Source organism: Nansenia antarctica (genome assembly GCF_963989245.1).
Source record: "Nansenia antarctica genome assembly, contig: SCAFFOLD_299, whole genome shotgun sequence".
Taxonomy (NCBI): Eukaryota; Metazoa; Chordata; class Actinopteri; order Argentiniformes; family Microstomatidae; genus Nansenia; species Nansenia antarctica.
The window spans coordinates 1,078-73,166 of record NW_027662417.1 but is presented as its reverse complement, the minus strand read 5'-3'; the positions used below and the strand labels follow the sequence as shown (position 1 = coordinate 73,166).

The following is a 72,089-nucleotide window of genomic DNA, read 5'->3' as shown; positions in this document are numbered from 1 at the left end:
ATCAGTGTGTGGATGAGGAGACAGGAAGCACTTTTAGACTCGTGGGATGCAACAACACCAGTGTTGAGGCAGTGGTCTGGACACCTCAATCTAATTTCAGGAAATGTAACAGTGTCATGTGATCAGATCAGGCTCATCTGATTGGCCTCTTCCTCCCCAGGTGTCGAGCAGAGGCAGTGGTCGGAGGCGGCCTCCATCGTGTTCAGGAGCCACGTGGAGAAGAAGGGCCTGGTGGCTCAGATGGAGTCGGTCCAGGACGCAGCCCTGCCCTGGGACAGGAAGGTGTCCATCTTTGTGGTGGACACGGCAACAGACACGGACGTCTGGCTGCACCACATCATGGCTGAGTTCCCCCAGGAGCTCAGTACCGCTGCCTAGGACTCTCTGGTCTGTGTGTGTGTGTGTTAAAAACATTTTATAATCTTATTCCAGAGCTGGGTGTATTGTTCTGTTTTAAATCCCTATTTTCAGTTATTTAGCACCAGCTTTTGTTCTTCGCACATTAAGCCATTTATCTCTTTGTTAATTTAATTTGTGGCTGTGTTATTGTTTTAGTGTGTTACTTTATTTGTTTCCTTTTTTCTGATCCTTTAGATCTTTAAATGCCTGCGCTTTTGCTGTGCTTTTGCTGTGTGTTTTGCTTTTTGCATGATCTCCCACTACTTAAAAAATAAAATGCCGAAATTGAGTGAATGTGGAGTTATACAAAGTTTTGTGCTTGGAAGGCATTATCATATTTTCTCATTCTAAATGATTGTTATGAGTAGGATAACAAATACATTCCATGCTTTGCTTGTTAATTTTATTAATGTTCCCTGCTTTTGAAATGTCTTCCATAATTATATTTATTTTCGTAAGATAATAGAGTAGCCTAAAAGAGTATTACTTATTTAGTATTAGCGTTGGGAGAATGTATTGGGCGACGGATCCGAGTGTTATTTGGAAGAGAGAAATATACAGCACAGTTAGCATTTGTTTAGAAAAGTTCTATACAAATGAAGGTATTATTGTTATTTATTGTTCTATGCGCGCTTGCCTCGGACCGAAGCAATGACATCACTGGAGTGGCAGGCCAGCGAGGGGGTGTACCGAAAGTTGACAGGAAGTGTTACACACAGTACGCCAACCACGGAAAGAGAAGTTGAAAGGAAAGTTGAGTATTTAATTTCAGCCCGAGTTGTCAACATTATAGGATATCCGCGCGTGCCATGAATGTTTTTGTTTGTTAGTTTTTTGATTGATTGATTGAAAACTTTATTAGAAGATTTGCAGAAGTAGGTACATGAAAGTACATATTACATACAAGGTCAACTAACAGGATAAAAACCCAAGAAAGCCACTGGCTTATTTCAATTGGGGTCCTTGATTCTCAATTCATCGTTACATGTAAGACAGACAAAAAAACTAGTACTATCTACAAGATAATACAGACAAATAACTAGTACTATCTACAAGATAAACATACATCCATCATGGGAAGAACAATACAACAAAACATAAGGTATGTACAGCGGGTAGGACAGGTGGGGACATACACCACAGGTGGGGGCGGGGGACAAAACACAAAGTATGTACAGTGGGTAGTTCGGGCGTTATTTTCCCTTGGATGAAGCGACCCCATAGTGTGACTCGACCGGTCCGAGAAGGAACCATATCTGGTCAAAGTATTCGTCTGTCACAACGCGGGACCCGTTTGCTATAAATAGATTTGGGATAAGCAGTGGAAGAGGTACGTGGATATTGAGATCTCCTCTTGCAATAGCGGACTTCATCTTGACGACGTGAGGCTGTGCGGTCTTAACACACACATACATATGTGGTGTCCCAACCAGACAGACCCCGTGATACACCAAGACCAATTAGGAGAAAACTCAAGCCATGCCGTTTCAGAGACTAGTATACCCCTTAGTGTTTCTACCCCATTGACTTCTTTGGACAATGTTACACTTCACTCACACACTGTTATGCCTGGACGTCAGAGAAGAATGGTCACATCAAGTAGATCTTTTGCATACATACATGATAACATTTGAAAGATTTGGTCATGTAACATACTAAGACCCTGACCCTCACCGATGCTTTCAATGTGTCACCCAAACTACTGAAACTTCTAAAACAATGATTGTTTTGCCAATAGCAATTCATGCTTTTAATGATTAAAAGCACAATTACTGGTATATGTTTATGCATTTGGTCTGTCAAGTACTTGGCTGCTGCCACTCCACAGCAAAGTGCCCATTGTTTTAGACCCCTGGCCTAATGTCACAGTAACTTTGCAGTTCAATACTAATAACGTTGTTGCTCCAATAGAATAGCCTACGGAGCTATGGAGGACATAGTGGAGGAGTGTGTCGACCTCCCTGAGAGAGAGCCAGAGCTCACCCCTGAGAGCCTGCTGAGGTAAATGTCGATGGGTCCGACTGCATTTTTCACAATCAGTTAGTTGATGGATGCTAAATGTCATTTATCGATCGTGCATGCTATATTTATGCTGACTTAAATTATCTTGTTTATTCAAACTCGTATCTATGTCCACGATGTAAAATAAATAACCATTTCATAGGTCTGTGTTTGAACTGTGAAGTTAGTCATGTCAGTTTGCCTGTGTCTCAGCATCACTGGAGATCGCTGGGTGTTTTGTTTTGAAGTATTGAAGCATTACAGTTGAAAATGGTGGTATGTGAATTTACTATTGCAAAGTTTACATTGAACAACATTATCGTGAGCAGTGGCAATAGCCCATGGCAACAACTGAGAGGGGATGAATGAACAGCGAGGTTGTTAAATGAATGAAAAAACACGGCCACATGCATTTTTTAATCTCACAAATACTGAGTACTTGTAATGGGTTTTTTCGATTTGTCGATTAGATATCTTTGTATCGATGCGGAAGTCCGTGATTGACTGATAGATAAATGGATCAACCTAACCCGTCCCTACCGAGCACCCTTCATCAGAGAACCACAGGTAAACCACTATCAATGCTATAATAAACACTCTCTCCTCTTCTTCATCTCCCTCTCCAGAAAGGTGTCATTGGAAGAGGACTTCCATTCTCTGCTGCCCCCTGATGCAGACCGCAGTACTGCAGCTCAAATGTTCTTCCAACTGTTAGGTGAGGAGTTGAATGACTGAATTGATGATAGAGTGCCATATAATGGCGTGTTAAATTGGATTTAAATCTGAAGATTGCTCCCCATTGCTGTCAGGATTGCAGAATCTCTCCCTATCTTCTGCCATAGACTTCATCTTTTCAGGCTACACCTTAACTGTCCCTCCTTAAACCTCTGAATCCCCCTGTTCAGTTTCTCAACTGTATATTACCAAAAAAGGTGTCCACTAAATTCCAAAAATGTAAATGGAAGACTGACTTTACTTTTCACTTCACTTTTGGCCCTGAAAAGTGGGCTGACCTTATTTATTTTAGAATAGAACTTTGTTGTCCAACCAAAGATGGACCACTGTTTGGGGCTCAGCTCAGGCATTAGACACTTGTAGGACTACATGGGGTCGGTCTTCTGGTTCTGGTGTGTTCTGACCTGTGTGCCACTGTGTTTGTCCAGCGCGGGTGACTGGCAGAGAGCTGGGTGTGTGTCAGCGGGATCCCTACGGCCCCATCACTGTCATCCCCTCCCACTCCCCCCGGACAGCCTGAGGTACAGAGTGGGACCTGGACACACACACACACACACACACAGACTTTCACATGAATTAGAATTGGCCTTTTCACATTTTAACCTTGGGTAATAATGTATAGGTAACAATGTAAAGTAGTGTTCTAGTTAACTAGGTAACAATGTAAAGTAGTGTTGTAGTTAACTAGGTAACAATGTAAAGTAGTGTTGTAGTTAACTAGGTAACAATGTAAAGTAGTGTTGTAGTTAACTAGGTAACAATGTAAAGTAGTGTTGTAGTTAACTAGGTAACAATGTAAAGTAGTGTTGTAGTTAACTAGGTAACAATGTAAAGTAGTGTTCTAGTTAACTAGGTAACAATGTAAAGTAGTGTTGTAGTTAACTAGGTAACAATGGGGATTACTCACCCAATCCATTACGTTGCAGTAGTTTGGCTTGACTAGCGAGTGTGTTATGTGATTTTCAACAATGTTTAAATGTATTTCAGTTTTCAAAATAAAAGCCCGATCATTTTGATTGATGACCTGTTCCCTGCTGTCACAATGTTTACATCTTTCATGAAATGAGGAAATATTACGTAACATAAAGTATATTCAATTTCAAACACATCATCCTGATAATTATCATTTTACATGAATAAGCATACAAGCATCAATAAAAAGCTACATTTATTTTATTTATGCAATGGTACAAAAATTGGCAAATAACTCTCTGTACGCACTCGTATTCGGTATTTGGCCAAGTGTTTCCTTAAGTTCGGTGTTGGTCTAGTCTAGTCTAGTCTAGTCTAATCTAGTCTAGTCTGATACACACTCTCTGTTGTGAATGTCTCTGTTGTGAAAGTCTCTGTTGTCTCCCGTCGCTGTGAGCCTGATGTTGACCTCTGACCCTACAGGAGCATGCCCCTGGCCAGGAAGGGCGCGGTGTCCAGCTGTCTGTACATGTCCTGGCTGGAGACGCTGTCCCACAACCTGCCCCCCGTCCTGCTAGTCCGGGGCAACCACCAGTCTGTCCTCACCTTCTACTCCTAGACAACCACCCGTCTGTTCAGTTTCTCTTTTTTATTTAAGTAGTGTACACTCTGTTCAAGTACAGTAGGACTAACCACCCTAAGTAGTGTACACTCTGTTGTTCAAGTACAGTAGGACTAACCACCCTAAGTAGTGTACACTCTGTTCAAGTACAGTATGACTAACCACCCTAAGTAGTGTACACTCTGTTCAAGTACAGTAGGACTAACCACCCTAAGTAGTGTACATCTGTTCAAGTACAGTAGGACTAACCACCCTAAGTAGTGTACACTGTTCAAATACAGTATAGGACTAACCACCCTAGGTAGTGTACACTCTGTTTGGAGCACTTATCTGTCCTCTCTGCCATCCTTAGTATAACCACTTGATGTAGCGAATAGCCTGGATCCCGGGTGGGGGGGGGGTGGGAGGTCGTCATTTTAATTTTGTTGTGGTTTATTTTCGGTTCTTGTTTTATTGTACTGTGCCGTGTTGTATGTGTCGTTATTGTCTATAATGTACCTGTCTTGTTGTCGAGTTGTTTAAAAATAAAAAAAGTTGATCACAAAAAAAAAAAAGCAAGGAGACACAGTTGATCAACACAGCTCCGGACCCCCCCCCCCCCCCTGTAATAATCTAGGTTAGAACAGCATGACCTGACCCAAACCCAGGAGGACACATTAGAACTGAGTATCACTGTTCACTAATCACCTGCAAACTAAACGACTTCACCTGGCGAGAGTAGCATTGGGAGATGAGCATTTGTTTAACACATTAAAAGTGGACCCTTGAGCCAGATTCACACTAATAGGTGTTGCTTGGGGGGTATTTGGGGAATATTTGTACCTGGCGTTAACACAGGCCTTGGAGTAGGCCCAACCCTTGCACGGTGACCTAACACCAAAAGTCGGCCAAATCACTGCCTCGAGGTGATAGATGTCCATCCACCCCCGCCCCCGCCCGACCAGACCCCCACCGACCCGCTTGCATCACGGTGGAGAGAGAGGAGTTGAAGGTCTGTGGGTCAAACTGCAAAGCCTTCCCTGCCTTCTAAACCCCAATGGGGGGACAGCTGATAGAAACAGCTCCCCTGTCACTCCCAGGGCACTAAGAGAGGGAGGCGTTATTTATAGGCTATAGGCTTTATATCAGGCTATACCAATGCAACACGGTGGATGTAATGTGGACCCTGCCTCCAGTCATCATAGCTCCGTGGGTTTACCCGTCCCCTACAACTACTGTAGGCCTACTACTATTAGTATTATTAGCACTTTGAAAGGAACATGATGTATGAAAAGTTTTGTTGTTGATGTGCTGTGTACGACTCCCAGGGTTCATGGCGGACAAATCTCTCTGGCAGAGCTGACAGAAGAACAGGCCTTCTACCTCCAGGTCCACGGTCCGAGCCTGAACTCTGGCCTCCCTGTCCAACTCCTCCTGCAGCCTGAGGGCTAGGGCTTCATCCCCCTCAGAATCCAGGGTGGCTGAGGAGGTGGAGGGAACTGGACGCATAAAGGTTATAATAATTATAGAGAAACACAGAAGCATGCAGTCAGACAGGCATATAAAACAAACTCATTGTATTTGAAAAACAACTTGAAGTTGGGTAGAAACAGAGTGCTAATAGAATTATACTGATGGCATCTCACCAGGATCCGGGGGCATTAGAGTAGCTGGACCATTGTCATTCTCAGTCTCTGACTCTGTTGCTGCAGGCTGGTCTCGCTCACTGTGCATAATCATCGGAGGGACTCTCTTGAACTGCTGCATCCTGTGGATCACATTCTGTTTCGCCCCCAGTCCCCGCTCAATGAGGTCCTCACGTGTGGGGGACCCCCCAGCCACTTCCACAGCCGATAACCCATTGTCTCCAACACTTCCATTAACCACTGTTTGTTTAGAATCGGCTGTATTGGAGGAAAGCTGGCTGCTAAGTTCAGGACAGGCGGCAGAGGACGCGGAATGAGATGTACTGTCCAAAGCGACCCTGGGACCTGTGACAACATCTCTTTTCCTCTGACTCCTCTTCTTCTTGTTTTGGTCTCCAGCGCTGGTCGTAGTCGAGGACTGGGGTTTGGTATTCTTCTGTTCCCCAGTTTCGCCTGCTCTCCTGGGCACTCGTTTAAGCAACTTGGAACAGAGGACTACGAAGTCCAGATCTGAGTCGTCCATCGGCGGTTTGTTTCTTGCACTGAATTCCAATTGCTAACTAGCTAACGTTAGCTAGCTCAGCTGTGATCTCTCCCCGTCCTCGAGTCTCTCTCACGACTCGGGTCATTTCGCTTGCTGGTGACAGTCTTGCAATGCTATCTTGCTGGTGACAGTCTTGCAATGCTATCTTGCTGGTGACAGTCTTGCAATGCTATCTTGCTGGTGACCGCTTCACTATACTTCCTGTCACGTGACAACGCACCAGTAGCTACTAGCTACCCATAAAATCACGTGACGTTTTTGTCAATTACGAAAAATTATATTACGATATTTGTGGCATAATATGCATTGGTGAATCAAATCACAAACATCTCAACAGAAAAACCACCTTTAATCAAGACTTATATCGTAGGATATCGTAACTCATGGAATGCCTCTTGTCCAATCAAATTACTTGGTCGGAACTAACTGTTGTATACATTATTATCACTTTGGTTACAGTCACAGATATTTAGATTGTTGTATCTAAGGGAAGGCGATTGGTCAAAACAGGTAATCTCACATCTGATTGGACCAGAAGGTAATCTCATCGCTGATTGGACCAGTAATAACCAGTAGTAAGTCTTTGTCAACAGCGGGAATCTCCTCACTCGCGGATTTTCCTGAGGAGAATCATATTATATAATAGCAAACCTAAACAATTCATTCATTCCGAGCAACCCTGTTTCAACCCCACAATGGCCAGCGAAATTCCGTTTTTGCCAGACGTTGTTCGACGACGCAACTTTTCCACCATTTGGTAAGTCCATGCTAGCTAAGAGTTTAGCTTGATGCTAACAAGTTACCTCTGTAGCTAGCTTCTGATAAAAATCTCACTGAAAGGGATCTAGCTCATATAACTCAACTGGAAACTAAAGCCTGCACCTTTTCAGTTCAACCTGTGAGGAATAGCTGGATATGTATTTGTATGTAATACCGCTTACATTCTTTGGGAAGAACCCTGATGTTACAATGCTGTTGGCTGTTCCATCTAGTTAATGTGATGTTTCTAGTGTATTCTGAGGTAATGTAACATAGTTAATGTGATGTTGTTGGTGTATTCTGAGGTAATGTAACATAGTTAATGTGATGTTTCTAGTGTATTCTGAGGTAATGTAACATAGTTAATGTGATGTTCCTGGTGTATTCTGAGGTAATGTAACATAGTTAATGTGATGTTCCGGGTGTATTCTGAGGTAATGTAACATAGTTAATGTGATGTTCCTGGTGTATTCTGAGGTAATGTAATATAGTTAATGTCATGTTGTTGGTGGTATTCTGAGGTAATGTAACATAGTTAATGTGATGTTCCTGGTGTATTCTGAGGTAATGTAACATAGTTAATGTGATGTTGTTGGTGGTATTCTGAGGTAATGTAACATAGTTAATGTGATGTTCCTGGTGTATTCTGAGGTAATGTAACATAGTTAATGTGATGTTGTTGGTGGTATTCTGAGGTAATGTAACATAGTTAATGTGATGTTCCTGGTGTATTCTGAGGTAATGTAACATAGTTAATGTGATGTTGTTGGTGTATTCTGAGGTAATGTAACATAGTTAATGTGATGTTGTTGGTGTATTCTGAGGTAATGTAACATAGTTAATGTGATGTTGTTGGTGTATTCTGAGGTAATGTAACATAGTTAATGTGATGTTCCTGGTGTATTCTGAGGTAATGTATTCTGAGGTAATGTATTCTGAGGTAATGTATTCTGAGGTAATGTAATATAGTTACATTCTTTGGGAAGAACCCTGATGTTACAATGCTGTTGGCTGTTCCATCTGGGTGGTTTTAGGTTGGCAGCCACGATGAAAGGAACCAAAAAGGAACCAACACTCAGGGAGATTCTGATGGTCAATGTTGGGAACACAGGGTATGTAAACCCCCCCATCCCCTCCACTGTCTGAGGGAATACGAGGTATTGATTTAGCATTATGGTTTTATTGAAACTTCTGTCACAGCAGTACTAATTCTTGTACAGACCTTTCTGATCTCTTCAGACTACATCTTACCTGTCCTGCATTGTAACTGCCAATGGCCCCTGGTCATAGCATAGATTACTTTCTTGTAATGACTGATGCATAGATGATTCACTTACTTCAGACAAATGTATTTGTGTAAGTCGCTTTGGATAAAGGCATCTGCTAAATGCTTAATGATGTACATTGTGTGTCAGACTTTACAGTACAGCATGAGGCCACCAGACATAGGTTTGAATAACACATGTTTAGGGATGCACGATATGCATTTTTTCCAACCGATACCGATAACCGATGTTTACCCACTTCTCGTGGCCGATAACCGATATGAGAACCGATATAATTTCACAGTTGATAACCTGTAGTTCATGCACACCTGAAGGTAAGAAAGGCTATGTAGTGAGCAAAGATTGATGATTTAATATTCCATAGTGATCTCACCAAATCTAACTTACATCACTATTGTTAACACAACAAAGAGAACACTTCTGACTCTTCAAATGTTCATTTATTATTTCCTCTAACAAACTAAATCTGTTATAGACAGTGCACAATGCTTTTTTTAGCCAAGATCTGGCCTCCTTTTATGAAAACAAAAAAGGCTCACCTAAGAGTAATTAGATCAAAAAAAGTGTCAAAAATAAAGTGCATCAGTCAATACAAAAATAAAGACTTTTATAGAACCAAAAGCCTATGGCTGCTTAGTCTGCAGATAAACAGAATGACACAAGGCACATAGTAGGCTAGCATAGTATGCTTAATAAAGCAACTGAAAGGGCTGGTCTATGCTACTTTTAGTGCATGAGGATGTTGTGATAAAGCCCATCAAACGTTTTGCATAAGAATTAAAAATAAATTGCACTGACATGGGAAAACAAAATGTGCATGTTTTCGTAACATCGTTCAGTATGAGTTCATATAGCTCGCTGGTAGCTTTATAATAACATTCAATTGTCCCATTTTCCCAGACAACGGTCTCGTCTGACAGGTTTAGCGACGGTATAGCTATCTGGCTAGTGGCTGCGTTCGTAAATTCGCTCTGGAAGTCTGATCAGCACTCTTGGAATGCCTCTCGTCCAATCAGATTACTTGGTCCCTTTATGACGTTGAACCCATTGTGCGCTCCGGCGGTCTCAGAGAGAATTTACGAACGCAGCCTATATCAAACGACAGTACTAACGATGCTAACGTGTCGGCTAGTTTGCTGGCGTCATGGTGATAGCTACCACATGGTTGACCACCGGCTCAGCTTTATGCAGATCGCCGGTGTGATATGTGACACGAGATAACGACTTTTATTACTGTTGCTGATAACAATAAGCTAACTTTGCTGTCTAGCAACCTACACACACTACCATGTTTATTCGCTGCTACTTCTGTCAAACAATAACATTGGAAAAACAATACTAGCTACCGTCGCTTAACCTGTCAGACAAATGGGACAATTGAATGTTATTATAAAACTACCAGCGAGCTATATGAACTCATACTGAATGATGTTACGTATGGATACAGAGTCAGACCATCTGTCACAGCCATGTTTCGCTCTCGTCTCTACACTGCGTGGCTGTACGCAGGCGCAGCATCATGAGCGCGACAACCGGAACCGGAAATATTTCCGGCTTCATATTATCGGCTCTATATCGGCTAAAATGTATAAAACCGATACATATTTAATAACATTAATTTCCCAATATCGGCGCCGATAATATCGTGCATCCCTACACATGTTATATTTCAAATATCTGTGCTTGACTGATGGCGCCTGGAGCAATTGAACCATTGTTGAATAATCCCCAAAAGTGCAAATCATGCCATTCAGGGACTCCAGACAGGCTCAAGTAAACGCTCAAGTATTTGAAAGGATTTCAATACCCAGGTCTGAAGGTCACACACTGGTGCTTTAGATCAGAATCTTTGATGGGTGTGTGTCTGATATGTGTCACGTTGATCCTAGTGATGACATCATGGACTGGATGGAGTGGGTGTCTCGCCTCCAACCAGGCCTCCCCCTGCCCCGCTACTCCTTCTACCTGTCTTCCCAGCTCCAGTACGGCGTAGTCCTCGTCTACCACCGCCAGTGTGCTTTTTTTCTGGGTGAGAGAGGGAGGGAGGGAGGGAGTGGGGCTGGGGGAAGGCAGGGCATTTTATGCCCTGAAATGAAGGGCATAACAAATGTCATTGTGGAAAGAACTGCTGTCGATACACACAGAAATGAGAGTAAGGTAAAGTAATACATCAGGTCTGACAGCTGCACAGTGAAGGGCACTGGTTGATCTGAAATACAAACCACCAAAGCCACAGGACCTACTACTACACGCACTCACCTCCATACACACTCATTGATAAAACACAGCACATGCAGCACATTGTCATTAGAGGTAGATACAACTCACTAAAGGATGAGGCTTACCGTCTCTTCAAAACACTCTGGTACACAATAATACCTTTTATTTTATTACCTTTTAGCAGAATTAATTCGTAGTAGTAGTTTATCTTTCGTTACAAGCCAAACTGTCAGATTTATGACCTCCTCCACCGCAGAATGCAGCATAAACCATAAACACTTCAGCAAAGTTAGTTGTGATGGTACTGTAGATGCAGAATCACATCATCTTCCAGGTCACCCACGCAGAATCACCACGGTAACTGTGCAGCCTGTAAAATGAATGTGATGTCACACAGTACCTTGACCTCATGATATACTGTAGTAACTTCCCTGCTCTTTTCCAGATGAGATTCAGCAGACCATCAAGCGCCTGCTGCGCTCCAAGATACACATAAGCATCGACTTGCCTGAGCCTAACAGGTCAGGGGACACACATCATACATGCACGCTTACACACACACATACACAATGTCACCCACACACCTGCCCCAGAGTAGGCATTTACCATCGTCTCCCCTCAACACACTCAGAGTAAAGGGTTTGTTTTAGCCGTACTTCTCAGAAGTTCTCAAAGCTAAAAAGGGAAATATTAGTTTATTCGTTAACGATCGCGGTTAATTTGGCAAACCTTTACGCGGTAAAAAATTATAATTATAATACGCGAATGAATCATATTACCACGGTATATACAGAACTCTATATTAGTTACTGGGTTCAGGTTGCAATCTCATCTGGAGTCATGGGTTCAAATCCTGCTTCTGACAACTTTGTTTTTTGCTTACATGTTACTAAATATGAAATACGGTGGAAATACACAGTAGTATTCGTTCAGTGGACCACTGACCAACAACGAGTGTTGGGTCATCGCAAATCTGAAGAGCCGCTCGTTTTGTGTGTTTGAGCTAATTCCCCTTCCTCTCACAAGGCTAAAGTATGGACCCCCCCTGGGGTCCCAAGGGTTAGGGTTAGGCCCTACCAGGATTAGGGTCAGGGTTAGGGTTAGGTTTAGGGTTAGAATCCTTGCGATCGTTCTGGCTCGTAGGGCCTAACCCTAACCATAAGAATTACTAAACCGAGGGAACAAATTACTAAACCGAGGGAACTAATTACTAAACCGAACAAACTAATTACTAAACCGAGGGAACAGATTTACTTAACCGAGGGAACGGATTCACACATCAAATACTTTTTTCCTACCATGTGACCCCAGGGGGGCTCCGTACTAAAGTGATCTCAAGAACGAATGGTATACTTTAACCTGTGTCCTTCTTAGTTTATGTAGGAGCTAAAGTATACAGTATTCTGTGATAGCAGTTCGAGAATGAAAACAACAGTGATCAGTTTGAAGAAAGAAACTGTCTGGAAGCAAGACATAAGCAAGACAAACTGTCGATTTCTGAAGTCCTGAAAGTCGGAACAGCGCCACAAAACCAACCAGTGGTCGAACAACAAATAAATTAAGTGTTTACAGGTTTTCGCTTTAACACTAACATCCAAACCTCAAACACAATGACCAAAACCTGAAACTGGTGTATTTTATCTCACACCAATTCTGACAAACACATTTCTTGCTTATCACTAATTTTGCCACTCTAAACCACCCAGTTAACAAAACACTAAATACAATTCTCTACATTTGGCACACACTTCCTTGATAAAATCTCTTGTGTTCACATGGAAAACACTACCATTCAGAATGCTAAACTCAAAACATCAATCACACTCCATATGGGCAAACACCTATTGCATTTGAATTAGCAATCATAGCTTAAGCAATAAGGGCTAAAGGTGAGCTCTCCTGTGTTGAAATATATCTGAAGTATATCAGGGCTGGATTCGTCATGCCAGGCGATACTTTCCCCTCTGCTTTGCCAGGGAGAACATTACCTGTGATGTTGACAAGGTCTTGTGGCCTTTGTGTAGAGTATATGCAGAAGGCTTATTTTTTTCTTCTTCTGTTGTTTGTTCTGTATGAAGAACACTTTACAAATCCAACTGTCATTGCTGAGATGTGTACAGTATTTCAGAATAATAATAAAAAACGCAGCCAAAGTAAAGTAATTAAAAGCTAGGTTACTTTAGGGCGAATATTATTTAATCAAAAACAACATGTACTATGTTAATTTCATGTGTGTAGTAGTGCCTATGAAACACTTGATCTATCTAGATCTTGTGTGCAACACTGACTCTTTCAAAGTGAAATATAGGCCCTTGGTATGGCACTAAATTGATGCAGGATGGCAGGTTTTTCTCCAGTGTTTAGAAATGTTGCTGTGGAATTGCATGAAATGTACAAAATATAGATTATGAATCGCCAATGATTCTGTAATAGCTGTTTAGCTGAAATGACGGCACTATGGACAGCAGGGTTCTCCCCAGGACTCTTGAACAGTATGGAGCTGGGTTGCATGATCACAACCCGACTCACGTTTATTCTTGTCAAAAGGAACATCATAACGCTTTCACTTTTGCTTTAGTTTTAACAACAATAGTGTTGTCGATCAAAGGTAGTTACACTATCATTACTAAATATATAGTTTAATTTGCCTTGAAATGTTTACAGCGTGTGGCAACACCACTGTGTTTTAATCATTCATCTTTGTAGGGGGAGAATCAATGTATGTTTTTCAAGTATTCGAGGGCTATGCGAAAATATATTTTGCGTAAGGGGAGGGTCGTCAATTTTGGTATTTTAGAGGTTAAATCCATCCGTGTACCACCCCCATCATAAATAAAGATCAGTCCCGTAACCCAGAAACACAACATGCTTACTGTAAGAAATTGTTATCTTCAGGGTAAAGGTTGTGGTTAGGTATACAGTAAGTTTATGTTTGGTTAGGGATAACGTTTCAGTCTAACCGGATGAGCAGCCTATAACCCTACCTGTAGCCTCGGTCTAACCATAAACTCAAACATAAGCTTGTAACTATGCTTACACTTATGCTCTAGTATGAGGACATCTCACCCCACTCCCTGCCTATGTGTCAGACCCACCTGGGCAATGCATAGCAGCCATTTTGCATTTAACATTGGCCCTTTTGTGTCCCAGACTAGCCCTGAACGTGCCTGATTCCCTGTTCCTTCTGGAGGAGGCTGAGGGGGCTCCAGACCCCTTCTTTGGTGTGATGGGCTCAGGAGACCAGCTCCCCAGTCCCTACAGGATCCCTCAGGTACTTTCAACGTTAACCAACAACAAAACATTTTCTCTACTTTAATTAGAGTTAGAATTCAAATTCTCTGTTGATTCATCAAATGTATTTACAAAGCATTATTCTAAGGCTTAGCACACAGAAAAGGTGGTACATTGATTGACCTTGTTTTATGGCGATTCTGTTACTTCCCCAGCCATGGCAGATTATCGCGGCTGTGACTCCACAGAGCTCTCCAGTGGTCAGTTCCAGAACCGCATCGGAGGGGGAGGGTGAGTCAATTCCTAGCCAACCTCTACTAGTTGCAACTCTACAAGAAGCTTCTTTCTCGAGTTGCAAAAAAAAAGACACAGACTGAAACAGAAAGTGGGAATAAGGTCAAAATACTCACCAGAAGTTTCCGCTAGAAAGATAATAAGACATGTTAGAGTTGCCCCCCCCTAATATAAGCACGTGTGGATGTGACAGAATGGAATAGGTATATTGCTTCCACTTGTACAATCCTCTAAAGATCTTTACGAGTTTCAAGGGCACACCGTTGCTTCCGGACAGGGCTAAAACATAGTCTGTTATTGAGATCAGATGACAAATCTTCATCAAGAGATCAGCGTCTCTAACTTTGGTACTTTTCCTCCACTCTCCCTTTTTTATTTTCCTTCTCTTGTCTCTATGTCCCTCTCACCTCCCTCACACCTCCACGCCAGAAGCCATCACCCTGAAAGAGACGGAGCCGGTCATGCTTCACTTCACTCAGGTGAAGGCGTGGGCCTGGGAGAGGGTTCTTGGATTAGCATTGAAAATTGTCATTTTGAAATTCATTCGTTTGAACTGTTTTTCCATATTATGAAAGTGCAGATTGTAAGCTTTCAAACGATGTGTCATACATTGACATCTGAAATCTAGTTGAAGAAGATATGCTTATTTGAATGTTGGTACCCCTCAAACCAAATACCGGAGAAAGACGCTCTGAATCAAAACACACGCAAAACAGTTGCTAGTAGCTAGCAAGGAACATCACTATGAACACCTAACTGCATTTGTAGCATCACATCACAACATGCTGATTGAACATCAACATGCTAAAAACACATAACTCCACATAATTAGATGATCACACAGTCCTTGCTTTTGCACACGTCCTAAAACGTAAGTTTGTTTACAAGCCATCTATCACTTACCTAGTAGTCCATGGCAGATGATGTAGTGAATACAATTCACAAATCATAAGTAACAAACTGTTGTTTGTTATAACCTCAGCAAATATTTTCAAGTCAAGACTAAAAACCCATCTTTTAAATATTGCCTTTAAATGACTCAATAATTATTAAATTATGATTATATAATGATTAAAGCAAGTTATTATTATTATTATTATTATTATTATTATTATTATTATTATTATTATTATTATTATATCGAGTGGGCTCTTCAACACTTCAACACTTCACATTTATATATATTTTAAAAAAAGGTCATTTGCGTGACGTGAGAATCGCCGACATACAGACCTTTTCACCAGCAACATTATGTGACACGTTCTAATGCTTTGGTCCTCATATCGGCGACCAGTCAAAATGTTCTGACTTTTCTTTTGAAACACGGAACTACGTTTCAACATTGTTGAGAATCACAACACAAACTCGCTAGTCAAGCCAAAATACTGCAACGCAATGGATTCGGTGAGTAATCCCCACTGCTACCTAGTTAAACTATGACAATACTTAGCAGGCTCACAAAACAAGCTGCGTTAGTTGACTAGTGATGTGTCATTTATTTTTCAACAACGAGGAATTGTATTCACATTTTTCTAAAGAAAAGTCTGATCATTACATATGAGCAGTGATGTGAATAACGGCGTTAAAATAAACGGCGTTACTAACGGCGTTATTTTTTCAGTAACGGGTAATCTAATTGATTACTATTTCCATCGTTACAACGCCGTTACCGTTACCGGTAATTCAATGCGGCGCGTTACTACTGAAGCTTCTCATTGTCATCCGACCTCAGTCACAGCTGGGAGGGGAGGGGCGAGACAACCGCGCAAGTGATCATGATTGGCTATGGTAGAGTTAAGTGATCATGATTGGCTATGGTAGAGTTAAGTGATCATGATTGGCTATGGTAGAGTTAAGTGATCATGATTGGCTATGGTAGAGAACATTTCATGGTAAGCCAACCATAGTTCAGTGTTGTGCGGATGTTTCTACACACAAACCACACGCGCGCACAGCATCACACACACACTCAAACTATCAGAGAGATACACGCAGCAATGGCGAGTCCCGAGTGTTCTGAGGTGAACGTGGCGTTTTCACGGTGGAAGTACAGGCACTATTTCAGTACTACTTTAAAAGCACTTCATATTGTTTAACTGTTAACTTTTGTAATGAAGAAAATACTTGAAGTACAATATGTCTACCAGTTGTGGTCTGCTGAAGTGCAATAAATATGAAAAGTTCCCTGCTGAAACCTGCTCAGAAAAAAATCTATCTTCACAAGAAGATCACATTTATCTTCTAATATGGCAGTGGGTAAGCTTTTCCTTGTCACATTTGGCTGACTGACCTTAACTTAGCCCGCTGCACCGTGGTAAAAAGTAACGCAATAGTTACTTTCCCTAGTTACTAGTTCCTTTTATAATGAAGTAATTCCGTTACTAACTCAGTTACTTTTTGGGATAAGTAACTAGTAACTATAACTAATTACTTTTTTTAAAGTAACGTGCCCAACACTGCATATGAGGATCAAAGCATTAGAACATGTCACATATGCGGCCTAGTAGTGGTCACTACTAGTCACTAGTAATAAAATCATAATATGAATAATTGCACTCCCAAATGGACAATTTCAAGTATTCGTTGTAGCCAACATTTTAGGATATTGCTTTTTTGGAAGGGGGGGGTGGTATTGATAATGGATGGTCAGGGTTTTTTGGCCCACAGTTAACCACTCAGGGTTCATTTTGGCCTACCAAGCCAAACACACGGGCACTCCTGCACTGAATAATTGACTGATACCACAGTCTCCCATTAACGTTATGGGATCAGACCAGTGGGTTCTTGGCCTGATAACAACAGTAGTCCCTTACCTGATGCAACATACTTAAGACAGAAGAAATACACTGTGCAAGGACTTTGCCTTGGGTCTTCTGAATTCCCCCTTCAGAACCTGGCTGCCACCTACCAGAGCCGAAATATCAAATCGCCAAATCAGAAACTACCCAACTCGAGATCCCCAAAACAAGAACAGCAAGATACAAAACATTACCCATCCCATTCTTTACAGGTCTCCTGAACGCCAAATAACGTAGGATGAACGTTTTAGCCTTACCCACCACCGCCATAGACTGTGCTGAATAATAAATCAAGATTCACTAAGTTATTAGCACTGTTTTTATCCCAAATTGTGTTTTATATTTTGATGTTGTATTTCGTTGATGTTGACGTAAGGATACTGTTCCCCACTGAATGGCTCAAGACAAGAGTGTTGAGCTGGGTTTTTTATGGTTACTTATCTCTCTCTCCCTCTCTCTCTCCATCAGTTTGAGGGAGCGGAGCTAACTGAAGCCACAGGCAGAGTGATCGACTTGCTTCTGGAGCAGCCAGACCTATTCGACTGGGGTAAGAGAGATGAGAGAGGATAGTAGGATTCTCTAAGTAATGACAGGCGATCGATATGGACATTTGTTAGCGTGAAAGGAGTGAAAAGGTGTGTGTGTGTGTGTGTGTGTGTGTGTGACAGACGCAGAGATTGAGGAGAGAGAGGGAGAGACGGAGGGAACAAAGGACCAGAAGGAAGCCATGACATATTTGGTGTGGAGGCTAATACCCAACTCCCAGTAAGTCCCCTGGGACCCTTTCACAGGCGGATCTTACTGCCACAAGGGCTGTGGTCACTGTTCAAGTCCAGCTAGGACTTGAACAGTCTTAATTTTTGTTGTGTGTGTTTTCTGATTACAATAAATGAGGAAGCTAGATGGTTATTAAGATAGTACCCACCATTGTGTGTGTGTGTGTGTGTGTGTGTGTGTGTGTGTGTGTGTGTGTGTGTGTGTGTGTGTGTGTGTGTGTGTGTGCATGTCCAGGTCCAGGCTGAAGGACACGGTGGTGGTGACACAGGCCAATGAAAAGTGCTACCTGTAGGTGAAATCATTTTTCTGTTTTTTACATGTGCTTAAACTACAGATTGTAAGCTTTCAAATGATGCATCATACATTGAAATCGGAAACAAATTGAAGACGACATGAGTATTTGAAAGTTGCTACACCGGAAATCACTAAGCACAGAAAATCCCCATCAAAGATAATGAATCCCCATCAAACAACAAGAAACGAAGTCATTGTGTTATAGTTTAGTTAGTCCTCTTCACCCCGTTGAGGGGCATAGGGCGTCCACCAGAGCTCTCCATCTCACTCTCTTTTGGGCCTGGGCCTTTGTTTCTTGCCAGCTCACCCCGATGTTCTTCAGGTCTTGGAGTGTGGAACGTCTCCAGGTGTTTTTCGGCCTTCCAACTTTCCTCTTCCCCTGCGGGTTGTAGTCCAAGGCCTGTCTAGTGATGTTGTTGGAGTCCTTCCTAAGGGTGTGCCCTATCCAGCTCCACTTTCTCCTTTTGATGGTGGTAGCTATGCTGTCCTGGTTTGTTATTCTCCACAGCTCTTCATTTGTGATTCTGATGGGCCACCACAGCTTGAGGATGTACCGCAGGCATTTGTTGACAAACACCTGGATCTTGCTTGTGAGGCCCTCGGTGGTCCTCCACGTTTCAGAGCCGTAGAGCAGGACAGTCTTCACACTGGTATTGAAGATCCGTAGCTTTGTGTTGTTGGAGAGTTGCTTGGACAGCCAGATGGGCCTGAGTATATTGAAGGCTACTTGTGCTTTGCTGATGCGTGCTACTATGTCCCTGTCTGCTCCTCCATCCCTGCTGATGTTGCTCCCTAGGTATGTGAAGTGCTCCACGTCCTCTATAGCCTCTCCCCTGAGTGTGATTGGGTCATGTGTTTTCTGGTTTAGCTTCATGGTCTTAGTTTTCCCGATGTTGATCTTGAGTCCAAGCTGGTCACTGTTAGTCTGTAGCCTATCTGTCTTCTGTTGCAAGTGTGTGTGGTTTTCGGAGAGTAGTGCGAGGTCGTCTGCGAAATCTAGGTCCTCGAGCTGGGTGAACAGGGTCCACTGGATTCCTGTCCTATGGTTTTGTGTTATAGATTACTGTCCTATTTGCATTGTGTTATAGATTACACTTATTTAATGAACGTAAAACTGTTCGGAAAAATAACGAGTGGGTACTTCACATCTTCGCGTGTGTGTGTGTGTGTACGTGTGCGGACGTAGCTCCTCTGCCGGAGCGCACCATTCTAAACATCTAAGCGCACACCCGTCGTAACTGCCGCCGTAAATGCAGTAATGTGCAGAATGATATTGTGGCGATTAGTTTGGACAATGTGTCTGGTTTCAGCAATCAAAGTTGCCTTCAAACAAGCACTCCAAAGTGGAAGAGTCTACCGCCAGCAATGGCGTCCCTCCGACCCAACCCCAGAACACCTGTTGGGCAGGGAGACTCGAGAGGACTTTTCTGACTGGGTGCAGCCCCTGAACGAGCAACAGTGGTCGGACTTTCAAGTCCAGGAGAGAGCTTACCGGAGCAGTTTGGCAGACCGGAGCCGCCATGCTGACACCTACGTTTCATCTGGAGATCCGAGAAGCTGGCTCCGTCTCATTTCCCTCTTGAATGGAATATTCTTCAGGAACGGCGTATTTACACCTGAGAACCACTGTGGACACCCGCTCGGCTTCCCCCTCCTGAAATATGTCGCACGGGTTCTGAAAAAGTTTCCGCTGAAAGAACTACTCCCTGACGCATTAACACCGGCGCTGTTAAACCCCTGGATCGAATCGCAACTGCGGTTCCTCTGAGAGACAGTGCAGCCGTCATTAACACCGGTGGGAGGCGACCAACGGACGAGGAAGGTGAGCCGAAACAAACTTTCCTATCTCTGGCAGTGTAAGCGAGCTAAGGCCATTCAGATTATTCTCAACAACAGTGAATTCCCCGCCCCTCCCCCGTGCCCCAGTAATTGCGAGCAAGTGCATTCATACTATCAGCGAAAGTGTCGGGGAGAAAAGCCAATTGACAACGCACTCCCACCACCACCATGGCACAATACTGTACCCAACACGGAGCCGGCCTGTCTCCCAGACACTGCGCATTTTACGCACGCTGAGGTGGAGACTGTGCTGCGCGATCTCCCCAACAATAAATCCAGTGGCATGGATGATGTCTCTTATGAGTCTCTCAAAGCTACGCAGCCTGATGTATTAACATCTATCTTTAATACCTGTTTGGAAAATAAAAGAGTGCCCGACTCATGGAAAGGTGCTCTTGTTCATAGAATACCCAAAAAGGACAATATCCCGGACAATCCATCAACCTGGAGAGACATTTCACTTCTTCCTACCATTTATAAGGTGTTCATGAAATGCATTCTTGCACGGGTTTTACCATGGCTTGTTGATGAAAACATCTTATCTTCTAAGCAGAAGGCCTATGTTAACCGTCAGGGCATGAATGAGCATGTGTTTTGTCTCAAGACAGGTATCGATGATTTTAAGCATGGGTCAAGTACATTTTATACTGTGTTTCTTGATTTTCGTGATGCATTCGGCACTTTAGCACATAATGTCATGTTAAGAGCTTTGAAAGACATACATCTACCCAAGATTTTTTATGACATTGTTAAAGATGTGTACTCCGGTTCATTCATTCAGGTAATCTGTGGTAAACAGCTCACAGATCCAATACCTCTCCAAATTGGTATCAAGACAGGCTGTCCATGGAGTGCAGTCAATTTTGTACTCGCCATAAATCACTGGTTAAAGTGGCTTTGTAACTGTGCTCCCCCAAATATCATTTCCCCTAACCCTGTCCAGGGGTATGCAGATGATGTGGTCATAGCCTCCAGGCAGGAGGAAGTTATCAACACCATGCTCTCCAGAACTGACTCCTTTTTGGACTGGTCTGGATTAGAGGTTAAATATTCCAAATGTGCAGTGTTTTATGAAAGACGGAGCGGGGGAAACCGTTGGTACCGATCTAAATCAGATACCACACCTGTATTCAAAATCAATAACCAGCCACTCAGAGCTTATTCATTGCATGAAACATACACATATCTGGGTCATAAATTCAACGTGGCAGGAGAGTGGAAAGATCAAGTTGCAGACATCATTTCTGAGTACTCCACCAGGCTTGATTTGATAGATGCATCACCCCTGCCACTCATCATGAAACTAGAAGCAGTCAGACAAATAGCTCTGGTCAAGGTTCAGCATCTGTTTTCTAATGTACACATTCCACGCAAGTCTCTACGTGAAATGAACGATAAGACCGTACTTTTGTTTAGAAAATGGACTGGACTGAACACTCATACCACACGTGACATCATATTCCACAGCAAACAGGAGGGCGGACTCGGAGTTCCTAACTTTGAGTGGACTTATTTTGCCACCAGACTCAGCCATCTCCTGAACATGCTGAACAGTGACGACCAGTGTGTGAGGGAGATGGCTAGAGCCTCACTGTTCTTGGACTTACGGAGACGCAAGGTCCCCATGGCGCGTCCATCAGAGTCTAGTTTCCTGGGATTTAAGAGGAAAGCCAGTGGAAAGTTGGACACTCACTCCCCTGGATTCGGAGTGTGGTCTGACTGGCCTGACCTCAACGATCTCTGCGGCTGGAACAACGTGGCCCTGGAGTGGGTGGGGTCAAACTCAGTGGCGGTGGCTGTCTCTGAGGGGATCATCACTGACCCCAGCATCTCAGTGAGGGCAACCATTAACATCTGTGGGACAGATCATCTTCTCCCACCAGTCAATACCCGGGGACACCTTATGATGGCGCTACGACAAAGACAACGACAGCATTGGACTGAACTGAAATTGCAAGGGAAGCTGGCATGTCTCCCTGCTGCTGATCACTCTGTCTCTCACGCAGTGTTCAAAAGCGTAACTCTTGACGAGTGTATTGTCACCTTCACTCTAAAAGCTAGGCTGCAGGTTTTACCAACAAAGCTAAACCTTTCCATCTGGCTTCCTGACAGTCATAGCCCACACTGCATACATCACAGTCACCAGCAGATAACTGAAACCATGCCCCACATCTTAAATGGTTGTCATGCGTATAAAGGGCTCTACATATGTAGGCATGATCGAATTGTGGATCTGATTTCAGAGGGTGTCTTTTCCATATTCAGGCCTGCCGCAACGCTGTACAAGCACTCCACTGTAAAGCCCCACATGTTCAGTTTGTGTAGCGACGAAGAGTCAGTAGGAGTGTTCTCCAATATTTCAGCAAACACCCCTGATGTTGTAATTGTCAACGAAAACCACAGAGAGGTGCTTATTTTAGAAGTTGGCTGCACCTTTGACCATAGCCTAGAGGAAGCCTTTTTAACCAAAATCTTAAAATACCAACAGCTGGAGCAGGCCATATCACAACTGGGCTACAGATGTCAACTTTTAGTTTTTATATTTGGCAGCCTGGGCCATGTTCATAAGTCTGTTGTTAGAGGCCTTCATATGGCTGGTCTTCCTAAGAGAAGGGCCAAACAGTTAGCAAAATACTGCTCAATATCCGCTATTATTGGTAGCCGCTCAATATGGAGAAGGCGGTGCTTCCTGTACCCATGAGCGGGATACTGTCTGTCTTTTAGTATTGATCAACCCACTGGTCTTGTGCGAATAACATCCTGTGTGTGGCAGAACTGGTTGTTGGCTCAGCATTACTGTAACAAATTGTTTCCAGGATGTCAAAATGCACTGTTAGTATTTATGTCCTTTAGAATTGTACTTTGTATGTGGACATAAATAAAGTGTATAAATGTGTGTGTGTGTGTGTGTGTGTGTGTGTGTGTGTGTGTGTGTGTGTGTGTGTGTGTGTGTGTGTGTGTGCATGTCCAGGACCAGGTCCAGGTCCAGGCTGAAGGACACGGTGGTGGTGACACAGGCCAATGAAAAGTGCTACCTGTAGGTGAAATCATTTTTCTGTTTTTTACATGTGCTTAAACTACAGATTGTAAGCTTTCAAATGATGCATCATACATTGAAATCGGAAACAAATTGAAGACGACATGAGTATTTGAAAGTTGCTACACCGGAAATCACTAAGCACAGAAAATCCCCATCAAAGATAATGAATCCCCATCAAACAACAAGAAACGAAGTCATTGTGTTATAGTTTAGTTAGTCCTCTTCACCCCGTTGAGGGGCATAGGGCGTCCACCAGAGCTCTCCATCTCACTCTCTTTTGGGCCTGGGCCTTTGTTTCTTGCCAGCTCACCCCGATGTTCTTCAGGTCTTGGAGTGTGGAACGTCTCCAGGTGTTTTTCGGCCTTCCAACTTTCCTCTTCCCCTGCGGGTTGTAGTCCAAGGCCTGTCTAGTGATGTTGTTGGAGTCCTTCCTAAGGGTGTGCCCTATCCAGCTCCACTTTCTCCTTTTGATGGTGGTAGCTATGCTGTCCTGGTTTGTTATTCTCCACAGCTCTTCATTTGTGATTCTGATGGGCCACCACAGCTTGAGGATGTACCGCAGGCATTTGTTGACAAACACCTGGATCTTGCTTGTGAGGCCCTCGGTGGTCCTCCACGTTTCAGAGCCGTAGAGCAGGACAGTCTTCACATTGGTATTGAAGATCCGTAGCTTTGTGTTGTTGGAGAGTTGCTTGGACAGCCAGATGGGCCTGAGTATATTGAAGGCTACTTGTGCTTTGCTGATGCGTGCTACTATGTCCCTGTCTGCTCCTCCATCCCTGCTGATGTTGCTCCCTAGGTATGTGAAGTGCTCCACGTCCTCTATAGCCTCTCCCCTGAGTGTGATTGGGTCATGTGTTTTCTGGTTTAGCTTCATGGTCTTAGTTTTCCCGATGTTGATCTTGAGTCCAAGCTGGTCACTGTTAGTCTGTAGCCTATCTGTCTTCTGTTGCAAGTGTGTGTGGTTTTCGGAGAGTAGTGCGAGGTCGTCTGCGAAATCTAGGTCCTCGAGCTGGGTGAACAGGGTCCACTGGATTCCTGTCCTATGGTTTTGTGTTATAGATTACTGTCCTATTTGCATTGTGTTATAGATTACACTTATTTAATGAACGTAAAACTGTTCGGAAAAATAACGAGTGGGTACTTCACATCTTCGCGTTGAATGTTAGCTAAAAAAACGAAAATCTGAAAAAAAACAAAAAAACTTTAAAGACGAATTTGACGTCTTTCTCATTTCCGAGAGGTGTCCAGAAACACCAGCAGCAGTCACTGTGTGTGTGTGTGTGTGTGTGTGTGTGTGTCAGTGGCGGGCGGTGCATTTCACACCTAGGCCTTCAGTGATGTCCGACACATTCCTACCTGAATTATTCTACCTCTTAATACCATCGTTATGACGCCATGGCTCTAGAAACTAGACAGAAACACAGTATAACCGGGCGTTGCATCACCTTAACATAGTCAGACAAGTACAACAGAGTTATATTAATATTTCCGAAGCATTTTTAATCAATAAATCCGCATTTACAATGAAGAGTGTTAAACTAACATCTTTAAGATCGCTACATTACCCACGTCTGTCGTCTCGTCCACCATAATAGCGACAAAGGGTGCCTTTTTAATCTCCATTTTGATCTCTTCTCCCATCACTTAAGCAATAGCAAAAATCAGGTCGTTTTGTATTTTGCCTGACGTCCCAGTAAACACTTTGTTTGTGGACAGGTGGTAATGTAAATCTGGGTTGTTTTCAGCCAGAAAATAAATAAGCTCAACGTAGTTTCCTCTGTTTGTGGACTCGGTGCTTTCATCGTGTCCCCTAAATGATAGTTATTGTTTACCCAAAAACAGGACACAATCGATCAGTATTATCGATCAGTCAACGAAAGCTTTCGTTGTGAGCTCCGTTTCCCTGCGCACTTTCAAAAGTTTCACATCTACCGGCATATACGCATCTCAATAGTGAATATCAATAGTGCGTATCAATAGTGCGTATCCAATCAAAAGACGTGCTGGGTGCTGACATCATTGAGCCTTCCAGCAGGCGCCGTTGTTGCTTTTGCTCGCATCTACGTAGGTTTACTAGGAACGCCACAGGTTTTCTCGTTCCAACGTTAAGTTACAGGTCGAATCCGCGGCACCGCTTAACGTGCAGGCAGGCAGATTTTGGAGCCCCCTAGCAACACATTTTGATTGGATAAAAGCTCTAACATAAAGGCCAGCCCTCCCAATCTCAATCGGAGACTGGAAGCAGCGCAACCAAGAGGAAAGCTATGAAATGAAGAGAATAGACTATGGGGAATCATTAATACATATTTGTGGAAAAAATATATAAAAATAAAATGTATATTCTGATGATGTTTAGGCCAGCAGAGAAGGCCTTGCTGGCCCAGACGGCACACCACTGGCGTGTGCGCATGTCCAGGCTGAAGGACACGGTGGTGGTGGGGGACAGTGTGTGGCTGCTGGACAAGGAAACGGACCAGCCCTTGGAGATGCCACTAGAGGCCCCGTACTCCTCAGAGAGAGAGGAAGAGTCAGAGAAGGGGACAGAGAGAACACCGGAGAGAGCGCCAGAGAGAGCGCCAGAGAGATCGCCAGAGAGAGGGCCAGAGAGAACACCGGACAGAGCGCCGGAGAGAGCGCCGGAGAGCTCTTGTGGAGAGGTGTGTGTATGTGTGTTTGTTTGTGTGTGTGTGTTTGTGCTTGTGTGTGTGTGTGTGTGTGTGTGTGTGTGTGAGAAATGGAGACAGTTACATTCAGTTACAGTCATCAGCCTAGCCTAATAGACTATCTAAGGTTACTCTTCTGCAACTTGTCCATGTGTGTCTGCCATCATTCATACAAAATAAAGTGCCAGAAGGCTTAACTGCCCAGAAAGCAGGAGTTAAAATGTTTAAAGGAAGAACTAGATACAACACTCGAATAGCCGTTTCAGTTAAATATTTTTGACACAGTATTTCATATATTGGTGCCAGTGTTATGGCGCATTCGTCGGAAACCTTCGTTTTCGACTACACTGTACGGGCAAAGGTCTTTGCGGATAAACCCAGCGATAGACTTGGTAATAGTCGTAGCCCTCGTTTCAGCCATTCATATATACACACAGTCTTACCGTCACAACAATGATGTACCAGATATACACTCTGAAGTTCCCAGTGAGTTATGTGGTGAGCACAGTGAAAGAAAAGAGGAAGCACTTTTCTTTTTCTTTTCTTTTTTGGAGAATAGGACACATCGTGAATAAAGAATGTATTAATTTCCAGATTTCCAGTCTTCTACCTGGACACAAACATTCCAATAACTGTTAAATAACACTTTATAACACTTTATTATTAGTAATTGTATTTTTTATTATTATTACAAATTAACAAAAAATGTCAGGTTGGAGAGGATTGGAAGGGCTAGAAGGGAGATAGTGTGCTAGAGGGGGTGGAGACAGTTTGATAGATAGGCGGAAATTTATGTAATAAAGTGTTTGACGGTTGTTTATTTCTTTTCACGGTCGCCAGTTACGCTTACTATTACCGTCACAGACTCGCTGTAGTGTCTCAATAGGCCTCATTCATCAACCATGCATACACACAGCTTTGTTTGTAGATGTATATTTTTTCTCTCCCTCCTTCTCTCTGCCTCTACATCCTCTCTCCTTCTCTCTGCCTCTACATCCTCTCCCTCCTTCTCTCTGCCTCTACATCCTCTCTCTCCTTCTCTCTGCCTCTACATCCTCCCTCCTTCTCTCTGCCTCTACATCCTCCTTCTCTCTGCCTCTACATCCTCTCCCTCCTTCTCTCTGCCTCTACATCCTCTCTCTCCTTCTCTCTGCCTCTACATCCTCTCTCTCCTTCTCTGCCTCTATATCCTCTCCCTCCTTCTCTCTGCCTCTACATCCTCTCTCCTTCTCTCTGCCTCTACATCCTCTCCCTCCTTCTCTCTGCCTCTACATCCTCTCCCTCCTTCTCTCTGCCTCTACATCCTCTCCCTCCTTCTCTCTGCCTCTACATCCTCTCTCTCCTTCTCTCTGCCTCTACATCCTTTCTCTCCTCTCTACCTCTAACATTCCACTCTGCCGCTACATCCTTTTCTACCTCCTTCTCTCCGACACCTAGCTCCCCGAAGTTGTCCCCTCTCGTAAGAGACCAGGTCGCAGGCCAAAACAGCTTGTTTTCGCCGACGTTGACACGCAGATCCCCAGGGAGGCAATGCAGTTGCAGATCAAGGACCCTCTTGCTGAGACCATGCCCCTGGTAAGACCACCCACCCTCCTACCAGGCACCAGAGGAATTCACTGAAGGATTGATTCTTCAAATCAGTCAAGTATCTTTGTCTGGGTATCTAAATAGATATTTTTGTTTTGTTTTAAGGAAGTACTGTTCAGTAGGCTGGTCACAATAAAAGGCCACTCTAAAATGTGCAGTTTTATCACATAGCACAATGCCACAGATGTCGCAGGTTTTGAGGGAGCGTGCAATTGGCAGCAATGTCCACCAGAGCTGTTGCCCGTGAATTGAATGTTCATTTCTCTACCATAAGCCGTCTCCAAAGGTGTGTCCGAGGATTGGAATTGGAAACGACTTTGGAGATGGTTTATGGTAGAGAAATTAATTTTCAATTCACCGGCAACAGCTCTGGTGGACATTCCTGGAGTCAGCATGCCAATTGCACGCTCCCTCAAAACTTGCAACATCTGTGGCATTGTGCTGTGTGATAAAGCTGCACATTATAGAGTGGCCGGATCTGGCCTGCAGGCCGCCTATTGGTGATCCGTGCTTGAGGAAGTGTAGTTGACCTCTTTGCCTAGTGTTGCTGTCTCTCTCTCCCCGTCCAAGGTGCTGATAGACCCCGCCTCCCGGTCCACGGCCGCCCCCAGAGAGCTCTTCAGCGCCCCCGCCTGCCGTGAGTATCTCATACCTCTACTGAGAGAAACTTGGATGACAAGGTCTGACGTTTCAGCGTACCCAGAGGTAGACATAATGGATCTTTCCCAGCGTATATATGCCACCGCAGATGATAGTGATGATATATTGTGAGTTGGTGGACATTGCGGTCTAGGGAGGAAGTATGCAGTTCAGTCCATGATGGATAGATGGACCCAGGAAGGGACAATTGGACGGATGGGTGGATGGATGGATAGATGGATAGATAGACAACCCTTGTGGCGTTTTTAGAGAGAGCGATCACATAAGTAGATGACTACGATTAAGATAAGACAAGTTTGCTTATCTTCTCTTTGCCCCCACCCCCACCCCTCCTTACCCTCTTCCCTAACACAGCTCACCTCCACCCTGACCTCCTGTCACTATGGCAACAGTGTGCTGTCCTCAGGAAGAAGAGCAGCCCGGAGTCAGGACAAGCCCCCTCTGAAACCTCAGGTCAGACACTAGGGGATCTATCTCAAGTTTAAAGTTTATTGTTACATCACATTACACAAGTGTAAGAGAGTAACATTCTTAGGCTTCGGTTCCTGACATTGTGTTGCAGCACAAGACATAAGGCAATAGACATAATTCAAGAAAGTAACAGTAGTACAGGACATACATGGAGAAAAAAAATGGGCATAATACCAGATAAAGGTGACAATAGTACAGATAAGACAGAATACACTAGTGGTGCAACTAGTGATAATAGATAGTTCAGTAGTAAAGTGGCTAGGAGCTTAAGGTTTCTGTAGTCCGTTTACATGGGGTGTGCTTGGGGAAGATAGTCAATTGTCTACTACAGTGGGCTTGATCATGAGCCTGATCGATCACATGTTTCTTTCAGCTGTCTCAGTGCCCAAAGAACACACTCCGGCCAGCAGACGGTGAGAGATGAGAAAAATAATTCAGTGAACATTATCTCTCTAGAAAGAGGATGAGAGCGACTGAAATATAAATTGAATATTAAATATAGATTTTTTTTTAAAAGGGGGGGGGGGGTAGTAGGAGTGGCTTGACATCTATGGCCCTGTCCATAATCCCAGGTGCCATTTTTTACATTTTGTCAGGGTGTAGAGGGCAAGTAGCAACGTGTACTAACATTTTCATGTCAAAAGTCAATTCTTAGAATTGTAACTGATGGCTAATGGGTGAAGATACTCTACCTAATAATGGTGTGTGTGTGTGTGTGTGTGTGTGTGTGTGTGTGTGTTTATGTGTGGGGGGGCAGGTCTCCCATAGAAGAGGAGGTGGTGGTGGCTATGGAGGACATAGTGGAGGAGTGTGTCGACCTCCCTGAGAGAGAGCCAGAGCTCACCCCTGAGAGCCTGCTGAGGTAAATGTCGATGGGTCCGACTGCATTTTTCACAATCAGTTAGTTGATGGATGCTAAATGTCATTTATCGATCGTGCATGCTATATTTATGCTGACTTAAATTATCTTGTTTATTCAAACTCGTATCTATGTCCACGATGTAAAATAAATAACCATTTCATAGGTCTGTGTTTGAACTGTGAAGTTAGTCATGTCAGTTTGCCTGTGTCTCAGCATCACTGGAGATCGCTGGGTGTTTTGTTTTGAAGTATTGAAGCATTACAGTTGAAAATGGTGGTATGTGAATTTACTATTGCAAAGTTTACATTGAACAACATTATCGTGAGCAGTGGCAATAGCCCATGGCAACAACTGAGAGGGGATGAATGAACTCAGCGAGGTTGTTAAATGAATGAAAAAACACGGCCACATGCATTTTTTAATCTCACAAATACTGAGTACTTGTAATGGGTTTTTTCGATTTGTCGATTAGATATCTTTGTATCGATGCGGAAGTCCGTGATTGACTGATAGATAAATGGATCAACCTAACCCGTCCCTACCGAGCACCCTTCATCAGAGAACCACAGGTAAACCACTATCAATGCTATAATAAACACTCTCTCCTCTTCTTCATCTCCCTCTCCAGAAAGGTGTCATTGGAAGAGGACTTCCATTCTCTGCTGCCCCCTGATGCAGACCGCAGTACTGCAGCTCAAATGTTCTTCCAACTGTTAGGTGAGGAGTTGAATGACTGAATTGATGATAGAGTGCCATATAATGGCGTGTTAAATTGGATTTAAATCTGAAGATTGCTCCCCATTGCTGTCAGGATTGCAGAATCTCTCCCTATCTTCTGCCATAGACTTCATCTTTTCAGGCTACACCTTAACTGTCCCTCCTTAAACCTCTGAATCCCCCTGTTCAGTTTCTCAACTGTATATTACCAAAAAAGGTGTCCACTAAATTCCAAAAATGTAAATGGAAGACTGACTTTACTTTTCACTTCACTTTTGGCCCTGAAAAGTGGGCTGACCTTATTTATTTTAGAATAGAACTTTGTTGTCCAACCAAAGATGGACCACTGTTTGGGGCTCAGCTCAGGCATTAGACACTTGTAGGACTACATGGGGTCGGTCTTCTGGTTCTGGTGTGTTCTGACCTGTGTGCCACTGTGTTTGTCCAGCGCGGGTGACTGGCAGAGAGCTGGGTGTGTGTCAGCGGGATCCCTACGGCTCCATCACTGTCATCCCCTCCCACTCCCCCCGGACAGCCTGAGGTACAGAGTGGGACCTGGACACACACACACACACAGACTTTCACATGAATTAGAATTGGCCTTTTCACATTTTAACCTTGGGTAATAATGTATAGGTAACAATGTAAAGTAGTGTTCTAGTTAACTAGGTAACAATGTAAAGTAGTGTTGTAGTTAACTAGGTAACAATGTAAAGTAGTGTTGTAGTTAACTAGGTAACAATGTAAAGTAGTGTTCTAGTTAACTAGGTAACAATGTAAAGTAGTGTTGTAGTTAACTAGGTAACAATGGGGATTACTCACCCAATCCATTACGTTGCAGTAGTTTGGCTTGACTAGCGAGTGTGTTATGTGATTTTCAACAATGTTTAAATGTATTTCAGTTTTCTAAATAAAAGCCCGATCATTTTGATTGATGACCTGTTCCCTGCTGTCACAATGTTTACATCTTTCATGAAATGAGGAAATATTACGTAACATAAAGTATATTCAATTTCAAACACATCATCCTGATAATTATCATTTTACATGAATAAGCATACAAGCATCAATAAAAAGCTACATTTATTTTATTTATGCAATGGTACAAAAATTGGCAAATAACTCTCTGTACGCACTCGTATTCGGTATTTGGCCAAGTGTTTCCTTAAGTTCGGTGTTGGTCTAGTCTAGTCTAGTCTAGTCTAATCTAGTCTAGTCTGATACACACTCTCTGTTGTGAATGTCTCTGTTGTGAAAGTCTCTGTTGTCTCCCGTCGCTGTGAGCCTGATGTTGACCTCTGACCCTACAGGAGCATGCCCCTGGCCAGGAAGGGCGCGGTGTCCAGCTGTCTGTAGTGGCTGGAGACGCTGTCCCACAGGAGCTCAGTACCGCTGCCTAGGACTCTCTGGTCTGTGTGTGTGTGTGTGTTAAAAACATTTTATAATCTTATTCCAGAGCTGGGTGTATTGTTCTGTTTTAAATCCCTATTTTCAGTTATTTAGCACCAGCTTTTGTTCTTCGCACATTAAGCCATTTATCTCTTTGTTAATTTAATTTGTGGCTGTGTTATTGTTTTAGTGTGTTACTTTATTTGTTTCCTTTTTTCTGATCCTTTAGATCTTTAAATGCCTGCGCTTTTGCTGTGCTTTTGCTGTGTGTTTTGCTTTTTGCATGATCTCCCACTACTTAAAAAATAAAATGCCGAAATTGAGTGAATGTGGAGTTATACAAAGTTTTGTGCTTGGAAGGCATTATCATATTTTCTCATTCTAAATGATTGTTATGAGTAGGATAACAAATACATTCCATGCTTTGCTTGTTAATTTTATTAATGTTCCCTGCTTTCGAAATGTCTTCCATAATTATATTTATTTTCGTAAGATAATAGAGTAGCCTAAAAGAGTATTACTTATTTAGTATTAGCGTTGGGAGAATGTATTGGGCGACGGATCCGAGTGTTATTTGGAAGAGAGAAATATACAGCACAGTTAGCATTTGTTTAGAAAAGTTCTATACAAATGAAGGTATTATTGTTATTTATTGTTCTATGCGCGCTTGCCTCGGACCGAAGCAATGACATCACTGGAGTGGCAGGCCAGCGAGGGGGTGTACCGAAAGTTGACAGGAAGTGTTACACACAGTACGCCAACCACGGAAAGAGAAGTTGAAAGGAAAGTTGAGTATTTAATTTCAGCCCGAGTTGTCAACATTATAGGATATCCGCGCGTGCCATGAATGTTTTTGTTTGTTAGTTTTTTGATTGATTGATTGAAAACTTTATTAGAAGATTTGCAGAAGTAGGTACATGAAAGTACATATTACATACAAGGTCAACTAACAGGATAAAAACCCAAGAAAGCCACTGGCTTATTTCAATTGGGGTCCTTGATTCTCAATTCATCGTTACATGTAAGACAGACAAAAAAACTAGTACTATCTACAAGATAATACAGACAAATAACTAGTACTATCTACAAGATAAACATACATCCATCATGGGAAGAACAATACAACAAAACATAAGGTATGTACAGCGGGTAGGACAGGTGGGGACATACACCACAGGTGGGGGCGGGGGACAAAACACAAAGTATGTACAGTGGGTAGTTCGGGTGTTATTTTCCCTTGGATGAAGCGACCCCATAGTGTGACTCGACCGGTCCGAGAAGGAACCATATCTGGTCAAAGTATTCGTCTGTCACAACGCGGGACCCGTTTGCTATAAATAGATTTGGGATAAGCAGTGGAAGAGGTACGTGGATATTGAGATCTCCTCTTGCAATAGCGGACTTCATCTTGACGACGTGAGGCTGTGCGGTCTTAACACACACATACATATGTGGTGTCCCAACCAGACAGACCCCGTGATACACCAAGACCAATTAGGAGAAAACTCAAGCCATGCCGTTTCAGAGACTAGTATACCCCTTAGTGTTTCTACCCCATTGACTTCTTTGGACAATGTTACACTTCACTCACACACTGTTATGCCTGGACGTCAGAGAAGAATGGTCACATCAAGTAGATCTTTTGCATACATACATGATAACATTTGAAAGATTTGGTCATGTAACATACTAAGACCCTGACCCTCACCGATGCTTTCAATGTGTCACCCAAACTACTGAAACTTCTAAAACAATGATTGTTTTGCCAATAGCAATTCATGCTTTTAATGATTAAAAGCACAATTACTGGTATATGTTTATGCATTTGGTCTGTCAAGTACTTGGCTGCTGCCACTCCACAGCAAAGTGCCCATTGTTTTAGACCCCTGGCCTAATGTCACAGTAACTTTGCAGTTCAATACTAATAACGTTGTTGCTCCAATAGAATAGCCTACGGAGCTATGGAGGACATAGTGGAGGAGTGTGTCGACCTCCCTGAGAGAGAGCCAGAGCTCACCCCTGAGAGCCTGCTGAGGTAAATGTCGATGGGTCCGACTGCATTTTTCACAATCAGTTAGTTGATGGATGCTAAATGTCATTTATCGATCGTGCATGCTATATTTATGCTGACTTAAATTATCTTGTTTATTCAAACTCGTATCTATGTCCACGATGTAAAATAAATAACCATTTCATAGGTCTGTGTTTGAACTGTGAAGTTAGTCATGTCAGTTTGCCTGTGTCTCAGCATCACTGGAGATCGCTGGGTGTTTTGTTTTGAAGTATTGAAGCATTACAGTTGAAAATGGTGGTATGTGAATTTACTATTGCAAAGTTTACATTGAACAACATTATCGTGAGCAGTGGCAATAGCCCATGGCAACAACTGAGAGGGGATGAATGAACAGCGAGGTTGTTAAATGAATGAAAAAACACGGCCACATGCATTTTTTAATCTCACAAATACTGAGTACTTGTAATGGGTTTTTTCGATTTGTCGATTAGATATCTTTGTATCGATGCGGAAGTCCGTGATTGACTGATAGATAAATGGATCAACCTAACCCGTCCCTACCGAGCACCCTTCATCAGAGAACCACAGGTAAACCACTATCAATGCTATAATAAACACTCTCTCCTCTTCTTCATCTCCCTCTCCAGAAAGGTGTCATTGGAAGAGGACTTCCATTCTCTGCTGCCCCCTGATGCAGACCGCAGTACTGCAGCTCAAATGTTCTTCCAACTGTTAGGTGAGGAGTTGAATGACTGAATTGATGATAGAGTGCCATATAATGGCGTGTTAAATTGGATTTAAATCTGAAGATTGCTCCCCATTGCTGTCAGGATTGCAGAATCTCTCCCTATCTTCTGCCATAGACTTCATCTTTTCAGGCTACACCTTAACTGTCCCTCCTTAAACCTCTGAATCCCCCTGTTCAGTTTCTCAACTGTATATTACCAAAAAAGGTGTCCACTAAATTCCAAAAATGTAAATGGAAGACTGACTTTACTTTTCACTTCACTTTTGGCCCTGAAAAGTGGGCTGACCTTATTTATTTTAGAATAGAACTTTGTTGTCCAACCAAAGATGGACCACTGTTTGGGGCTCAGCTCAGGCATTAGACACTTGTAGGACTACATGGGGTCGGTCTTCTGGTTCTGGTGTGTTCTGACCTGTGTGCCACTGTGTTTGTCCAGCGCGGGTGACTGGCAGAGAGCTGGGTGTGTGTCAGCGGGATCCCTACGGCCCCATCACTGTCATCCCCTCCCACTCCCCCCGGACAGCCTGAGGTACAGAGTGGGACCTGGACACACACACACACACACACAGACTTTCACATGAATTAGAATTGGCCTTTTCACATTTTAACCTTGGGTAATAATGTATAGGTAACAATGTAAAGTAGTGTTGTAGTTAACTAGGTAACAATGTAAAGTAGTGTTGTAGTTAACTAGGTAACAATGTAAAGTAGTGTTGTAGTTAACTAGGTAACAATGTAAAGTAGTGTTGTAGTTAACTAGGTAACAATGTAAAGTAGTGTTGTAGTTAACTAGGTAACAATGTAAAGTAGTGTTCTAGTTAACTAGGTAACAATGTAAAGTAGTGTTGTAGTTAACTAGGTAACAATGGGGATTACTCACCCAATCCATTACGTTGCAGTAGTTTGGCTTGACTAGCGAGTGTGTTATGTGATTTTCAACAATGTTTAAATGTATTTCAGTTTTCAAAATAAAAGCCCGATCATTTTGATTGATGACCTGTTCCCTGCTGTCACAATGTTTACATCTTTCATGAAATGAGGAAATATTACGTAACATAAAGTATATTCAATTTCAAACACATCATCCTGATAATTATCATTTTACATGAATAAGCATACAAGCATCAATAAAAAGCTACATTTATTTTATTTATGCAATGGTACAAAAATTGGCAAATAACTCTCTGTACGCACTCGTATTCGGTATTTGGCCAAGTGTTTCCTTAAGTTCGGTGTTGGTCTAGTCTAGTCTAGTCTAGTCTAATCTAGTCTAGTCTGATACACACTCTCTGTTGTGAATGTCTCTGTTGTGAAAGTCTCTGTTGTCTCCCGTCGCTGTGAGCCTGATGTTGACCTCTGACCCTACAGGAGCATGCCCCTGGCCAGGAAGGGCGCGGTGTCCAGCTGTCTGTACATGTCCTGGCTGGAGACGCTGTCCCACAACCTGCCCCCCGTCCTGCTAGTCCGGGGCAACCACCAGTCTGTCCTCACCTTCTACTCCTAGACAACCACCCGTCTGTTCAGTTTCTCTTTTTTATTTAAGTAGTGTACACTCTGTTCAAGTACAGTAGGACTAACCACCCTAAGTAGTGTACACTCTGTTGTTCAAGTACAGTAGGACTAACCACCCTAAGTAGTGTACACTCTGTTCAAGTACAGTAGGACTAACCACCCTAAGTAGTGTACACTCTGTTCAAGTACAGTAGGACTAACCACCCTAAGTAGTGTACATCTGTTCAAGTACAGTAGGACTAACCACCCTAAGTAGTGTACACTCTGTTCAAGTACAGTAGGACTAACCACCCTAAGTAGTGTACACTCTGTTCAAGTACAGTAGGACTAACCACCCTAAGTAGTGTACACTGTTCAAATACAGTATAGGACTAACCACCCTAGGTAGTGTACACTCTGTTTGGAGCACTTATCTGTCCTCTCTGCCATCCTTAGTATAACCACTTGATGTAGCGAATAGCCTGGATCCCGGGTGGGGGGGGGGGGTGGGAGGTCGTCATTTTAATTTTGTTGTGGTTTATTTTCGGTTCTTGTTTTATTGTACTGTGCCGTGTTGTATGTGTCGTTATTGTCTATAATGTACCTGTCTTGTTGTCGAGTTGTTTAAAAATAAAAAAAGTTGATCACAAAAAAAAAAAAGCAAGGAGACACAGTTGATCAACACAGCTCCGGACCCCCCCCCCCCTAAAAGCTGCCGAATCCACCCGTCCAGCGTGACCAAAAGTAGCCCAATCTGGCAACGCTGCTTGCTACGTTCTAAGACATGCAGCTCGCGTGAACACGTGTTCTTCCAGCAGCGCGCGCCTCCCGCTTCGATTGCAGACTCAAGTTAACGCGCGTGCAGAAAGATGCCACGAAACTCGTGTCCGGTAGCTTTATTTAAAGGAATTTCAAAAATAAAAGACTTGGCAGGCAGCTCTCTGTATGATATATTGGAGGAATCACGCAATGCGGGTGGATTGAAAATACGGAACAAACAGCGTTCCGTATTGGTTCAAAACGGGACGCATCTTTTAACTGTCAGATACGGAACGATTCCGTATTTTAAGGGACGGGTGGCACCCCTACGTCACGATTAACACACATCTACACACAACACACACACCATTCACGATTAACACACATCTACACACAACACACACCACAGTAAGATTACTGTACCTGTTGTTGCAATAAGTGGGTTGGTCCCTATATAAGTGCGGTTAGACGCACACAGTCTGTGCCTTGTTGTGACCCCGAAATCCCATTAAACTTTCTGGACACGTTTTTGTATCCCCGATAACGAATAGCATGTTGATAACGTAGGCTGGAGTAAAATCACAAATACATTTTAGGCTGTCTTGAGGAAAATGTTTATATTGTTGTTTTGATACTTTCTGTTAGTGCCGATATAAATTCAGGGTATATACAGGAATCTTGAGGTTAATTTCAATACCTTTCTAAGACTTTTTAAAGACCTTGTCAATATTTTTCCAGACCTCACCGCCACTTCGAGCTGTAACCGTTAACATCAGTGACACTTTAACAGTTTTAGTTTGCAACAGACTAGACCACTATCATACAACACAATTTCCGGTTCATCTTTGTTTTTTTTAATAAAAACTAATAATTTCACGAACTTTTACTAAAAGTTTTTAGGACTCAAACTAAATATAATTCAGAAATACCTACAAAATTCTAAAAATACTTTTTAATACTTATTAAGGGTCTTGATTTTCCCAAAATTGATTTATCAACTTTTAATACTTTTCAAGACACCGCGAGAGGTGCGACATTGAGAGGTGTGGTGTCTCGCGCATCAACGTCGCGATTGAGGTGACGTCGTGTCGACCACATGTCCAACGAACTTCAGTCGACGAGGCCTCAGAGTCATTTTGATTAGAAGAAAACTCCTTTTCCAAACAGTGCCAGCAGTCTTGGAGTCAGGTAATCACCTAAAGTAGACGACTATTTATCCATTTTTAGTACTAGACTCTGAAATGGACGACGCCTCGTCGTGATTGAGAAGCATTTTTCCAAACAGTGGCTTCCACCATTGATTGCCAATTAGCCAAGTCTTGGTGTCAGGTGATCCACGTTTTACTTGTATGATAAATTATTGTTCATCACTCGATATACATTTAACCAAAGTAGTTTGCGTTATATTAACCGAAAAAAGTATAATCCTGGATCGAAATATTAGGCTAAAAGAGCAAGCTAGCTAGGCTCTGTCATTGAGTATCCTCAGCTGTGAAGTTAGCTAGCTATCAAGCATGTGGAACAACATTGATCTTTTGAGCAAGTTATCAACTGTGGGCTAATAACCGTAGCTAGCTACAGGCTTTGAGTCTAGGACAAAATAGAAATCTTGGTCCCAGACGAGTACAGGTATGGCGAAGTTGGACAGCCCTGGCTATGTCCTATGGCGATCTGGAGACTGGAGTCGCCAACGTTGACTTGAGGCCTTTACTTGAGATCACGTTTATGTAACGAAATAGTCAATGGTGAAGGTAAAGAACAATGTGTTATGATTCCAACATGATGTTTTGTTGTTGTTGTTGTTGTTCAGCAGGATGGCTGATACTGATGTGATGAAGTTGATCCGGGCTGTCCTCCAGTCGGATAAAGATGGGGTGTCCATCGCACGCCTGCAGAAGGACTACAGGTCTCTGACGGGAGAGTTCATCCCCCTCAACCGGCTGGGCTACCCCTCCATGGAGGCCTACCTCAGGAGCATCCCCACGGTGGTGCGGGTGGAGCATCGCAATGGAAGGGTGGGTACAGTAGCTAGCCACGACCACTTCATCTGTACATTACATTTATATTGACCTTTGGATGTTGTGTACAACATATAGGCTACTACACGTATAAAGATATAATCCTATTCACAGATAGTTCAGAAGTTCCATAGCCGCTGCTCATAAGTTTTCTACTCAGTCACTTAACGCAGAATTGTATTATTATTGGTAACTTGATTAAATCTTTGGCCTCTGTAAAATCATCTCATGCAATACTGACATGCAATAATAGTTTTACGGTGTGTTTTTTTTTTTTCATGCCTTTTGTGATCTTCATACTACCGTAACTTGTTCTAGCTCATGTGTTTTGCGGGCGTCCTGGAAGAGACTTCACACATTGCTCAACTGGTAGCCCGACAGAGGACCTCCAAGAGGCCCGGCCGGTCACAGATTGTGAACTGCCCGATCAGGGTTAAACCCTCCTCATTCCTGTTTAACGGTAGGTAAAAAAATAAATAAAAATGGACTGACATATATAGCGTCTTATTCCAAAGCGCTTTACAATGGCCTCTCATTCACACACCAATGGCGGCAAGCTACCATGTAAGGCGCCGGCCCGCTCATTGGGAGCAATTTGGGGTTCAATGTCTTGCTCAAGGACACTTCGACATGTGGCCAGCTGGGGCTCAAACCGCCGATCTGCCAACCTTGTGATCATTAGACGGCAGCTCTACCTCCTGCGCCACAGCCTCCCCTATTGTTGTCACCGCCGTCCAATGAGAGATGGAGAAATGCCTCATTTGAGGACAATAGTTAACAATATGTTTCTGGCAGACATTTTGCTACTGCTGAACTATGGACATGGATGGTTGGAACAGAACTTAGTAACTGGGCTCTTGCAGGTCAGACAGTGAACTAGAAAACGAGACGGGCTGGCCTAGTTCAGCCAGTATTCCTCTGAGAACATCGGCTTTCTACAGGAAGCTAAGAATACAACTCCTTAAAAAGCCCTCTCTCCCTCTCGCTCGCTTGCTCTCTGTACAATATTTTGGTGTGTGAACAAAACCTGACGGGGGGGGGGGGGGGGGGGGGTAGTATGAAGCTTCTCAAACCCTGAAGGCTGTTGTCTCTCCTCCTTCCCACTTGTCTTCCAGAAAAGCCCCGGACATCGTCGTTGCGTCAACCAACGCACTGTGGGCTGTCTGGCAGGCTCATGACCCAGACATCTATGGGGAGACGCCCGCACATTAATAGAGGCTACGGAGGTCTTGGGTTCAACCCTGATGCCCAGCACAGAGGACCCATCATTCAGATGAAGAAACCACCTGTGCAGTGTGAGAGGTGAGGGGACTCAAGGACACACACAGACACACACACACACACACACAGGCTCCCAGATTCTGGATTCAGTATTCACATTTTATTAGGATGTGAGGCTTTTGTCACTAAAATTGGAAGCAGCAAAGATGTGTCTGTGTGTGTGAGAGCCGAGAGGAGAGCAGCGGAGAGAGGAGAAAAAGGTTAATATTCCCCACTTTCTCTCAGTCATCGTTGCTTAAGTAACCTGCCCACCCTATTCCGTTCAGACATGGTACTCCAGACTGATGTGAGCATTAAGTACCTACTGTGACATCATGAGTGACCAGGCTGCTTTATTTCAAACAAGCTTTATTTCAAACAGTTTCAAGTTTATTGTGACATAAACCTGGCACATTACACACGTGTAAGAGGGTAACATTCTTAGGCTTCGGTTCATGACTTGTGATTGCAGCACAAGACAATAAGGCAATAGGCATAATTCAAGATAAGAAGAAAAATGACAATAGTACAGAACATAATTGACAAATAACATTATTTACAATAAGTGACTGTGAGCTTAATCTTAGGTAGTCCATATGCATGGGATGTGCTTGTGGAGGATAGTCAATAGCAGTGCTCGATCGCCTTGGTGCAGTTGCCATTTGGAGCTCCAATTAACCCCAATAAACACTTAGCACCTTCTGATGACCGCTTGTAGATGCACTGTCTGAAGTTTTTGCTGAAAAATGAAGTCACAAGTCTGTAAACAGATATTCTGCTCCACCAAAAGAGTCTCCTACGTAAAAATTCTAATTTCTACTGGGTTTTTTGCATTAAAATAGCTATAGAGGCATGCATATAGGCAACATTGCATAACTATTGATAGGAGTGTTGACATTTTTTCTTTCCAGAAATAATTTATTCGAGGTCTCTTTGGAAAGTCCTAATTCACTGCTTAATTGTCATACACAGAAAAACTGGGTGGTAATTTAAGGGTTAATGAACATGTTATTGGGGACAATTTCATCATACATACACAATATTATCGCAGTATTGCAAACATATAAATGTGAATTTTAGTCAGTGTGTATGGATGCAAACGCACACACTCACACACACATTTGTTTTTGTAATCTTCTGTGTCAGAAATAGGTTTCAAATTAGATACCTACTGTAGTTCACAAAACATTTAGTCTATTTGATGATACAAAGCAAGTTGCTCATGTTGATGGTGGCACACTTCATATTGATGGTGACACAATCTCTCTGTCTTTAGTCCAGACAAGAGGTTGCCGCTACCTTCCGGGCCATCAGGTGACCATCAGGATAAACCTGCTGGTGAGTGCGACCCCATTGTCCACGCACCCCTTTATATAGGCCTGTCCCAACACTTTTTAGATTAATCATTTCTTTCTCCCCACTTTAAGTCAATCACTAATGTAGACTACCCACAGTTATGGGTGAGGTAATCACTAATCTAGTCTCTTCCCACACAACGTGGAGTAAACTATTACTAGACTAGTAAAACGTTTTTGCTGCTGTTTTCCAGCTCCCTCCCCAAGGCCAAAGAACATCTACGAGTACGACCAAGAATTGGTTCAGAGTCGCCTCATAGAGGTCCTGACCAAGTATTCTTGTGGTCTCTGGCAGTCCAAACTGCCCACTGTGTACCGGGAAATGTTCTGCCAGGAACTACACGGCCAGGCCATCACAGACATGGAGAACTGGACGCACATTTGCTCAGTGAGTATGACTGCAACAATTACAATATTGATTACTTCCTTACTCCTCTTCATCCCCTTTGGGACATAAGGCTTCAATGAGCTCTCTCTGTTGCATTCGGTCCTTGGCAGCATCCTGCTCCTTTCCCTATGACAGGTTAATCTGTTCCAGCTCTTGTGTTTGCACAGTTGTGTCACAGTTCTGCGCCAGGTGAACTGAGACTGCCAAAGGCCCCTGGCCTGAGCTAGATTACTCTTCCATCAACTGGTGGATTGATGATTCACTTGCTTAGTCAAATGTATTGATTGTAAGTCGCTTTTGGAATAAGGCGTCTGCTAAATGCCTAAAATGTAGGTGGTTTTGGGCCTCCCAGGTTCAGTGTTGCTTAGAGGAGTGAAAGTTATGTTTCAAACACACTTTCTTGCAGGCCAAAGTGCATTTGGTGGACACTAGTATCGCTTTGTAGTATTGAAACATTTCTCTGCCGACCTCTACCTCAGCAGTGCGTGTGCTTTTCATTTCAGCGCCCATGTTAACGGGTTAGAGCAGCCATACAGCGCGCAAGGTGCACGTCTCACGCTGGCTGCCGCGACACGCCATCTAGAGATTTTGATTCTCACCATTATTTTCTGCATGCAATGCAATGCCTCAATCGACAAAGATAGGGCTGGTAGTAGCAGCTCTGCTGTTAAAGCTGCACTGCCAGTACGGAAGCCGCAAGCATGAGAGCCGCAGCAGTTCCGCCATGCACACACGCTGCTGAAGTAGAGGTCGGAGGTGCGGTTCGAGCTGTGATGCCAAGTATGAGTATTTGAGGCTGGTAGATACCCAGATACCAGTTAGAACTCCATTGTTCACCCAGATATAGAAATGTCATTACAGTAAATCATAAATCATAAATCACAGTTAGGTTGTGTTAATGAGATCTTGTGTCTCTGCTGTAGACAATCACTAACTAAGGTGACACTTTGGCCCACGTTTCCTCTCCTTACCTCTATGCTTAAAGTAAGTACAGTACAGTACAGTAGATCATATAAAGGACCCAGCAGTTAAATCAAAACTAGTTTTGAATAGAACAGTCTGTGTTAAGACACACTCCACCTGTGAAGAAGTTGCCACTCATGTGAGTTTTCAGATCATGATTTGAGTTGTATGAGAAATGTGCAGTTGGTGTGAGTTATGAGTAGAATGACACCGCTTCCCCTAACTTATAACTGATGCTGTGACTGTATGTAAGTGGAGGAGGTGTTGGAGATGTCTGTATTTTTCTATCTTTTAACTGTGCTGGAAATGCTTGGATGTGTGCCACTGTCTGTTGTGTGTGCTCTTTTGTTTTAACATGTAACCTGATTTCTTTTCAGCCCCCCCTCCCCCTAAGAGGCTTTTGTCTTTTGCCAGGCCGCCAATGTAAATGCCTACAATGCCTGCCTGGTTAAATAAAAAATAAAATAAAATTGTGTTCCAGATTGAATGGGCCAGCAGCACTAAACGAGACGACCGACTGGTTTTCCCCCTTCTGTCCAAAGCCCCCAGCATCACCCCTCCAGCGAAATCAGCCACTGTCGGCACAACGTCACAAACCCCTCCTACCCCCCCCTCCCAGACGGCTGCAACAGTCCCACCGGACATTTGCCTCAAACTCAAAGAGCTCCTGTCCAAGTACATCCATGGCCTGTGGGCCCACACCCTCCCCAAGCTCTTCCAGGAAACCTTCAAGACTCCTTTCCCCGAACTAGACAACCTGTCGCTGCTGCTGGACGCGTGCACCGTGGAGTACCCCTTTCTTGACAACAAGAAGAAGGCCATTCTCTACGCCCTCCCCACGGAGGACAAGAGCAGAGCCCAGCAGGTCCCCCGTGCCACCAACCCCCCGTCGGCCAGCCCCCTGGTGCCCCCGCTGGTTAAGCCCAAGGAGCAGTACTCCTCTGTGCTGGTGGTGGAAGCCAGCACCAAAGATGTCATCATCAGGTAGATGCCAAAGTTCATATTGTGAGGAGGAGCGAAAAATTTAATATGGATCAGGCAAATACATTCAGGTGAACTGAGACTGGTGATGTGTATAAAGTATTTATGACTCTGAAGGTCAGAGTCATTGAGCTTCTCACAGTGGTAGCCAAACATTCTGAAGAGATGGTTCACTTTTTTTTGTACATTTGCCTTTCTATAATATATCTGTTGCCGTCGATCTAGATGGTTTTTGAGTGCATGTTTCCGTGAAGTTATTCTTCCTGCGCGGCAAAACGTCATTCGGGGGTTTTGTAAATGTGACCCCAAAGAGAAGAGTTCCTTCAAAACTGCGCCAACCTTGTGTATGTACCATGATCCTCAGGTACATAGGCAAGGAATATTCTGACGCCCAGGAGGCGATGGAAGACACCATGCAGATACTCTACAGCCGACTCGGCGCACAGAAGCCCTTACTCAACCCTGCCGTGGGGGAACTGGTTGCCGTGAGGTTCGAAGGTGGAGAGGAGGTCATCCGAGCCCAAGTCGGTGAGGTCACGAGTGACGGTCAGGTCAAGGTAAAGTCTTTCATACCCTATTTATGCCAACATCAGTTGGGTGAACATAAGAACCACAGTCATATTATTATAATGATAATATCATCATCAGTCATATTAGGTGTGGGAGGGTGGGTAGGGGGAATGTATGCAGGTATGAAATGTTGTGTATTTTGGTAATTGTTTTGTCATTGTCCTTTGTGTGTTTGTACATAAAATCAAAATAAAAAATTGATCACAAAAAATCAGTCATATTATACACACAGTTTAGTTTTTTTTTCGGGCTTGATTTAGACGTCTGTTGTGGGGTCCTCTGTGGCTCGGTTGGTAGAGAATGGTGCTAACAACACATAGGTTTGGGGTTCGATTCCCGCTGGGACAATATAAACAGGAAAATGAAATGTATGCACTCGCTGCAATGTAAGTTGCTTTGGATAAAAGCGTCAGCTAAATGGCATGTAGTAATAATAATAATATCATATTAAACGCATTGTAAGAAAAGATCCGTCCCTTTAGTGTTGAGACAGCGTGGTTGTCCATAGACCACTGGTTTGTTTAGCTGCGTTGACAGTTTAAACAGGTATAGACAGTTTACTCATTCTCCTGGGTGCTTTTCAAGCACCCGAGTCTTGAGTGAGGATTTGACCCATAGCAAGCCTCCAGGAAATCAAATGAAAATATTTTAATTGTCATCAGTGTTGTATGATTTCGTAAGCACTGCTTATCATGTATGTATGTATACGTATGTACTTGAGATAAACGTTGCAAAACATTTAAATAAAGGTCCACTGCAAATCCAAGCCCCCATTTCTGACCAGGCGTAATCTTGCCCCTGCAGGTGTACTATGTGGACCATGGATTCTCAGAAGTCGTTAGCAAAAGCAGGCTCCTCCACCTGCACAAGGACTTCTTCCAGTTGCCATTCCAAGCTGCCAACTGCAGCCTAGCAGGTAACTTACAAACCTCAGTTTCTGACGCGTGGACCTTCAGAGCGTATCGATTAAGCAATCATCCTCTTCTATTGCTCTGTTCTCCTGAGTGATGTCTGTCTGTGGTGTTCTCTCTGCAGGCCTGGAGAGCTTTATGACAGAGCCTGCTGTGCTGGCGGCTCTGGAGTCCCTGGCGGTTGGTAAGATCCTCCTGCTGGAGACTCTGGGGAAGGACGGGGCACTGGTGGTGCTGTACAACACGTTGCACGATGTTGATGTCAATGTCAACGCTGCCTGTCTCCTCGCCCTCCAGGATCAGTCCATGGCAAGCCCTCTGCAGGTTGGTAGCATGTCATCATCCGGGGACTTGCTTTCTACAGCAGGTTAGGTCGTAAACCAAGGAGCTTCAGTTAATAAGTAAAAGTGCCGAGGGGGGGCGCAGACAACTTTCCGAATAATTTCAATAATTTCCAAAAATGTATTCGAATAAATAACAATAATTTCCAACCCTAGGTTGGACTTCCTTCGCTCCTAGAATCTCAGTCGAGAGATTTGAAATTCTGGTTTTCAAGATCTCAAGCTAATGCAAATATTTTTTACAAGCCTACAGCATTTTCATTCATCGGTTTACTTTCATAAACGCCAATGGAATAACCAAGGGTACCTGCTGAGCATTGTGATGTTACATTAACATTTTTAAGCAAAAAATAGGGACTACAATACATCTTTAAGAATCGATGGTAATACATTTACACATTCAAAAATGGTTTCACAAATTACTGATTGTGGTGAATCGTGTAATGTGGAGCTTTTGTGTTTTCTCTTGTAGGTCAACAGCATGTACATGAAAGTGCGTGTGACCAACATATGCACTGATCAGACCATCTTCTGCCAGCTGCCCTCACGAGGGCAGGTGAAGCTGAATGACATTTTGAAGAAGATTGAAGCCTTCTTCATATCCCAGGTAGATGAAGACTGGTACACTAGCATACCATTTGTGTTTTATTGTAAGTAGCTTATATTGAAGTTGGACCGTTGCTGTGGGACAGGTCACGTCAGAGTCGTTGGTGTCGAAGCCGTTTTGTGGAATGTGCTGCCTCGCCCGCCACAATGGGAAATGGTCCAGAGTGGAGGTACTGTAAGAGTCCCTTTTTCAGAATTAAAATTAATTGAATTATTCAGCAAGATTGGACATTTTTCAATGATTTCTATGATAATACAACACTGTTCTCTTGCCCAGATATGTTCATGGAGGTATGTAGTGTCTCCACCGAATGCCACGCATGCTCAAAAACTATGTTGTGTCCCATTCTCCTGTGTCAGATCACCTACCTCCACTGTGGTGGCAGAGTTCTGGATATTCGGTTCGTTGACCTGGGAACCCCTGCCTCTGTGGAGGTCATCGAGCTAAGGGAGATCCCCACACCTTTCTTACATGAGCTCATGGTCATCCCACACCAGGTGAGACAGCCACACACCAGACGCCGAAGCGACACCCACAGACTTCAACTCTTATTTTGAAATGCTACTTCTTTTTTCCCCAAGAAATGTGGTTACCTTCTCAGTTGGGCATCGTAGAAGTGTGCTCTTGTGTCTATAATGTGTGTCTAAGCGTGTTTGAGTGTCTAGAAAAGCTATAAGTCTAATGCAGTGGTTCCCAGACCAGTGTTAATATTATTATTATTATTATTATAGGCGATCAAGTGCTGTCTGGAGGGTATGTCAGTGGGGAGAGCCTGGCCTCCTAAAGCTCTCCTCTGGCTGAGAGCTACTGTCCACAACTCCACGGACTGTAGCATAAAGGTAATTCACACAGTTGTATCTTTACATACAGGGTTCCCACGGGTCCTTGAAATCCTTGAATGTTTGTGAATTTGAGGAAAAAAATCACGGTCTTAAAAGTTTTTGAGAATAGACATGGGTCATTGAAAGTGCTTGAATTCCCCTCTCTCTCTCTCTCTAAAAAAAATAATATATATATATTCAAAAATGTTTTACTTAGCTTAGTCTCTGTATTGCTTAACTTTACACATATTTCACATATTGTCTTGCTATGCTGTGGTAGAGAAGGCAAGAGACCATCTAGTGTTCACACATTCAATCTCTTTTTAATTGTTGTCTGTGAGCGCATAATTCCTATTACTCATCTAGATCTGTCTCAAACTATGCCGTGTTGGGTCCTTGAATTTGAGGGAATTGAGTCTTGAAAGTCCTTGAAAGGTGCTTGAATTTGATGTTTCAGAAGGTGTGGGAACCCTGACATATTACACATACATATATATATATATATACACACACACTTAATAGTGTAACCAGTGTGGAGAATGATAGCCAAACACATGTATTATCTTTCTATATCTATCTATTTTTGGACAAACACAGATATTGTTGAAAAGTGTATGTACTCAGATGCACAGTTCGTTTAAGATGAAGTTCTTGCTCTGCTAGGAAGAAAGTTACAGTGGTGTAACTAATTTCAATCCTTATAGTGGAGCTATATCCTATATCTATACTTTTTATGACGGGCTAATTTTGGATCAGATTTTAGTTTTTTCAACCCTTCTTCTCCCTTCTTGTTGCACTTCAGATCTCCAAGCTGGATGAAGCCAAGCTGGTTCACATCTTCATGTTCACCTCTAATGGCACTCCATTAGAGGTGAAGACCAGCATCAACCACCAGATGGCGCACTCTGATCTGTGGAAGTGGCCCAGCCAGAGGAACCCTAACCCTCTGAGCTCTGGTGGCGGTGACTGTGACCTCACCAAGATGGTGATGGTGGAGCTGTCCCTGACCAGCCCTGTGCCGCACCCAACCCCAGCCCAGGGATCAGAGGGGTTGACGGTGGACGAAGTCGCCCCCAGGGGGGTCACTTCGGCCAGGGGACAGTCGCTGCGGCTGCCCCCTCTCCTGGAGCTTCCTCCGACGGACCAGAACCTGGATATCTATGTGTCTGTGGCCTGTCACCCGGGCCACTTTGTGTTTCTTGCCTGGCAGGATCTGCATAAGCTGCAGGTTCTGTTGGGAGAGATGATCCTCTACTACAACAACACAGAGGAGGGGACCAGAGTAGAGGATGTGAGGAAAGGAGAGATCTACGCCGCCAAAATGGAGAAAGAGTGAGTACAAATCAGAGGCCAGACTCATTGTAGGCTAATGCATGGAATAAGAAAAACAACAACAACAACAAAGAAAGCCGTATGGTTTGTTTATAGATTACATCAATTGTGTTTTGGGGATTTTCCTTAATACGCTAAAACGCTGAATAAACTCAGGAAACATCATAGCTCTTTCGCATTCCTTTTTAACGACGATGCCGTTGGCGATCAAAGAGCGTTACTCCGTCATTACTAAATGTATAGTTTAATTCGCCTTGAAACGTTAACATAGTGGTGCTGGCAAGTTTACAGCATGGCACAGTGCCACTCTCGCCTGCTTCGGTCCTCCACACAGCCTGACCTGGAGGCCATGACCACATCTGCAGTTGGGCATGCGGTTCAACTCCCAGAGGCATTTGACGTCTTCGATTTTTGACCCTTCAAAAATATCAGCTGGTTTTAGAAACTGTTGCCTTGCACTATATGTTTAGTCTCTGACAAACAGGTCCAGGGGGGTATTCCATCAACGTCGCTAAAGGAAGGAGGCTTATTTTGATGCATCTCATGAAAAAATAAGCCTGGATTATCCTTTAGCAACGTTGATGGAATACCCCCCTGGTTTATGTTATACCTTCTGATAAGTTATGGGCAACAAAACAATGACGTTTATTTTGGGAGATTTTCTGACGCTCTCCCTTCCCCCACCTTTCCCAGCTGGCACCGGGTGGTGGTGAAGGGGCTGCTGCCTAACGGCCTGGTGTCTGTGTACGAGCTGGATTACGGAAAACAAGAGCTAGTCAGGTGCACCCAGCTGCAGCCTCTGATTGAGGAGTTTAGACAGCTACCCTTCCAAGGCATCACTGCACAGTTGGCTGGTGAGTGGACGCTGAGATATGATGGCCCTGATTCATCACATCATCATCATCATCATCATCATCATCATCATCATCATCAAAGAAATGAGCTGAGCGTATGATTGATCACATTGACTGTTTTACGTAATTATGGCAGATAAGTCACATTGCTTAACTTAACACATATTTCACAATATATTGTTTTGCTGTGCTGTGGTAGAGAAGGCAACAGACCATCTAGTGTTCACACATTCAAGCCTCTCTTTTTAATTGTTGTCTGTGAGCGTATAGTTCCTATTATATAAATTCTCATCTAGATCTGTCTCAAACTATGCCGTGTTGGGGTCCTTGAATTTTAGGTAATTAAGTCTTGAAAGTCCTTGAAAAGTGCTTGAATTTGATGTTTCAGAAGGTGTGGGAAGTCCCTGCTGAGAGTAAATTGATGAATTGATTGCCGGTTGATAAATAAGACCGGTCTTTGGCATTCCCCTGTTTTCCCCTCTAAATAAGACCGGTCTTTGGCATTCCCCTGTTTTCCCCTCCTTTATCTGCACTGAGCTTACTAGACCCCCCCCCCCCATCCCCCACAGCAATGTGCTTTCATCAGCCAGGTCTATCAGATCAGTGTGCGGATCAGCCAGGTCAGCCAGGTCTATCAGATCAGTGTGTGGATCAGCCAGGTCAGCCAGGTCTATCAGATCAGTGTGTGGATCAGCCAGGTCAGCCAGGTCTGTCAGATCAGTGTGTGGATCAGCCAGGTCAGCCAGGTCTATCAGATCAGTGTGTGGATCAGCCAGGTCAGCCAGGTCTATCAGATCAGTGTGTGGATCAGCCAGGTCAGCCAGGTCTATCAGATCAGTGTGCGGATCAGCCAGGTCAGCCAGGTCTATCAGATCAGTGTGCGGATCAGCCAGGTCAGCCAGGTCTATCAGATCAGTGTGTGGATCAGCCAGGTCAGCCAGGTCTATCAGATCAGTGTGTGGATCAGCCAGGTCAGCCAGGTCTATCAGATCAGTGTGTGGATCAGCCAGGTCAGCCAGGTCTATCAGATCAGTGTGTGGATCAGCCAGGTCAGCCAGGTCTATCAGATCAGTGTGTGGATCAGCCAGGTCAGCCAGGTCTATCAGATCAGTGTGTGGATCAGCCAGGTCAGCCAGGTCTATCAGATCAGTGTGCGGATCAGCCAGGTCTGTCAGATCAGTGTGTGGATCAGCCAGGTCAGCCAGGTCTGTCAGATCAGTGTGTGGATCAGCCAGGTCAGCCAGGTCTATCAGATCAGTGTGTGGATCAGCCAGGTCAGCCAGGTCTGTCAGATCAGTGTGTGGATCAGCCAGGTCAGCCAGGTCTGTCAGATCAGTGTGTGGATCAGCCAGGTCAGCCAGGTCTATCAGATCAGTGTGTGGATCAGCCAGGTCTGTCAGATCAGTGTGTGGATGAGGAGACAGGAAGCACTTTTAGACTCGTGGGATGCAACAACACCAGTGTTGAGGCAGTGGTCTGGACACCTCAATCTAATTTCAGGAAATGTAACAGTGTCATGTGATCAGATCAGGCTCATCTGATTGGCCTCTTCCTCCCCAGGTGTCGAGCAGAGGCAGTGGTCGGAGGCGGCCTCCATCGTGTTCAGGAGCCACGTGGAGAAGAAGGGCCTGGTGGCTCAGATGGAGTCGGTCCAGGACGCAGCCCTGCCCTGGGACAGGAAGGTGTCCATCTTTGTGGTGGACACGGCAACAGACACGGACGTCTGGCTGCACCACATCATGGCTGAGTTCCCCCAGGAGCTCAGTACCGCTGCCTAGGACTCTCTGGTCTGTGTGTGTGTGTGTTAAAAACATTTTATAATCTTATTCCAGAGCTGGGTGTATTGTTCTGTTTTAAATCCCTATTTTCAGTTATTTAGCACCAGCTTTTGTTCTTCGCACATTAAGCCATTTATCTCTTTGTTAATTTAATTTGTGGCTGTGTTATTGTTTTAGTGTGTTACTTTATTTGTTTCCTTTTTTCTGATCCTTTAGATCTTTAAATGCCTGCGCTTTTGCTGTGCTTTTGCTGTGTGTTTTGCTTTTTGCATGATCTCCCACTACTTAAAAAATAAAATGCCGAAATTGAGTGAATGTGGAGTTATACAAAGTTTTGTGCTTGGAAGGCATTATCATATTTTCTCATTCTAAATGATTGTTATGAGTAGGATAACAAATACATTCCATGCTTTGCTTGTTAATTTTATTAATGTTCCCTGCTTTTGAAATGTCTTCCATAATTATATTTATTTTCGTAAGATAATAGAGTAGCCTAAAAGAGTATTACTTATTTAGTATTAGCGTTGGGAGAATGTATTGGGCGACGGATCCGAGTGTTATTTGGAAGAGAGAAATATACAGCACAGTTAGCATTTGTTTAGAAAAGTTCTATACAAATGAAGGTATTATTGTTATTTATTGTTCTATGCGCGCTTGCCTCGGACCGAAGCAATGACATCACTGGAGTGGCAGGCCAGCGAGGGGGTGTACCGAAAGTTGACAGGAAGTGTTACACACAGTACGCCAACCACGGAAAGAGAAGTTGAAAGGAAAGTTGAGTATTTAATTTCAGCCCGAGTTGTCAACATTATAGGATATCCGCGCGTGCCATGAATGTTTTTGTTTGTTAGTTTTTTGATTGATTGATTGAAAACTTTATTAGAAGATTTGCAGAAGTAGGTACATGAAAGTACATATTACATACAAGGTCAACTAACAGGATAAAAACCCAAGAAAGCCACTGGCTTATTTCAATTGGGGTCCTTGATTCTCAATTCATCGTTACATGTAAGACAGACAAAAAAACTAGTACTATCTACAAGATAATACAGACAAATAACTAGTACTATCTACAAGATAAACATACATCCATCATGGGAAGAACAATACAACAAAACATAAGGTATGTACAGCGGGTAGGACAGGTGGGGACATACACCACAGGTGGGGGCGGGGGACAAAACACAAAGTATGTACAGTGGGTAGTTCGGGCGTTATTTTCCCTTGGATGAAGCGACCCCATAGTGTGACTCGACCGGTCCGAGAAGGAACCATATCTGGTCAAAGTATTCGTCTGTCACAACGCGGGACCCGTTTGCTATAAATAGATTTGGGATAAGCAGTGGAAGAGGTACGTGGATATTGAGATCTCCTCTTGCAATAGCGGACTTCATCTTGACGACGTGAGGCTGTGCGGTCTTAACACACACATACATATGTGGTGTCCCAACCAGACAGACCCCGTGATACACCAAGACCAATTAGGAGAAAACTCAAGCCATGCCGTTTCAGAGACTAGTATACCCCTTAGTGTTTCTACCCCATTGACTTCTTTGGACAATGTTACACTTCACTCACACACTGTTATGCCTGGACGTCAGAGAAGAATGGTCACATCAAGTAGATCTTTTGCATACATACATGATAACATTTGAAAGATTTGGTCATGTAACATACTAAGACCCTGACCCTCACCGATGCTTTCAATGTGTCACCCAAACTACTGAAACTTCTAAAACAATGATTGTTTTGCCAATAGCAATTCATGCTTTTAATGATTAAAAGCACAATTACTGGTATATGTTTATGCATTTGGTCTGTCAAGTACTTGGCTGCTGCCACTCCACAGCAAAGTGCCCATTGTTTTAGACCCCTGGCCTAATGTCACAGTAACTTTGCAGTTCAATACTAATAACGTTGTTGCTCCAATAGAATAGCCTACGGAGCTATGGAGGACATAGTGGAGGAGTGTGTCGACCTCCCTGAGAGAGAGCCAGAGCTCACCCCTGAGAGCCTGCTGAGGTAAATGTCGATGGGTCCGACTGCATTTTTCACAATCAGTTAGTTGATGGATGCTAAATGTCATTTATCGATCGTGCATGCTATATTTATGCTGACTTAAATTATCTTGTTTATTCAAACTCGTATCTATGTCCACGATGTAAAATAAATAACCATTTCATAGGTCTGTGTTTGAACTGTGAAGTTAGTCATGTCAGTTTGCCTGTGTCTCAGCATCACTGGAGATCGCTGGGTGTTTTGTTTTGAAGTATTGAAGCATTACAGTTGAAAATGGTGGTATGTGAATTTACTATTGCAAAGTTTACATTGAACAACATTATCGTGAGCAGTGGCAATAGCCCATGGCAACAACTGAGAGGGGATGAATGAACAGCGAGGTTGTTAAATGAATGAAAAAACACGGCCACATGCATTTTTTAATCTCACAAATACTGAGTACTTGTAATGGGTTTTTTCGATTTGTCGATTAGATATCTTTGTATCGATGCGGAAGTCCGTGATTGACTGATAGATAAATGGATCAACCTAACCCGTCCCTACCGAGCACCCTTCATCAGAGAACCACAGGTAAACCACTATCAATGCTATAATAAACACTCTCTCCTCTTCTTCATCTCCCTCTCCAGAAAGGTGTCATTGGAAGAGGACTTCCATTCTCTGCTGCCCCCTGATGCAGACCGCAGTACTGCAGCTCAAATGTTCTTCCAACTGTTAGGTGAGGAGTTGAATGACTGAATTGATGATAGAGTGCCATATAATGGCGTGTTAAATTGGATTTAAATCTGAAGATTGCTCCCCATTGCTGTCAGGATTGCAGAATCTCTCCCTATCTTCTGCCATAGACTTCATCTTTTCAGGCTACACCTTAACTGTCCCTCCTTAAACCTCTGAATCCCCCTGTTCAGTTTCTCAACTGTATATTACCAAAAAAGGTGTCCACTAAATTCCAAAAATGTAAATGGAAGACTGACTTTACTTTTCACTTCACTTTTGGCCCTGAAAAGTGGGCTGACCTTATTTATTTTAGAATAGAACTTTGTTGTCCAACCAAAGATGGACCACTGTTTGGGGCTCAGCTCAGGCATTAGACACTTGTAGGACTACATGGGGTCGGTCTTCTGGTTCTGGTGTGTTCTGACCTGTGTGCCACTGTGTTTGTCCAGCGCGGGTGACTGGCAGAGAGCTGGGTGTGTGTCAGCGGGATCCCTACGGCCCCATCACTGTCATCCCCTCCCACTCCCCCCGGACAGCCTGAGGTACAGAGTGGGACCTGGACACACACACACACACACACACAGACTTTCACATGAATTAGAATTGGCCTTTTCACATTTTAACCTTGGGTAATAATGTATAGGTAACAATGTAAAGTAGTGTTCTAGTTAACTAGGTAACAATGTAAAGTAGTGTTGTAGTTAACTAGGTAACAATGTAAAGTAGTGTTGTAGTTAACTAGGTAACAATGTAAAGTAGTGTTGTAGTTAACTAGGTAACAATGTAAAGTAGTGTTGTAGTTAACTAGGTAACAATGTAAAGTAGTGTTGTAGTTAACTAGGTAACAATGTAAAGTAGTGTTCTAGTTAACTAGGTAACAATGTAAAGTAGTGTTGTAGTTAACTAGGTAACAATGGGGATTACTCACCCAATCCATTACGTTGCAGTAGTTTGGCTTGACTAGCGAGTGTGTTATGTGATTTTCAACAATGTTTAAATGTATTTCAGTTTTCAAAATAAAAGCCCGATCATTTTGATTGATGACCTGTTCCCTGCTGTCACAATGTTTACATCTTTCATGAAATGAGGAAATATTACGTAACATAAAGTATATTCAATTTCAAACACATCATCCTGATAATTATCATTTTACATGAATAAGCATACAAGCATCAATAAAAAGCTACATTTATTTTATTTATGCAATGGTACAAAAATTGGCAAATAACTCTCTGTACGCACTCGTATTCGGTATTTGGCCAAGTGTTTCCTTAAGTTCGGTGTTGGTCTAGTCTAGTCTAGTCTAGTCTAATCTAGTCTAGTCTGATACACACTCTCTGTTGTGAATGTCTCTGTTGTGAAAGTCTCTGTTGTCTCCCGTCGCTGTGAGCCTGATGTTGACCTCTGACCCTACAGGAGCATGCCCCTGGCCAGGAAGGGCGCGGTGTCCAGCTGTCTGTACATGTCCTGGCTGGAGACGCTGTCCCACAACCTGCCCCCCGTCCTGCTAGTCCGGGGCAACCACCAGTCTGTCCTCACCTTCTACTCCTAGACAACCACCCGTCTGTTCAGTTTCTCTTTTTTATTTAAGTAGTGTACACTCTGTTCAAGTACAGTAGGACTAACCACCCTAAGTAGTGTACACTCTGTTGTTCAAGTACAGTAGGACTAACCACCCTAAGTAGTGTACACTCTGTTCAAGTACAGTATGACTAACCACCCTAAGTAGTGTACACTCTGTTCAAGTACAGTAGGACTAACCACCCTAAGTAGTGTACATCTGTTCAAGTACAGTAGGACTAACCACCCTAAGTAGTGTACACTGTTCAAATACAGTATAGGACTAACCACCCTAGGTAGTGTACACTCTGTTTGGAGCACTTATCTGTCCTCTCTGCCATCCTTAGTATAACCACTTGATGTAGCGAATAGCCTGGATCCCGGGTGGGGGGGGGGTGGGAGGTCGTCATTTTAATTTTGTTGTGGTTTATTTTCGGTTCTTGTTTTATTGTACTGTGCCGTGTTGTATGTGTCGTTATTGTCTATAATGTACCTGTCTTGTTGTCGAGTTGTTTAAAAATAAAAAAAGTTGATCACAAAAAAAAAAAAGCAAGGAGACACAGTTGATCAACACAGCTCCGGACCCCCCCCCCCCCCCTGTAATAATCTAGGTTAGAACAGCATGACCTGACCCAAACCCAGGAGGACACATTAGAACTGAGTATCACTGTTCACTAATCACCTGCAAACTAAACGACTTCACCTGGCGAGAGTAGCATTGGGAGATGAGCATTTGTTTAACACATTAAAAGTGGACCCTTGAGCCAGATTCACACTAATAGGTGTTGCTTGGGGGGTATTTGGGGAATATTTGTACCTGGCGTTAACACAGGCCTTGGAGTAGGCCCAACCCTTGCACGGTGACCTAACACCAAAAGTCGGCCAAATCACTGCCTCGAGGTGATAGATGTCCATCCACCCCCGCCCCCGCCCGACCAGACCCCCACCGACCCGCTTGCATCACGGTGGAGAGAGAGGAGTTGAAGGTCTGTGGGTCAAACTGCAAAGCCTTCCCTGCCTTCTAAACCCCAATGGGGGGACAGCTGATAGAAACAGCTCCCCTGTCACTCCCAGGGCACTAAGAGAGGGAGGCGTTATTTATAGGCTATAGGCTTTATATCAGGCTATACCAATGCAACACGGTGGATGTAATGTGGACCCTGCCTCCAGTCATCATAGCTCCGTGGGTTTACCCGTCCCCTACAACTACTGTAGGCCTACTACTATTAGTATTATTAGCACTTTGAAAGGAACATGATGTATGAAAAGTTTTGTTGTTGATGTGCTGTGTACGACTCCCAGGGTTCATGGCGGACAAATCTCTCTGGCAGAGCTGACAGAAGAACAGGCCTTCTACCTCCAGGTCCACGGTCCGAGCCTGAACTCTGGCCTCCCTGTCCAACTCCTCCTGCAGCCTGAGGGCTAGGGCTTCATCCCCCTCAGAATCCAGGGTGGCTGAGGAGGTGGAGGGAACTGGACGCATAAAGGTTATAATAATTATAGAGAAACACAGAAGCATGCAGTCAGACAGGCATATAAAACAAACTCATTGTATTTGAAAAACAACTTGAAGTTGGGTAGAAACAGAGTGCTAATAGAATTATACTGATGGCATCTCACCAGGATCCGGGGGCATTAGAGTAGCTGGACCATTGTCATTCTCAGTCTCTGACTCTGTTGCTGCAGGCTGGTCTCGCTCACTGTGCATAATCATCGGAGGGACTCTCTTGAACTGCTGCATCCTGTGGATCACATTCTGTTTCGCCCCCAGTCCCCGCTCAATGAGGTCCTCACGTGTGGGGGACCCCCCAGCCACTTCCACAGCCGATAACCCATTGTCTCCAACACTTCCATTAACCACTGTTTGTTTAGAATCGGCTGTATTGGAGGAAAGCTGGCTGCTAAGTTCAGGACAGGCGGCAGAGGACGCGGAATGAGATGTACTGTCCAAAGCGACCCTGGGACCTGTGACAACATCTCTTTTCCTCTGACTCCTCTTCTTCTTGTTTTGGTCTCCAGCGCTGGTCGTAGTCGAGGACTGGGGTTTGGTATTCTTCTGTTCCCCAGTTTCGCCTGCTCTCCTGGGCACTCGTTTAAGCAACTTGGAACAGAGGACTACGAAGTCCAGATCTGAGTCGTCCATCGGCGGTTTGTTTCTTGCACTGAATTCCAATTGCTAACTAGCTAACGTTAGCTAGCTCAGCTGTGATCTCTCCCCGTCCTCGAGTCTCTCTCACGACTCGGGTCATTTCGCTTGCTGGTGACAGTCTTGCAATGCTATCTTGCTGGTGACAGTCTTGCAATGCTATCTTGCTGGTGACAGTCTTGCAATGCTATCTTGCTGGTGACCGCTTCACTATACTTCCTGTCACGTGACAACGCACCAGTAGCTACTAGCTACCCATAAAATCACGTGACGTTTTTGTCAATTACGAAAAATTATATTACGATATTTGTGGCATAATATGCATTGGTGAATCAAATCACAAACATCTCAACAGAAAAACCACCTTTAATCAAGACTTATATCGTAGGATATCGTAACTCATGGAATGCCTCTTGTCCAATCAAATTACTTGGTCGGAACTAACTGTTGTATACATTATTATCACTTTGGTTACAGTCACAGATATTTAGATTGTTGTATCTAAGGGAAGGCGATTGGTCAAAACAGGTAATCTCACATCTGATTGGACCAGAAGGTAATCTCATCGCTGATTGGACCAGTAATAACCAGTAGTAAGTCTTTGTCAACAGCGGGAATCTCCTCACTCGCGGATTTTCCTGAGGAGAATCATATTATATAATAGCAAACCTAAACAATTCATTCATTCCGAGCAACCCTGTTTCAACCCCACAATGGCCAGCGAAATTCCGTTTTTGCCAGACGTTGTTCGACGACGCAACTTTTCCACCATTTGGTAAGTCCATGCTAGCTAAGAGTTTAGCTTGATGCTAACAAGTTACCTCTGTAGCTAGCTTCTGATAAAAATCTCACTGAAAGGGATCTAGCTCATATAACTCAACTGGAAACTAAAGCCTGCACCTTTTCAGTTCAACCTGTGAGGAATAGCTGGATATGTATTTGTATGTAATACCGCTTACATTCTTTGGGAAGAACCCTGATGTTACAATGCTGTTGGCTGTTCCATCTAGTTAATGTGATGTTTCTAGTGTATTCTGAGGTAATGTAACATAGTTAATGTGATGTTGTTGGTGTATTCTGAGGTAATGTAACATAGTTAATGTGATGTTTCTAGTGTATTCTGAGGTAATGTAACATAGTTAATGTGATGTTCCTGGTGTATTCTGAGGTAATGTAACATAGTTAATGTGATGTTCCGGGTGTATTCTGAGGTAATGTAACATAGTTAATGTGATGTTCCTGGTGTATTCTGAGGTAATGTAATATAGTTAATGTCATGTTGTTGGTGGTATTCTGAGGTAATGTAACATAGTTAATGTGATGTTCCTGGTGTATTCTGAGGTAATGTAACATAGTTAATGTGATGTTGTTGGTGGTATTCTGAGGTAATGTAACATAGTTAATGTGATGTTCCTGGTGTATTCTGAGGTAATGTAACATAGTTAATGTGATGTTGTTGGTGGTATTCTGAGGTAATGTAACATAGTTAATGTGATGTTCCTGGTGTATTCTGAGGTAATGTAACATAGTTAATGTGATGTTGTTGGTGTATTCTGAGGTAATGTAACATAGTTAATGTGATGTTGTTGGTGTATTCTGAGGTAATGTAACATAGTTAATGTGATGTTGTTGGTGTATTCTGAGGTAATGTAACATAGTTAATGTGATGTTCCTGGTGTATTCTGAGGTAATGTATTCTGAGGTAATGTATTCTGAGGTAATGTATTCTGAGGTAATGTAATATAGTTACATTCTTTGGGAAGAACCCTGATGTTACAATGCTGTTGGCTGTTCCATCTGGGTGGTTTTAGGTTGGCAGCCACGATGAAAGGAACCAAAAAGGAACCAACACTCAGGGAGATTCTGATGGTCAATGTTGGGAACACAGGGTATGTAAACCCCCCCATCCCCTCCACTGTCTGAGGGAATACGAGGTATTGATTTAGCATTATGGTTTTATTGAAACTTCTGTCACAGCAGTACTAATTCTTGTACAGACCTTTCTGATCTCTTCAGACTACATCTTACCTGTCCTGCATTGTAACTGCCAATGGCCCCTGGTCATAGCATAGATTACTTTCTTGTAATGACTGATGCATAGATGATTCACTTACTTCAGACAAATGTATTTGTGTAAGTCGCTTTGGATAAAGGCATCTGCTAAATGCTTAATGATGTACATTGTGTGTCAGACTTTACAGTACAGCATGAGGCCACCAGACATAGGTTTGAATAACACATGTTTAGGGATGCACGATATGCATTTTTTCCAACCGATACCGATAACCGATGTTTACCCACTTCTCGTGGCCGATAACCGATATGAGAACCGATATAATTTCACAGTTGATAACCTGTAGTTCATGCACACCTGAAGGTAAGAAAGGCTATGTAGTGAGCAAAGATTGATGATTTAATATTCCATAGTGATCTCACCAAATCTAACTTACATCACTATTGTTAACACAACAAAGAGAACACTTCTGACTCTTCAAATGTTCATTTATTATTTCCTCTAACAAACTAAATCTGTTATAGACAGTGCACAATGCTTTTTTTAGCCAAGATCTGGCCTCCTTTTATGAAAACAAAAAAGGCTCACCTAAGAGTAATTAGATCAAAAAAAGTGTCAAAAATAAAGTGCATCAGTCAATACAAAAATAAAGACTTTTATAGAACCAAAAGCCTATGGCTGCTTAGTCTGCAGATAAACAGAATGACACAAGGCACATAGTAGGCTAGCATAGTATGCTTAATAAAGCAACTGAAAGGGCTGGTCTATGCTACTTTTAGTGCATGAGGATGTTGTGATAAAGCCCATCAAACGTTTTGCATAAGAATTAAAAATAAATTGCACTGACATGGGAAAACAAAATGTGCATGTTTTCGTAACATCGTTCAGTATGAGTTCATATAGCTCGCTGGTAGCTTTATAATAACATTCAATTGTCCCATTTTCCCAGACAACGGTCTCGTCTGACAGGTTTAGCGACGGTATAGCTATCTGGCTAGTGGCTGCGTTCGTAAATTCGCTCTGGAAGTCTGATCAGCACTCTTGGAATGCCTCTCGTCCAATCAGATTACTTGGTCCCTTTATGACGTTGAACCCATTGTGCGCTCCGGCGGTCTCAGAGAGAATTTACGAACGCAGCCTATATCAAACGACAGTACTAACGATGCTAACGTGTCGGCTAGTTTGCTGGCGTCATGGTGATAGCTACCACATGGTTGACCACCGGCTCAGCTTTATGCAGATCGCCGGTGTGATATGTGACACGAGATAACGACTTTTATTACTGTTGCTGATAACAATAAGCTAACTTTGCTGTCTAGCAACCTACACACACTACCATGTTTATTCGCTGCTACTTCTGTCAAACAATAACATTGGAAAAACAATACTAGCTACCGTCGCTTAACCTGTCAGACAAATGGGACAATTGAATGTTATTATAAAACTACCAGCGAGCTATATGAACTCATACTGAATGATGTTACGTATGGATACAGAGTCAGACCATCTGTCACAGCCATGTTTCGCTCTCGTCTCTACACTGCGTGGCTGTACGCAGGCGCAGCATCATGAGCGCGACAACCGGAACCGGAAATATTTCCGGCTTCATATTATCGGCTCTATATCGGCTAAAATGTATAAAACCGATACATATTTAATAACATTAATTTCCCAATATCGGCGCCGATAATATCGTGCATCCCTACACATGTTATATTTCAAATATCTGTGCTTGACTGATGGCGCCTGGAGCAATTGAACCATTGTTGAATAATCCCCAAAAGTGCAAATCATGCCATTCAGGGACTCCAGACAGGCTCAAGTAAACGCTCAAGTATTTGAAAGGATTTCAATACCCAGGTCTGAAGGTCACACACTGGTGCTTTAGATCAGAATCTTTGATGGGTGTGTGTCTGATATGTGTCACGTTGATCCTAGTGATGACATCATGGACTGGATGGAGTGGGTGTCTCGCCTCCAACCAGGCCTCCCCCTGCCCCGCTACTCCTTCTACCTGTCTTCCCAGCTCCAGTACGGCGTAGTCCTCGTCTACCACCGCCAGTGTGCTTTTTTTCTGGGTGAGAGAGGGAGGGAGGGAGGGAGTGGGGCTGGGGGAAGGCAGGGCATTTTATGCCCTGAAATGAAGGGCATAACAAATGTCATTGTGGAAAGAACTGCTGTCGATACACACAGAAATGAGAGTAAGGTAAAGTAATACATCAGGTCTGACAGCTGCACAGTGAAGGGCACTGGTTGATCTGAAATACAAACCACCAAAGCCACAGGACCTACTACTACACGCACTCACCTCCATACACACTCATTGATAAAACACAGCACATGCAGCACATTGTCATTAGAGGTAGATACAACTCACTAAAGGATGAGGCTTACCGTCTCTTCAAAACACTCTGGTACACAATAATACCTTTTATTTTATTACCTTTTAGCAGAATTAATTCGTAGTAGTAGTTTATCTTTCGTTACAAGCCAAACTGTCAGATTTATGACCTCCTCCACCGCAGAATGCAGCATAAACCATAAACACTTCAGCAAAGTTAGTTGTGATGGTACTGTAGATGCAGAATCACATCATCTTCCAGGTCACCCACGCAGAATCACCACGGTAACTGTGCAGCCTGTAAAATGAATGTGATGTCACACAGTACCTTGACCTCATGATATACTGTAGTAACTTCCCTGCTCTTTTCCAGATGAGATTCAGCAGACCATCAAGCGCCTGCTGCGCTCCAAGATACACATAAGCATCGACTTGCCTGAGCCTAACAGGTCAGGGGACACACATCATACATGCACGCTTACACACACACATACACAATGTCACCCACACACCTGCCCCAGAGTAGGCATTTACCATCGTCTCCCCTCAACACACTCAGAGTAAAGGGTTTGTTTTAGCCGTACTTCTCAGAAGTTCTCAAAGCTAAAAAGGGAAATATTAGTTTATTCGTTAACGATCGCGGTTAATTTGGCAAACCTTTACGCGGTAAAAAATTATAATTATAATACGCGAATGAATCATATTACCACGGTATATACAGAACTCTATATTAGTTACTGGGTTCAGGTTGCAATCTCATCTGGAGTCATGGGTTCAAATCCTGCTTCTGACAACTTTGTTTTTTGCTTACATGTTACTAAATATGAAATACGGTGGAAATACACAGTAGTATTCGTTCAGTGGACCACTGACCAACAACGAGTGTTGGGTCATCGCAAATCTGAAGAGCCGCTCGTTTTGTGTGTTTGAGCTAATTCCCCTTCCTCTCACAAGGCTAAAGTATGGACCCCCCCTGGGGTCCCAAGGGTTAGGGTTAGGCCCTACCAGGATTAGGGTCAGGGTTAGGGTTAGGTTTAGGGTTAGAATCCTTGCGATCGTTCTGGCTCGTAGGGCCTAACCCTAACCATAAGAATTACTAAACCGAGGGAACAAATTACTAAACCGAGGGAACTAATTACTAAACCGAACAAACTAATTACTAAACCGAGGGAACAGATTTACTTAACCGAGGGAACGGATTCACACATCAAATACTTTTTTCCTACCATGTGACCCCAGGGGGGCTCCGTACTAAAGTGATCTCAAGAACGAATGGTATACTTTAACCTGTGTCCTTCTTAGTTTATGTAGGAGCTAAAGTATACAGTATTCTGTGATAGCAGTTCGAGAATGAAAACAACAGTGATCAGTTTGAAGAAAGAAACTGTCTGGAAGCAAGACATAAGCAAGACAAACTGTCGATTTCTGAAGTCCTGAAAGTCGGAACAGCGCCACAAAACCAACCAGTGGTCGAACAACAAATAAATTAAGTGTTTACAGGTTTTCGCTTTAACACTAACATCCAAACCTCAAACACAATGACCAAAACCTGAAACTGGTGTATTTTATCTCACACCAATTCTGACAAACACATTTCTTGCTTATCACTAATTTTGCCACTCTAAACCACCCAGTTAACAAAACACTAAATACAATTCTCTACATTTGGCACACACTTCCTTGATAAAATCTCTTGTGTTCACATGGAAAACACTACCATTCAGAATGCTAAACTCAAAACATCAATCACACTCCATATGGGCAAACACCTATTGCATTTGAATTAGCAATCATAGCTTAAGCAATAAGGGCTAAAGGTGAGCTCTCCTGTGTTGAAATATATCTGAAGTATATCAGGGCTGGATTCGTCATGCCAGGCGATACTTTCCCCTCTGCTTTGCCAGGGAGAACATTACCTGTGATGTTGACAAGGTCTTGTGGCCTTTGTGTAGAGTATATGCAGAAGGCTTATTTTTTTCTTCTTCTGTTGTTTGTTCTGTATGAAGAACACTTTACAAATCCAACTGTCATTGCTGAGATGTGTACAGTATTTCAGAATAATAATAAAAAACGCAGCCAAAGTAAAGTAATTAAAAGCTAGGTTACTTTAGGGCGAATATTATTTAATCAAAAACAACATGTACTATGTTAATTTCATGTGTGTAGTAGTGCCTATGAAACACTTGATCTATCTAGATCTTGTGTGCAACACTGACTCTTTCAAAGTGAAATATAGGCCCTTGGTATGGCACTAAATTGATGCAGGATGGCAGGTTTTTCTCCAGTGTTTAGAAATGTTGCTGTGGAATTGCATGAAATGTACAAAATATAGATTATGAATCGCCAATGATTCTGTAATAGCTGTTTAGCTGAAATGACGGCACTATGGACAGCAGGGTTCTCCCCAGGACTCTTGAACAGTATGGAGCTGGGTTGCATGATCACAACCCGACTCACGTTTATTCTTGTCAAAAGGAACATCATAACGCTTTCACTTTTGCTTTAGTTTTAACAACAATAGTGTTGTCGATCAAAGGTAGTTACACTATCATTACTAAATATATAGTTTAATTTGCCTTGAAATGTTTACAGCGTGTGGCAACACCACTGTGTTTTAATCATTCATCTTTGTAGGGGGAGAATCAATGTATGTTTTTCAAGTATTCGAGGGCTATGCGAAAATATATTTTGCGTAAGGGGAGGGTCGTCAATTTTGGTATTTTAGAGGTTAAATCCATCCGTGTACCACCCCCATCATAAATAAAGATCAGTCCCGTAACCCAGAAACACAACATGCTTACTGTAAGAAATTGTTATCTTCAGGGTAAAGGTTGTGGTTAGGTATACAGTAAGTTTATGTTTGGTTAGGGATAACGTTTCAGTCTAACCGGATGAGCAGCCTATAACCCTACCTGTAGCCTCGGTCTAACCATAAACTCAAACATAAGCTTGTAACTATGCTTACACTTATGCTCTAGTATGAGGACATCTCACCCCACTCCCTGCCTATGTGTCAGACCCACCTGGGCAATGCATAGCAGCCATTTTGCATTTAACATTGGCCCTTTTGTGTCCCAGACTAGCCCTGAACGTGCCTGATTCCCTGTTCCTTCTGGAGGAGGCTGAGGGGGCTCCAGACCCCTTCTTTGGTGTGATGGGCTCAGGAGACCAGCTCCCCAGTCCCTACAGGATCCCTCAGGTACTTTCAACGTTAACCAACAACAAAACATTTTCTCTACTTTAATTAGAGTTAGAATTCAAATTCTCTGTTGATTCATCAAATGTATTTACAAAGCATTATTCTAAGGCTTAGCACACAGAAAAGGTGGTACATTGATTGACCTTGTTTTATGGCGATTCTGTTACTTCCCCAGCCATGGCAGATTATCGCGGCTGTGACTCCACAGAGCTCTCCAGTGGTCAGTTCCAGAACCGCATCGGAGGGGGAGGGTGAGTCAATTCCTAGCCAACCTCTACTAGTTGCAACTCTACAAGAAGCTTCTTTCTCGAGTTGCAAAAAAAAAGACACAGACTGAAACAGAAAGTGGGAATAAGGTCAAAATACTCACCAGAAGTTTCCGCTAGAAAGATAATAAGACATGTTAGAGTTGCCCCCCCCTAATATAAGCACGTGTGGATGTGACAGAATGGAATAGGTATATTGCTTCCACTTGTACAATCCTCTAAAGATCTTTACGAGTTTCAAGGGCACACCGTTGCTTCCGGACAGGGCTAAAACATAGTCTGTTATTGAGATCAGATGACAAATCTTCATCAAGAGATCAGCGTCTCTAACTTTGGTACTTTTCCTCCACTCTCCCTTTTTTATTTTCCTTCTCTTGTCTCTATGTCCCTCTCACCTCCCTCACACCTCCACGCCAGAAGCCATCACCCTGAAAGAGACGGAGCCGGTCATGCTTCACTTCACTCAGGTGAAGGCGTGGGCCTGGGAGAGGGTTCTTGGATTAGCATTGAAAATTGTCATTTTGAAATTCATTCGTTTGAACTGTTTTTCCATATTATGAAAGTGCAGATTGTAAGCTTTCAAACGATGTGTCATACATTGACATCTGAAATCTAGTTGAAGAAGATATGCTTATTTGAATGTTGGTACCCCTCAAACCAAATACCGGAGAAAGACGCTCTGAATCAAAACACACGCAAAACAGTTGCTAGTAGCTAGCAAGGAACATCACTATGAACACCTAACTGCATTTGTAGCATCACATCACAACATGCTGATTGAACATCAACATGCTAAAAACACATAACTCCACATAATTAGATGATCACACAGTCCTTGCTTTTGCACACGTCCTAAAACGTAAGTTTGTTTACAAGCCATCTATCACTTACCTAGTAGTCCATGGCAGATGATGTAGTGAATACAATTCACAAATCATAAGTAACAAACTGTTGTTTGTTATAACCTCAGCAAATATTTTCAAGTCAAGACTAAAAACCCATCTTTTAAATATTGCCTTTAAATGACTCAATAATTATTAAATTATGATTATATAATGATTAAAGCAAGTTATTATTATTATTATTATTATTATTATTATTATTATTATTATTATTATTATTATTATATCGAGTGGGCTCTTCAACACTTCAACACTTCACATTTATATATATTTTAAAAAAAGGTCATTTGCGTGACGTGAGAATCGCCGACATACAGACCTTTTCACCAGCAACATTATGTGACACGTTCTAATGCTTTGGTCCTCATATCGGCGACCAGTCAAAATGTTCTGACTTTTCTTTTGAAACACGGAACTACGTTTCAACATTGTTGAGAATCACAACACAAACTCGCTAGTCAAGCCAAAATACTGCAACGCAATGGATTCGGTGAGTAATCCCCACTGCTACCTAGTTAAACTATGACAATACTTAGCAGGCTCACAAAACAAGCTGCGTTAGTTGACTAGTGATGTGTCATTTATTTTTCAACAACGAGGAATTGTATTCACATTTTTCTAAAGAAAAGTCTGATCATTACATATGAGCAGTGATGTGAATAACGGCGTTAAAATAAACGGCGTTACTAACGGCGTTATTTTTTCAGTAACGGGTAATCTAATTGATTACTATTTCCATCGTTACAACGCCGTTACCGTTACCGGTAATTCAATGCGGCGCGTTACTACTGAAGCTTCTCATTGTCATCCGACCTCAGTCACAGCTGGGAGGGGAGGGGCGAGACAACCGCGCAAGTGATCATGATTGGCTATGGTAGAGTTAAGTGATCATGATTGGCTATGGTAGAGTTAAGTGATCATGATTGGCTATGGTAGAGTTAAGTGATCATGATTGGCTATGGTAGAGAACATTTCATGGTAAGCCAACCATAGTTCAGTGTTGTGCGGATGTTTCTACACACAAACCACACGCGCGCACAGCATCACACACACACTCAAACTATCAGAGAGATACACGCAGCAATGGCGAGTCCCGAGTGTTCTGAGGTGAACGTGGCGTTTTCACGGTGGAAGTACAGGCACTATTTCAGTACTACTTTAAAAGCACTTCATATTGTTTAACTGTTAACTTTTGTAATGAAGAAAATACTTGAAGTACAATATGTCTACCAGTTGTGGTCTGCTGAAGTGCAATAAATATGAAAAGTTCCCTGCTGAAACCTGCTCAGAAAAAAATCTATCTTCACAAGAAGATCACATTTATCTTCTAATATGGCAGTGGGTAAGCTTTTCCTTGTCACATTTGGCTGACTGACCTTAACTTAGCCCGCTGCACCGTGGTAAAAAGTAACGCAATAGTTACTTTCCCTAGTTACTAGTTCCTTTTATAATGAAGTAATTCCGTTACTAACTCAGTTACTTTTTGGGATAAGTAACTAGTAACTATAACTAATTACTTTTTTTAAAGTAACGTGCCCAACACTGCATATGAGGATCAAAGCATTAGAACATGTCACATATGCGGCCTAGTAGTGGTCACTACTAGTCACTAGTAATAAAATCATAATATGAATAATTGCACTCCCAAATGGACAATTTCAAGTATTCGTTGTAGCCAACATTTTAGGATATTGCTTTTTTGGAAGGGGGGGGTGGTATTGATAATGGATGGTCAGGGTTTTTTGGCCCACAGTTAACCACTCAGGGTTCATTTTGGCCTACCAAGCCAAACACACGGGCACTCCTGCACTGAATAATTGACTGATACCACAGTCTCCCATTAACGTTATGGGATCAGACCAGTGGGTTCTTGGCCTGATAACAACAGTAGTCCCTTACCTGATGCAACATACTTAAGACAGAAGAAATACACTGTGCAAGGACTTTGCCTTGGGTCTTCTGAATTCCCCCTTCAGAACCTGGCTGCCACCTACCAGAGCCGAAATATCAAATCGCCAAATCAGAAACTACCCAACTCGAGATCCCCAAAACAAGAACAGCAAGATACAAAACATTACCCATCCCATTCTTTACAGGTCTCCTGAACGCCAAATAACGTAGGATGAACGTTTTAGCCTTACCCACCACCGCCATAGACTGTGCTGAATAATAAATCAAGATTCACTAAGTTATTAGCACTGTTTTTATCCCAAATTGTGTTTTATATTTTGATGTTGTATTTCGTTGATGTTGACGTAAGGATACTGTTCCCCACTGAATGGCTCAAGACAAGAGTGTTGAGCTGGGTTTTTTATGGTTACTTATCTCTCTCTCCCTCTCTCTCTCCATCAGTTTGAGGGAGCGGAGCTAACTGAAGCCACAGGCAGAGTGATCGACTTGCTTCTGGAGCAGCCAGACCTATTCGACTGGGGTAAGAGAGATGAGAGAGGATAGTAGGATTCTCTAAGTAATGACAGGCGATCGATATGGACATTTGTTAGCGTGAAAGGAGTGAAAAGGTGTGTGTGTGTGTGTGTGTGTGTGTGTGACAGACGCAGAGATTGAGGAGAGAGAGGGAGAGACGGAGGGAACAAAGGACCAGAAGGAAGCCATGACATATTTGGTGTGGAGGCTAATACCCAACTCCCAGTAAGTCCCCTGGGACCCTTTCACAGGCGGATCTTACTGCCACAAGGGCTGTGGTCACTGTTCAAGTCCAGCTAGGACTTGAACAGTCTTAATTTTTGTTGTGTGTGTTTTCTGATTACAATAAATGAGGAAGCTAGATGGTTATTAAGATAGTACCCACCATTGTGTGTGTGTGTGTGTGTGTGTGTGTGTGTGTGTGTGTGTGTGTGTGTGTGTGTGTGTGTGTGTGTGTGTGTGCATGTCCAGGTCCAGGCTGAAGGACACGGTGGTGGTGACACAGGCCAATGAAAAGTGCTACCTGTAGGTGAAATCATTTTTCTGTTTTTTACATGTGCTTAAACTACAGATTGTAAGCTTTCAAATGATGCATCATACATTGAAATCGGAAACAAATTGAAGACGACATGAGTATTTGAAAGTTGCTACACCGGAAATCACTAAGCACAGAAAATCCCCATCAAAGATAATGAATCCCCATCAAACAACAAGAAACGAAGTCATTGTGTTATAGTTTAGTTAGTCCTCTTCACCCCGTTGAGGGGCATAGGGCGTCCACCAGAGCTCTCCATCTCACTCTCTTTTGGGCCTGGGCCTTTGTTTCTTGCCAGCTCACCCCGATGTTCTTCAGGTCTTGGAGTGTGGAACGTCTCCAGGTGTTTTTCGGCCTTCCAACTTTCCTCTTCCCCTGCGGGTTGTAGTCCAAGGCCTGTCTAGTGATGTTGTTGGAGTCCTTCCTAAGGGTGTGCCCTATCCAGCTCCACTTTCTCCTTTTGATGGTGGTAGCTATGCTGTCCTGGTTTGTTATTCTCCACAGCTCTTCATTTGTGATTCTGATGGGCCACCACAGCTTGAGGATGTACCGCAGGCATTTGTTGACAAACACCTGGATCTTGCTTGTGAGGCCCTCGGTGGTCCTCCACGTTTCAGAGCCGTAGAGCAGGACAGTCTTCACACTGGTATTGAAGATCCGTAGCTTTGTGTTGTTGGAGAGTTGCTTGGACAGCCAGATGGGCCTGAGTATATTGAAGGCTACTTGTGCTTTGCTGATGCGTGCTACTATGTCCCTGTCTGCTCCTCCATCCCTGCTGATGTTGCTCCCTAGGTATGTGAAGTGCTCCACGTCCTCTATAGCCTCTCCCCTGAGTGTGATTGGGTCATGTGTTTTCTGGTTTAGCTTCATGGTCTTAGTTTTCCCGATGTTGATCTTGAGTCCAAGCTGGTCACTGTTAGTCTGTAGCCTATCTGTCTTCTGTTGCAAGTGTGTGTGGTTTTCGGAGAGTAGTGCGAGGTCGTCTGCGAAATCTAGGTCCTCGAGCTGGGTGAACAGGGTCCACTGGATTCCTGTCCTATGGTTTTGTGTTATAGATTACTGTCCTATTTGCATTGTGTTATAGATTACACTTATTTAATGAACGTAAAACTGTTCGGAAAAATAACGAGTGGGTACTTCACATCTTCGCGTGTGTGTGTGTGTGTACGTGTGCGGACGTAGCTCCTCTGCCGGAGCGCACCATTCTAAACATCTAAGCGCACACCCGTCGTAACTGCCGCCGTAAATGCAGTAATGTGCAGAATGATATTGTGGCGATTAGTTTGGACAATGTGTCTGGTTTCAGCAATCAAAGTTGCCTTCAAACAAGCACTCCAAAGTGGAAGAGTCTACCGCCAGCAATGGCGTCCCTCCGACCCAACCCCAGAACACCTGTTGGGCAGGGAGACTCGAGAGGACTTTTCTGACTGGGTGCAGCCCCTGAACGAGCAACAGTGGTCGGACTTTCAAGTCCAGGAGAGAGCTTACCGGAGCAGTTTGGCAGACCGGAGCCGCCATGCTGACACCTACGTTTCATCTGGAGATCCGAGAAGCTGGCTCCGTCTCATTTCCCTCTTGAATGGAATATTCTTCAGGAACGGCGTATTTACACCTGAGAACCACTGTGGACACCCGCTCGGCTTCCCCCTCCTGAAATATGTCGCACGGGTTCTGAAAAAGTTTCCGCTGAAAGAACTACTCCCTGACGCATTAACACCGGCGCTGTTAAACCCCTGGATCGAATCGCAACTGCGGTTCCTCTGAGAGACAGTGCAGCCGTCATTAACACCGGTGGGAGGCGACCAACGGACGAGGAAGGTGAGCCGAAACAAACTTTCCTATCTCTGGCAGTGTAAGCGAGCTAAGGCCATTCAGATTATTCTCAACAACAGTGAATTCCCCGCCCCTCCCCCGTGCCCCAGTAATTGCGAGCAAGTGCATTCATACTATCAGCGAAAGTGTCGGGGAGAAAAGCCAATTGACAACGCACTCCCACCACCACCATGGCACAATACTGTACCCAACACGGAGCCGGCCTGTCTCCCAGACACTGCGCATTTTACGCACGCTGAGGTGGAGACTGTGCTGCGCGATCTCCCCAACAATAAATCCAGTGGCATGGATGATGTCTCTTATGAGTCTCTCAAAGCTACGCAGCCTGATGTATTAACATCTATCTTTAATACCTGTTTGGAAAATAAAAGAGTGCCCGACTCATGGAAAGGTGCTCTTGTTCATAGAATACCCAAAAAGGACAATATCCCGGACAATCCATCAACCTGGAGAGACATTTCACTTCTTCCTACCATTTATAAGGTGTTCATGAAATGCATTCTTGCACGGGTTTTACCATGGCTTGTTGATGAAAACATCTTATCTTCTAAGCAGAAGGCCTATGTTAACCGTCAGGGCATGAATGAGCATGTGTTTTGTCTCAAGACAGGTATCGATGATTTTAAGCATGGGTCAAGTACATTTTATACTGTGTTTCTTGATTTTCGTGATGCATTCGGCACTTTAGCACATAATGTCATGTTAAGAGCTTTGAAAGACATACATCTACCCAAGATTTTTTATGACATTGTTAAAGATGTGTACTCCGGTTCATTCATTCAGGTAATCTGTGGTAAACAGCTCACAGATCCAATACCTCTCCAAATTGGTATCAAGACAGGCTGTCCATGGAGTGCAGTCAATTTTGTACTCGCCATAAATCACTGGTTAAAGTGGCTTTGTAACTGTGCTCCCCCAAATATCATTTCCCCTAACCCTGTCCAGGGGTATGCAGATGATGTGGTCATAGCCTCCAGGCAGGAGGAAGTTATCAACACCATGCTCTCCAGAACTGACTCCTTTTTGGACTGGTCTGGATTAGAGGTTAAATATTCCAAATGTGCAGTGTTTTATGAAAGACGGAGCGGGGGAAACCGTTGGTACCGATCTAAATCAGATACCACACCTGTATTCAAAATCAATAACCAGCCACTCAGAGCTTATTCATTGCATGAAACATACACATATCTGGGTCATAAATTCAACGTGGCAGG

At 43.3% G+C, this 72,089-nt stretch overlaps 1 protein-coding gene across 1 annotated transcript; it reads left to right on the top strand.

The window, feature by feature from the left end:
* Nucleotides 1-38,554: 38,554 nt before the first annotated feature.
* Nucleotides 38,555-50,919, top strand: LOC308175652 (tudor domain-containing protein 7B-like; the record flags this gene model as incomplete). Its single annotated transcript, XM_080551280.1, has 15 exons — nucleotides 38,555-38,755; nucleotides 39,077-39,218; nucleotides 39,874-40,060; nucleotides 41,295-41,356; nucleotides 41,568-41,761; nucleotides 43,206-43,708; nucleotides 44,070-44,262; nucleotides 45,080-45,191; nucleotides 45,311-45,510; nucleotides 46,000-46,134; nucleotides 46,220-46,303; nucleotides 46,494-46,631; nucleotides 47,758-48,287; nucleotides 48,981-49,141; nucleotides 50,702-50,919. The coding sequence occupies 15 exons, from the start codon at nucleotides 38,555-38,557 to the stop codon at nucleotides 50,917-50,919; spliced, it is 3,060 nt and encodes a 1,019-aa protein (XP_080407406.1).
* Between the last annotated feature and the right edge of the window lie 21,170 nt (nucleotides 50,920-72,089).